General features: G+C 42.6%; 1 protein-coding gene across 2 annotated transcripts; it reads right to left on the minus strand.

Moving 5' to 3' along the window:
• Nucleotides 1-33,135: 33,135 nt before the first annotated feature.
• TMX3 (thioredoxin related transmembrane protein 3) lies at nt 33,136-59,139 on the minus strand. 2 transcript variants are annotated; one of them, XM_087818899.1, is made up of 16 exons: nt 59,016-59,139; nt 58,017-58,071; nt 57,002-57,041; nt 55,701-55,824; nt 49,803-49,848; nt 48,456-48,536; nt 46,399-46,498; nt 45,666-45,743; nt 43,793-43,859; nt 42,746-42,844; nt 41,961-42,018; nt 41,742-41,795; nt 40,900-40,956; nt 37,135-37,264; nt 35,800-35,868; nt 33,136-34,245 (listed from the first exon to the last, which is right to left on the minus strand). In XM_087818899.1, exons 1-16 carry the CDS (start codon nt 59,059-59,061, stop codon nt 34,024-34,026), a joined length of 1,326 nt encoding a protein of 441 aa, XP_087675025.1. In that variant the 5' UTR covers nt 59,062-59,139; the 3' UTR covers nt 33,136-34,023. The 2 variants fall into 2 exon arrangements, with proteins under 2 accessions (XP_087675025.1, XP_087675026.1); XM_087818900.1 differs by lacking the exons at nt 33,136-34,245; nt 35,800-35,868; nt 37,135-37,264; ... (2 more) ...; nt 41,961-42,018; nt 42,746-42,844 and having other exon boundaries at nt 43,755-43,859.
• Between the last annotated feature and the right edge of the window lie 12,356 nt (nt 59,140-71,495).

A 71,495-nucleotide genomic window follows, 5' to 3' on the forward strand; every position in this document is an offset into this window, starting at 1 on the left:
TGTAAATTATTGAATAAAATTGGTCTTCAAAAATGTGAAATTCTTTCATTTATGATTTTAAATACCGAAGCTCATTGCAATAACCGCATTGCCATGAGCAGGCTTAGTAAAGCATAAGACCCTCAGGAATCCTTTGTAAAACTTTGGCGATTAATGATCTATTGTCTTTGTGAACCCGCCTATTACACCAAGGGATTAGGCCAGAGAACCTGAAGGAGCCTAGCAAGGAGACACACGTCTCATCTTACTGGAAATGCTCCTTTGGCAAACACATCCAACCCAAGAAGAGACAGCAATGCTCGCTGCTCTGGTCCTCAGTGAATTCTATTATGCAAGAAGTCCTACATCTGAATACAATATACAAGAATACATTAAAATATATTACAAGTATAACAGAAGCCCCGTTGCAACTTTAGAATTAGATTGAGGAGAGGCTCCAGGGCTTACCCAGACCACATCACATTACAGGCAAAACGTGTGCTGCAGGAAGGACATTGTTTTGACTGATAATTATACCTGGGATCCCTGAAGGTACAGAAATGATGCCATTGCTCTTCACCCCGTTCTCCTGAATCTCGTTAATGTGGGGACTCAGGCAAGAGATTTCCCACCATCACAGAGCAGGGCTGAAGCTGGAACTAAATGTCCTTGACTCCAGACCTTTTATTCCTGGAGTCGCCATGGATGCTCACACTTAGAAACGTTTATACAGCAAACAGCACTACTCAGGTCCCTCAGATTCTAGTTGATTTTTGCCAATACCTTGAACTGTTTGCTTTACCCTTCTTATTTAAAACCAACTATTCCTCTGCAGCATTCAGCGTATTGAATACTGATACACCTGTTATCATCTAAACACCATATTTATTGCAAAAACAACCCCAATGTCTATTTTAAAATTTTAAATATGGGCTCTTAGAGCTATGCGAACAGTGTTGCTTCCCACAAAACCTCAATGAATTTATTCTATTTAAAATTTATAAGTAAAATATTATAAATTTCTTTGTGAAAAACAGCACCTCCAACTTCTGCAGCATGCTGAGTGAATGTTTACCGAAGACAAGAACTATTGTACTTCTGAATGATGGCATGTGTGTAAAACACACACACAGTGCCTCCAGGAGGGCAAAAGCCTCCCAGGTCCTCAGTTCATGTTCAAATGTTGCAGACCCGTTCCCGAGGTAATGAGACTAGAGAATGTAGCTTAGAAATGCTTTAGAAACACAATCTGTATTTGACAAGCATTTGTACACTTAGTAAATAATGGAAGAGAAAAGCTAATAGACGGCCAGGAGAACGCAATGATCAGAATGCAAAGATTGTTCTTCCTGAAAGTGCTGCTCTTTTAAGATGCTGGTGGCTCGCTCCTCTCCATCAGCTAGCCTATGACAAGGGAAAAACCCACAGCTCCCCACTGTGGTTGCCTTCTTGCGTAGCCTTTGTAGAATTCATCAGTTATGCAGTAAAATGGATTCACTAGGTATAGCAAATTCTCCATCCTGGGACCACTACAAATCCTATTAAATGCAGACTGCTGTAAAGCTCTCAAGACTTTTCACTAAACTCCGGGCTACCATTTCATCAGCATCATTTCTGCTGATTTCCCCAATGCATGCTCCCAAACAACTCAAGAAAGTCTTGTCACGTACTCCAAATCTTGTTTTCCTTCAGTGCTGTCAGCTTTAACTTCTCATTTGACTTACTTGAGCCGATCAGTTCAATTCCATTCAATTCACCAAACGTTACTGAGCAGCTGCTACGCAGGGGGCATGCTGCAAGGTTTCAGTGATACACCCAGGACAAAGGCACGTACCTGTACCCGAAGATTCAGACATATAAAAACAGAAACCTGCTCCCACCCATTTCCCGGGCACGTGACCCACTCCCTCCTTGTCCCGCCACAACCTTCCTGGCTTCTGCTGCTAACTGCACAAGCTCTGGTCTCCATCACCTCCTGGCAGGTCCTCTGCCAGCCCCTCAGTATGTCACCACATTGCTCTCCCGGAATATAAGTAGCTTAGCACCTTCTTCCTAAGATCTGAGTGCAAGAAATGCTTGGGGCTGTTTTTATCCACAAAGGGAGGTGGGGAAACCAGAAGTGAACTAACCACTTCTCCCTGATGTCACCAGAAAGTGAAGACAAAGGCCATGTGTCTGACTTCCCATTACTCTCCACCCCTCTGGGTTTTCTTAGAACAGGAGTCACCCCTCCATCTCTGCTGCACTGTGCTTACCCCAGGACCAGCGCCCAGAAAACGCCCAAGTGCAATATAATGACAGCTCCACATAAAATGCAGCCTGCCCAGCTGCGGAGTCACGGATGGAGCTCTTCTTGCGGCAGCATCTGGTATCCTGGCCACCTCCACGGGCAGATGGTTGTGCGTGTACCACATGGGCCACGTTTACTTTGGACACGCTTTGTGTTCCACCGAAACAAGGGCCTTCCACTCAGATCATTGCTGCAATGTGTTAGGGCCAAAGTTCTCACATGATAAGTCAGTGGCTTTATAATAAACAGAGTTTGACTGCTATGCAATTCTATTTCGAAGAAATATTGTTTAACAATTTTCCATTTACTCTATAAATATGAAGTTGAAATAAATGGATAGCTGACACCAGTATGGCCTTGCATCACCCTAAAATGCTTGGGGATCCTTTTATCACTTCCCAAGTACAGTCTCTATAACATATGTAGTCACAGGTTTTCCATTATTGCTTTATGTCTTACTTGCACTTAAATCAATAAGTCTTTCTATTAAGCATTGATATTTGGACTTATTTAAGCTGTTAATATACAACTATTTTTATATTTTTTGCATAAATCCCTAAGAAGCAAGCGAATCAGAACCTAAAAAATGATAAACCTTCTAATTCATTCTGCAAGATTCGCCAAATTCTGGTACAAAACCAGGCAATAATGGCACATGCAAAATACCCTAGATAAATCTCCTTTATGACTACAGATGCAAAAACCCTAAATATAATACTGAAATATCACACCCAACAACATACTAAGAGAAAAATACATCTAGATTGAACAGGTTAAACAAAAATGCAAATATGTTTAAATTTGTTATTACTGCTCTTAACTGTGTATTAGCCAATTTTAGGCAAAAAGCATATGCTATTCCCCCTAAATGGCAATAGAGCATTTGGTAAAATTCAACAAACACTCACAACTCAAAAAAATATATTTCTTTAATTTGATAAAGGTTATATAGCAAAACCCAATTATGAGCAATATAACTACTGAGGGAAATTAGAAGAATTTCATTAAAGTTAAGGAAAAAATTAAAAACACACATTATCACCATCATGATCTTGCATTTCCCTAGAACTCCAATGAACACAATAAAAATATATAAAAAACTAAAATTTAAATTGTTGAAAAAAATAATCCAAACTAGCATTACTAGCAAATAATTTAACTGTCCACTTGAAAATCCAAGAGAATCAATTAAAGTAATCATAACAAATAAAAGCTTTTAGTAATGTGATTAGGTAGAAAATCAACAGGCAAAATTAAATAATTATCCCACAAAGCAGTAATATTTGATTGAAAAACGATAAAAAAAAACACTTCACTTTACAATAGTAAGCAAATTATATTGTACATAAGAATGAATAAAACCCGAGATGTCCAAGATCTTGATGTGGAAAATTATAAAACTTCATTGGAAAATGTAAAAGTACTGAATATAAGACATGTTATGTTTGGAATGAAAAGATTCCACCTAATGAATATTCAGCCTTCTCCAAATTTACTCATTCAGTGTAAACCTCCCTAGAATTTTTAACACGAAAATCGACAAGATGATCCCAAATTTCACTTGAAAAAATAGGAACTCTCAGTTGTATTTTGCAAGAACTATAAGGAATGATGTGCCCTGTCATTTGCTAGAATATACTCAAAGGTTAATTTTTAAAAAGATAAAGTGTGATATTAGTATTAGAATAGACAAAAATATCAATGTCACAGAACTGAAAGTATAGAAACAGACCCAAGATATATGGATTTTTATTGTAAATAAAGGTGCTATTTCAAATAGGTGGACTTCAAAACTGGGATTCGGACACTAGGAGGTTTCATATATATATATATATATATATATATATATATATATATATATATATATATATATATATATATATATTAGATTGTTAATTCACACCATATGCAAAAGTAAATTCTAGGCTGATTAGTGAACTAAATACGTTTATGCCCTAAAATAAATACACGAAAACATAAAAAACACTAGTCTAATCTTCTACTAAATGGAAAATTAATGGCAAAGGCCATAAACAAAGGACTGACAAATTTGAATACATAATAACATGAAGCTCCAATGCTACAAAAGACCCTGCAAAGAAAATGAAGAGAGAAAAAATGGGGAGAAATATTTGCAACAACGCACATAACAAAATACTGGTATCTGTAGTAGATGAATAATCTTTAAAATCAACAAGAGAAAAAACAAACATTACAGTAGAAGATTCATAACCGGAACAACCCAGAGAAAGAAGGAACAGTAACCGTGGAAAATAAGAGCATATTGAAACCACAGCGAGACCCCACGCCTTGTCCCATCCATCAGATTGTAAGACGCGAAGACGCCGACTGTAACTGGCGGTGGCAACAGCGAGGGGACGTAGTCGTCCGCCGTTGCTAAGGGTTCTCAATGGACAGGTGGACAAAATCTGTCCACGAAAACACACGCCTAACTCTTCACCCACGACCTCCACTTCTGGAAACCTTTTCTATAAAAATGTTCGCTTTACATGGTGCATGATACAAAAAATGTTCAAAGTCACATCCATAAGTAGCAGAATCTTTACATTATATGCTGTGAGCGATACTATGAAATTTGGAAAGAAAAAGTCTATAGAAAAAGGTCTGTAAGATATAATGTTACCTGGAAAGTGTACATTCTCCCCAGAGAAGATCTGGTTAACTCTAGAACACCCTACACTACGAGCCACCGGCTCTGCCCCGGCCTGTGGGAAGCCACCTGCCCTGCCAGGCTCTCTCCCACCTGCCATAAGATGCAGGAAAGGCTGTTAGAGCGGAGCCGAGTCTGCACAAATTCTAGATCCGCCTGCGGTGTGCTCTGCATAGGAGATGAGGCAGGGGAGGCGAGAGGAAACAAAACTGAGTAAGATTCACTGCTAAGCTCCTGCGAAATAAAAACTTGAGGCGTATCAGCCTGGGCTTCAGGAAGAAGGTGGCATTTCAGCCAGACCCCAGGAGACGGCTAGAAATCAGAAAGGCTGGGACAGAGAGGAAATTTCAGAGCAGCCCGAGGCGCGGGGCACCCGGGAGGTATAGAGCTGTTTCAGGGTGCTGCCCGGGCCTGGCAGGGCGCGGGAGGCAAAGCTAGCAAGGGGCGGCGGCTGGTCCCGGGCAGGGAGGGCTCTCAACCTCTGATGCTCACAGTTGAACAGCACAGACCCACCCATGAAGGTGGCGGTGTTTCGGTTAATCTAGTGTGGATTTAGCGACGGGGACCACAGCGGGTAGCAGGGAGAAGTCGTGTTATCTAACAAAGCCAGCCCAGCAGACCTCTCCTCCCACCACGTACACACTTTATTTTCTCTAAGTTCTTGGACTGATTGCATTTCTAAGCACTTATAATTTAAAATATAAATCATGTTATTTTTTAAAATATGTCTTTATCAATTTCAGAGAGAGGGAGAGAGACAGCAGCAATGACGAGAGAGTCATTGATCACCTGCCTCCTGCACCCCAGTGCTGGGGATCAAGCCTGCAACCCTGCATGGGCCCTGACCGGGAATCGAACCGTGAGCCCCCTGGTTCATAGGTGGGCTCTCAACCACTGAGCCACAAGGCCAGGCTATTTTTTAAATTTTTAAGTAGGATCTTGTATTATCCCAAGAGTGGTTTTTAATTACCGGCATGGTACACAGAATAGAATAATTTTAGACCACGTCTGTAGAAAAACATAAAGATCTTTCTATGCAAGTAACCCAGTTCTTTTACAGGTGAGGAGACTGAGGCATAGTTCCTGATAAAATGATTACTAATGAAGACTAACAACCCTATAGTTTGACTTAGACGCAGTAAACAGGTCTTTAGTATTAAGTGAGAGCAGGGGAGCTGTCTGTTGTGAAGGGATTCCCTCTGAGCTGACATGCGGGGTGGGCGGGTTACTTGGAGGTGCTATGATACAACTTTTTGACAGGAGCCTGTTGAACTGCATTGAAACTGAACATCTTGCCCCAATTGGGCTTATTTAGTACAAAATATATTACTTTTTTTGAGACTGGCTCTTTGAAATTCTCCCTTTAAGTTCAGCCAAGCAGACAGTTAGTGATTCTGCACAGGAAGAAAGAAGATACGTGGATTATTAACGGTGAAAGGGATTACCTGATGGTGGGCTCCGTTTCCATTGGGGAGCAAGGAAAAGAGAGTTGAAAGTGTTTCTTTCATTGAAAATCAAAGGATTTCATTCCAGGAAAATGGCTTTGGGTGCGAGTGGCGAGAAGTGACGGATCAGAGGTAATGTGTGGTAGTAGGTTTGAATGAGAATAAACGTTTCTCAGCGCGAACCCCTGGGGAAGTTTCCCTTCTCTCAAAGGTCTTTGAAATCTTGAACTTGAAAAAGTAAGACAGGTTGCAGCTTCCCCTGGTTGAAAGGGATTCATCTTTATTCCCAAACCCTACGAAGAAAAGTCCAGTAATTAAGCCCACAGAGGTAATACAATACAAAATCAGAGAGTGTCAGGAATTATTTTGGCAACTGACTGTTCCATCAGACTGGTCTTACTCCAAGGCTGAAGGATGACAGTACCTCGCGTGGACACAGGAAGGAAGGTCTGTTCCTACCACTTCTCTACTTATCGTTGAAATCGCACTGCAATACATGAAAAAGGAACCTGTAGCGCTGGCTGCCTGCCACACACCAATACATATTTTAATAATCCTGATACTTTGGGGCACTAGTTCCCTCCCAAATATAGAAGAATCTTGGAGTTTTAGTATTTAAAATAATATGGAAATACCAATTGCCACTAAAATGATGGCAAAGATGGATTGTTATAAGAAATTTTCCATGTGTTTTATCACAAATACCTATTTATGATGAATTATCCCACTTTATTTCAAATAGAATTTGAGGTCGTTTGTTTATAATAATTACCATAAACACACATATAGAATAACACTCTACAGATATGAACACTAACAAGTGATACGGTTACATACAATTAAACTATTTATACTATTTAAACTATTTATATTAAAATCAGTAGCTCAACACCTAACACGTGGATCAATAGCTTAGGTTTACAAAGCTTTGGAGTTTGTCTCTATCAGAGAAGAGCTTAGACTCTAAAGTTAAATTCTAAAGGTTCTAAAGGAATTTATGTCGAAATGACAAATGACAACTGTCTCTTGGGAAGTTTCACAGCATCAAAATGACTGATTTATGAAAACTTGCTCACATTTCAGAAAATGTTTTCGTTATCTATTTTTTCTAATAGTGTAATGTTTCACCAAGTTTTTCTTGATATGAACTGCTATGCGTTAGCCAAGACTTTTAACAGACATTAAGCTAAATAAACCATTTTCTTTACTCTCTAGGAGGGGTCTCCATAGTGGGAGAAAAAAGGGGCGGGGGGTTCAGACACGTCAACAAATCTCTCCGTCGTAAACAACACCCCAGGCGCCCGTGCAGTCGTTTACACCCAGAAGCTCTATGATTTATTCTTCCATCTCTGACACCCAAGGGACTCAGCAGAATAATAAGGAACTTAGAGTTTAATAAGCATACATTTTTCAAAACACAAAATGAAGTACTTTGGGAATAACATTATATTTCAAAATTCTTGTAAAGGACGAATCTACCTGGTTGTTCAAATCTTCATCTTTTCCCTTTTACTAGACTTCTTTTAAAATTTGGTTTGTTCTTTTTCTTCCTTCTAAAGGTGCAGAAAGGAACTTTTCCCTCGTCAGATTTACATACAACTTTTATTCTCTCTGATGACGTTTTATAGTGTTTCATTATTATTAAACCACTACCATTAGTTTACACCTGTTATATTTTAAAATGTCTCAGGAAATTATTCAACGGTGTCTTATGGGAAACATAACAAAAAGTGCCTCATGTTTAACTTTCACACAATAAAGAATAATTTCTGCATATATGTGCTATGGGATAGTATATGAAGAACCAAACTCATGCACTACACTTTCTGGAGAGTACAGACAAAAATAGCTCAGTGGGTACCACACAATAACCACCGGCTTCGGAGTCATTCGCTCTTAGGGAATATCAGGATAGAAGGGTCATTTGTGGTTTAAATATTAGATTAATACAAGAACTTGATTCTCCTCAAAAAGACAAACATAATACTGATTGAATTAGGGATTTACCTGCGAGTTCATCATTAAGTTGAGTTTCTATTCATGTCAGTTATCTAAAATCTGCTGTTTAATTCACACGCTCTTGACCCATGATTGGGTCCAGTTGTGATGTCTCTTAACAGATAGAAGCTATGGACAATGTATAAGCTATGTATTACTTAGCCAACATGTCCATATTACTGTGAAGGCTCTTACTAAATAATTATTAACATTGAAACGTTAATGGAGCACCTGTTACCACAGAGCTAAATCCTGTTAACCCCGTTATGTTAGAAATTTACATGGCAGATCACTCAGTGGCCTCTGGGAGGTGAAAAATGAGAAGGATTTGGGCTCTGAAACATGTATAATTTTCCAGGTGACTCAGGGAGACGGTTAACATGAGAAAGTTGAATAATCAATGGCTAACAGTGATAAGAGATTATCATTTTTAGTGTACTGGCATAAACCAAAGTAGCAAAGATTTAGTAATAAATTGACTATAGGCCAAGTTTCCATATGGAAACTAATCTAAGTCCTTATAAGTGGTTAAAAAAATATATTTTTAAGGAAATTCACCCTTCTTCATGAAATTTATAAATGAGATAAAATACATGATAAACAATAATTGGGCCATTCTCTGATGTCAATTTTGAATAAAGCAACGCTTCCCCTAACTCAGGTCTTCAGGACTGACTCACTGTATCTCTTATGACCTTCATATGGATCACATCAGGACTGTTTAGAAGAAGAAAAATCTAGTCAATTGTTTAGAGACGATATGCTTACTAGGCAAAATGAGAACCCCTCAGTCAGAAAGAGCTCTGCTAACACACAGATGTGGTCCCCTGGGACACCAGCTGACACTGTCACAACCTAACCCACAGCCCTGTTTTGCTTGCATCATAGTGGGATAGAGGCCTGTGATAACACAGCCAGGAATTTCCAAACATCCCCAAATATACAGGAAAAATAACCCTGAACCCATCAAACCAAAATTTTAAAAAGAAAAACATCTCTAGGAACGCACCATCCATGCACATGATTCTTGACTTAAAGCATTTTGAAAATACATGGGAACGTCTAGTAGTGAGTTTCCAACTGTCTCAGTACGCAGCTAAACAACATACATTGATGAGAGAGAAACCAGCTGAAGCCCTGCCTCCTGTCAGCTGCCGCCTGTCACATTGGGCATGTGACTTAACTGCTCTGTGCCTCTGATCTTCCATCTGTAAACTGGGGGTAATGCTATTACATACCTCATATAATTATCCTGAGAATTAAAGGTAAAGTGATAATGAATCTAAGCTCCTATAAGTTACTATCATCATTAATGTTATTTAAAATGGAAGAATGTTCAGTTGCCCTTCTAAAACATTATATCTGGGTGTTATTTTAATTCAACATGTTATTTTAATATTTTAACGGAGATTATCAGTGTTTGCGGACAATAAAGAATCATGCTTTGGGAGAAAAACCTTATGTAAGAGATAATGCTTCTTAAAAAACCATTTAGTAATCCTATGTACGGAGAAATGTGATTCTAAAAACTTACCTTATGCCTGATAAAACTATGTGTTTTATTACCTAAGCACCGATAAGTAGATGCCACTGAATGGCTTCATTATATGGTGACAACCATAGCATAGCTAATTCCATTTCGGAAATCCAAATAAATTATTTTAAAATCCACAACATCTACATATATGATAATATTATGAAGACTAACAATATGAAAAAAGTATAACCATCTAATGTCAATGATAGGCAAAGCAATATAAAAACATGCATTTACAAAGACAAGAAAGAAATGTGTAACATCTAACTACAATGATGTAATTATGAGTCAATCGTTGTCTTACCATTTAATTAATGCTACTGACATACTGTTCCTAACAATAAAAATATTGTTAAATAAAAAGATAGAACTATTCCATTATTGTATCTGGAAGAAATTTAAAAAGATGAAATATCACAGTAATAGGAAGTGGGTTTCTTGTATTCTCTGAAATAAAGGAAAATCAGTTTAATTATCTTAATTCAATGTCATATAATCCGCTTCTATTGCAATATGTTCATATTTTCAGATTACTGGCAGAAACATCTTTTTGTTAGTGTATGAGAAATTAAAGTTAAGGAGCTAGAAAGCAGTGATATTTATTCTCTTGACCTCTATTGATTTAGCTCTTTTCAAGCGGCCAGAATTTTTCCTTAGATATTAAAAAAATAAAAGACTGATACTCAACAAACACTCATGTCCTCTTTGTAAATCCTGATAAAAGCAATAAGACAGAGCACATAAGCCACTTCGATCAAAGGAGATTCGTATGATAGTTGTTGGGGTGTTTTTTTTCATCTTGGTCTTTTTGTGGGGATACCGTTTTCTGGGCACAAAATTTGGTCCTTAGTTTAAAGCTCCCAGCTGAGTGGATCACTGCACACCAAGTCTCTCTCTTTTTTGCTGCCATATTACACTTACACAGAGAAAATGTTCAGAGGAGCTCTAGGGTTGGCTTGAACTGGCTCATGAGAGCCAATTGTAGAATTTTCAGGAGTTTTGCCAGCTAGCTGTTAAACCATTCGTAGCTGAACTTGGCCACTGTGAAGTGTGCCCAGCCCAGGAGAGAAAATCATGTATGATCAATGGGTTGACTTCAGGAGTAGTTATGTGACTTGCTTTGGATAATGATATGTGAACAAAAGTGATGCGTGTCACCTCTGAGCAGAAGCTTTAGAAACCGGCTGTGAAGTCCCTTTGCCTCTGCCACAAGACTGACAATGATCTAGACAGAGGAAGTTCCTTTCAGTCTAGAAAAAAGCAGCCCCTGATGGAAAGACAGGCTTGTGACAGGAGGGATGTGGGGAAAGAGGGTTTCTCGTGCATTTGCAGAGGTTATATAGACTGGTTACCACCACTTAGACAGGATTTGAGCCTTGGTTAGGCTCCCTGCTAGGGACTTCACCTTGGCCAAATTGCTCACCCACCCTCACTCTACCTTCATTTCCTAATCTGTAAATTGTAGGTAATGACACTATTTTTAGAGATAAATTTGTTTTGAAGATTAAGTGAATTAACACCATAGCGTAGGCAGAACTGAGCTGGGTGCTTGGCAGAAAGTCAATCCTATCTCCATGATTCAGTTCACTCAGGGAAATCAGTACTAGTTATGCTGAAAGGCTGATTCGAGGCTACAGAGTGGACCGCTACAGATAAGCTGCTCTTCTTTCTTCCGGAACTTTCTCCTGCTGTTATTTAGCGTCAGAATATTTGTTTTGAGTATGAGATCCCAGAGGCACAAAGAATCGCTTGGCAGGGCCAGAGGAAGACCCATTAGCATTTTCATCAAGCTTGGCAGATGGCCCCACAGATACACAGGAAGGGGATGTGTTGAGGGCCAGGAGACTGGAGTCTTCTTATTAAACAGAATGTCTATTCAAAAGGAAAAGAAAGGAGAGAGAGGATTGTCTACAGGAAGGAAGAAAAGAAATCTGGAAGTCATGGTAATTTTATATAATCTGAAGATCTTCTCGTGGAAAAGAGTCATTCTTTTGATACCCAGGGAAGTCTGGCATTGTAATTACTCTTATATTTACATATAAAAAACATCTAGTTAATTATATTCTAGCTGTTCCACCTGTGTGGAAAAGATAATTAAAACACAAAGGGTCAGGAGGAACAGACAACATTCATAAGCAATGCAGAGGAGCTCCGCCTCTAGGGAAGACTGGGAAAGGCCATGGCTAAACCTGAAATGTCTTGTCAGTCACAATATCCTTGAGTGTTAGGACCTAAAGGATCCTTCCTGTTCAAGTTACTCCCACCAGCATTTCTTGTACATCTAAGGTGTGCCAGGCTCTGCTGGTTCCTGAGAGTGAGTGCCGGCTGCTGGGGGGACCCCAACCCTCCCGGGGTACACCAAGGCACTAACCATAGTCCCATGGCGAAGAGAAATGTCTCATTATAAAAGTCAGTAAGCGATAAGGAAATATGCAAAGGAGGGCGTGATTAAGTCTGCCTCCTTGAGTCAGAAAAAAGTGCTCCAGAGAGGAATAAAATCCCATTATTATAAATTCAAAAAAAGAGAAGCCAATTATCAAAGGTTACTCAGTTGGCTAATGTCAGCAGTGGGATTTGAACTACAGACATTTTTTGTTACCTGAGAGTCCAAAGATTTTTTTCAATCTTTTTTTTTTTTTATGGTTTTGTTCATTCCAAGGCCATATCTTTTAAAATGTAACTTAAAGATATTCCCATTTTTAAATATCATCAGATCTGAATTTTCATTAGGGTAGAGAATTACTCTGCCAATGCAAGGATTGGCATACTGTTTCAAATTCAAGCCTGGGGAAATTCAAACTAGAATAACAGGATTAAACATCCAACAAGGAACGAGAATAGTACAGAATTATTTGGTAACTCACGTGTATTGAAGTATCCCCATCAGTCAGAAAAATTCTATCTTTGTAAAACATTATCTCCTTCTCAAAAGAAAGAGAAAAAATAATATAAATGTATGAATTCCCTTTTGACACTAGGGACACACTTAAATAACCTTTGATTTTATAGAATTCTTTGGTAACACTCACTACCCTGGAACTTCTTGGGATTTAACCATCTTCTTGGCTGCCCTATTGCTAACACCTCACAAAAAGCCTGGCGTGTTCTTTAGGGTTCTCCAGAGAAACAGAACCACTAGGATGTACATCTTATACACATAAAAGTAATTGGCACACACACTTATGGAAGCTTAGGGAGCCCAGGATTTACAGTCCACAAGCTGGAGACCCAGGAGAGCTGGTGGTCTGATGGTGTAGTTCCAGTGGGAATGCCAGGGGGCTGGAGACCCAAGAAACACCAGTGTTTCAGTTTGTGTCTGAAGACAGAAAACAAACAAACAAAACCCTACAATGTCCCAGCTCGAGGAGTCACGCACAAGGAATTTCCTCTTCTGCGGGGAAGGCCACCACATTGGGGAGGGCACCTGCTTTACTAGGTCCACCAATCCAAATGCCAATCTCATCCAGGAACACCCTCCGGACACCCCCTCCATAAAATTTGATCAAATGTCTGGGCACCACTTCGTGACCCAGTCAAGTTAACACAGGAAATTAATCATCACACCTGGTGAACAACGAAAGCCAATTAACATTGCTTGAAGGTATGGAGAAGCCACGAAAAGAGACACAGAAAAAACGAGCAAAGACAGAGTTGTATTGAGGTGCTAGGTGGGAAAACGTGTGATTTCTTCCTAATGCAAAGAGGATCTTTCATCAAAGGAAATTAATGAAAAATAATCATTGAACCTTGATAGCCTGTGCTTCCTGGTTCTACCAGATGACCGCCAAGAGCTCGGAGGTGGACCTTTCCTCTCTGAGCACACAGGGTCTAGGCCTCGCCGCTGGGCTGATGGCCCCGGCTTCCATTCCAAGCAGCGGGTGGCTCCCAGGTATCAAGCTTCCACGGCGGATGCGGACACGCCAGAACACGATTCCCCAGTCTCTTCACAGGCAGCTAGCTGCCTCCGTCAATCAGAAGCCCAGGGACATTGCCATTAAAACTGCTTTCCGTTTACTTCCACCTGCGAGCCTTGCCTCCCCTGGGATTCTGCACCTAACCTTGGATGGCTGGTCCTCCCACATGCAGTGAGAAACCTGGCTTATTTAGGGTGACTTCTCACACCTGGGCTGTGCTGTAACTGGCCGCTCCCCTCTTTCCTGTTCTAGGTTACAGTTCCTTCTTTTCGCAGCATGACCTGACCTCACCCCAAACTCTGCAACACTGGCTGTCTTCCTAATAGGAAGTGCACAGGGTGGACGGCTGTTTAAATGATGGACCCTGATCAGGTATTTTTCTGTTTACTTGACCTTGAATTGAATATTCCATTTCTTATTCCACTGGGGATATGACAATGAAGGGAAGTTTTATATTCTTTTTTAATGCTCTTTCACTTGGAAAATACAAGTATGCTTCCTCATTTCTCTCTGTCTCTCGTGTGCGGCACACACATACACGCCCTTCAACCTTGAACAGAAGTGTACGAACTCAAGCCTATCCCAGAAGAACAGAGAGAAGAAACTTTGAAAAGCATATGAGAGAGAAATTTTAAAGTAGGCTCAACTAAATTTAAATGATCAGAAGTGACTAGGATATGTTAGAATCTGTGCTTTGACGATAGCCAAGTGATGGGGAAAAGAGGAATCTCTGGAACTTAGATCAAAGGAATTATTTGAAACAATAAAATAGAAGCACCACCAATGTGCTTAGTTCACGACAACTTTAACTCTAAAAAGTTCATTTCCATCAAACAAGAAGGAAAACCTAACGGAAATATGCGCACTAAGAACAGGCAGCTCGTGGAGGGGAAAACAACTGCTAACGAGCTCGGGAAGAGATATTAAAAACTCACCGGCATCTAGAAATCAGGCACTTGAACTCTGGGGTACTACGTTCTTACCCTCACGTTAGCAACGTAAAGAAGGCAGGATACCGTCAATGAACAGCGGCGACGTCGATAAGGTGTCCTCAGGCACTTCTGGGGGAGTCTCCTAGGAACCGCAAGGTAACTGACTAATCAGATGATCAAGCGAGTAAGTCTGTTCGTGGTTAACAATTTATCACGCCTGCTCCTGAGGATGTATTCTAGAGGAAGCCTCAGGGAACGCTTTCACGCGGCTTGAGGCACCCTGCTTGGCCATCCCTGGGGGAGGCTGAGGCAAAGCAAGTGGACTCGCAGTTTGGAATTCCCTGAGAATTAGAAGCAATGGGCCCGGGGAACCCCGCAATGAACGCGGCTAGGTCTTAACATGATTTTACTGTGACCCTGACTGAAAAAAAGTGAGAAACAAAATGAGGGCTATATCACAGTATTTTTTAATTACAAATATATGCACAGTAACATGTGCATGAAGAAAACTTTAATGTACACCTGAGGGACTCAAAGCATATGAACAAATGGGATATATACACACACACACACACACACACACACATATATGCCCATATGTATTTCCCATTGTCATTGGATGGGACGACTCGAACTGCAAAGAAACACTGAACTTAGTAGGTGTATTATTAGTGACGTTGTAGTTGTAATTTTGGAATAATATTTACATGTTGCGTATTTGAAACTATGAATACTATATTATTGTTAGGTGTGAGGGTTTTTGTTGGGGAAGCAGGGAAGATGGTGAGAAAGAACTCAGGACTCAGTACTGAATTTCAATTACAGGTATTAGTATAAACGCTCACTTTCTAAAACGTGTGTATTTTAGCTCTGTCCACAGAAGCACCCTGGGAGCCATAAGATCCCACAGCCACGAGCAAGCCCAGATCCCGGTGCTTCTCTCTGCTCCTCACCGAAAGAAACCAGGGCTCCTGGGAGTAATTCCACATCGGGGGCAGAGAAAGCACAAGGAGAATAAATGAAAATAGAAAAACTTGTTGAACCAGAAAACCAGAGGCGCTTGAGACAATCGGGCCACGTAGAAGGCTCAGAGGAGCCACCTGCAGGGGCCTCACCTTCCAAATACAGGTTGGTTTGAACACCAAGAATAAAAATGACAGCAACGGACTTTGACATATTGAATTAAAATAAAAAAATCAATGGATCAAAAAGGACGGGGTGGAGAGAGGGAAGCCTCTTCTTTACAGGGGAGTGTTAGGAATGACAGCTGAAAAATAACAGTTTCGCAACTCCCTAGGTCATAAGAGAGAGGCGAGAGAATGACAGAGGAGAGAGGCGACGTGCTAAGGATGGTAAATCTAAATTCTCCGTTTTATTCATCTTTCCACATCTCTGCATCTTTGTAAATTTTACAAATAAACAAAACAAATTTTAAAAACACACAGGCAGAAGGCTGTCACAGCTCTCAAGGACGCACGCAAGCAGGACACAGATGAAACGCTGTATAACAACTGTTCATGAGGGGACCGGGCAAACAGAAATAACGAGACAGAAAGCAGATCGTATTTCATTACAATTTGAAATGACAGTAACACATGAAGATTCCAGTTTGCCAGTGAAGAAAAAACAAAAATAACTAAAAAAATAATGAAATCCTATTTCAAGATCAATCAGGCCCCTAAAAAATCTTGTTTCACTTTAACCCTTTCTTCTTTAACTTTTTACCTGACCTCAGCCCTGATTATAAGTGTGGTACACACAATATCACAGAATAGTATTTCCTTTTGTGTGGACCAACAGTGTAATACGTGTTCAGATACGTGAGCGCCTAGTAAATTACCCTTGTGTTTTTATTACTTATAACACAGAATCTCAGTAAGGGTCTGTGAGCTGGAATGATTTAAGCCAGAAAGATCCATATCAATCGGGATGGTTATATGAAAAAAATCCATTTTCTCAGAGGCAGAGAGATTGAAATCTCCAACCTTTTACATTTCACCTTTCTTTCCAGAATAAACATAATAGCTCGATGTAGTAATCACATGCATATTTGCATATAAAAAGCATCTACTTGTACGCTGACTGCCAAACCAGACCCAAATAAAAGACCAAAAACATCAAAATAAAATTATTCTAAACCATCAAAGCCAGAAGCAGATCAGCAGGAAGTCAACATCAGTAACGAGGGATGTGCCAGAGAGCCCTCATGCTTGCACTTCTGAACTCCAGTCCCAACAGAATCACACTTTTCCTTTTTTTATGCAAAACAGAAGAATAAAAACCCTTTAAATTAAAAGTGTCTCCATATGCAAATTGGTTATAAGGAGAGATTTCTGTGAAGTCTATACACTGTGACATCACCACAATTGAGTGCCTCTGAGTTATAGGATTTTAAAATTTAGAAAAGACTTTAAGAGACGCCGCCAAGGGAGTAGGGAGGTGACAATCCAGGGAAGTCCCTGAGCCACCAATAGATAATCTATCACCCACACTTCCCAGGTCTCCTTGCTTGGCGTTCTAGCTCCCCGATGAGGCAGCCAGTCTTTGCAGGGAAGGAGCGCCTGACTGAGACGGTGGTCTGAGACCCTCGGCTATGAAATACCAGCTTCCACAGGCTTCACCACCACCCAAGACTGTGTTCACCAGGGTAACTCATACTTTGCTTCAGAAATCCATTGACAGTGAAGCTCATGGAGCTCAAGCCTCAGAAACCCTCATACCCATGTCCTGCATCAATTTAAAAATGTGCATCATTTTCCTTAGAGACGACACCAAAATTGTATCAGCTTTGGAGCCATAAAGCTTGGGTCTGTTCACTCGATTAATCGAGAGGCCATTAGACTTATTTATGTGGCTCTGGTCATCCCCACGGCCAACGTGAGCCACCCATAATCTAGGCCTATAAATGCCTCCAGGTTAGAAAATCGGAACAATTAGGAGCACAGATCACCAGCAGCCAACTGGGCGTGAAAGCCGCCAATCAATTAACTTGCTTAATTTGCTTCCACCTTTTCTCCGCGACGGTCTGTTCCCCCAGCACCTGTGGGCCAACCCTCCTAACCGCCTTCGCCTTGGGGGGCTGCCTGGGTGGAATTCATTTTTGTGCAAATGAACTCTCAGTTTTTAACAGGCCTCAGTTTACCTCTAAACAGTTACGGTGTCAGAAGAGGGAACCGAAGGAGACCGCCACCAACAGCCCCAGGAGGGGAGGTACCTGGCTGTCCGCTCCGGGCCGGGCAGGTGGAGGGCAGGCCCCCGGGACCCGGGTCTCGGCCCCAGCTTCTGCGCAGGGTCTGGGAACCGCCCGGGAGAGGCCCCACTTCAAAGCTGACGGGGCTGGGCTCCGAGGGCGCCCAGCTTAGAAGCCGCTCCGGTTCCGGGCCACACTGGGTCCAACTTCGAAACCGGTCCGGGTCAGGCTCTCAGGGGTCAGGGGTCAGGCTGGGTTCAGTTTGGAAACTGCTCCGGTTCCGGGCCACACTGGGTCCAACTTCGAAACCGGTCCGGGTCAGGCTCTCAGGGGTCAGGGGTCAGGCTGGGTTCAGTTTGGAAACTGCTCCGGTTCCGGGCCACACTGGGTCCAACTTCGAAACCGGTCCGGGTCAGGCTCTCAGGGGTCAGGGGTCAGGCTGGGTTCAGTTTGGAAACTGCTCCGGTTCCGGGTCACACTGGGTCCATTTTCGAAACCGGTCCAGGTGAGGCTCTGGGGGGTCAGGGGTCAGGCTGGGTTCAGTTTACAAACTGCTCGGGTTCTGGGTCACACTGGGTCCAACCTAGAAACCAGTCCGGGTCAGGCTCTGGGGGGTCAGGGGTCAGACTGGGTCTTACTTGAAGCCTAATATATTATATTGAATTTCATTTGCTTTTAAATAATGGGCAGGATGAATTGGGTCCATCAAATTATGAAATTAATTTTACATTTTTTAAAAAAGTAAATCTGGTATTTAATCTCTGTAACTGCCAAGGGTTTTCTTCTTTTGTAAAATAAAATTTAAAAAAGCTTAATTAAGCTTGTGCTGCACACAGTGGCTATTTTAAGGTAATAAGCATTTCACAGATTAGACATTTAACAGGTAAAAATCAACACTTTAACAAAATGGACAAGGGGTCTGCCTGCCCATTAAAGTGTGTGGCACCAAATGGAATGGCAAAAATTGAGATGCAATTAGCTAAGAGCATAAATCTGCTGAGAAGCCTGTGAATACCCACTCTCCTCCCCCCTCCCTCCACTCCATGCCCTGTGGCCTCGAGTTTTCACTGCTCCGCACCGTCCCGCACTCTCCCCCTTACCACCCAGCCCCGCGCCTATGGAGGGCCTATGGAGCCCCGGGCCTTCTGACTCGCAGCCCCCCCCAACTGATTACTCCATCCCCACCACTCCGGCCCTGAGCCCCAGGAAACACGCTCGGCCACAACTGCGGCCGTAATGTCACCCACAAAACCAGAAAACTCGCCCCGGTCGCAGGAGCTCCGACAGCTCAGCTGCACCGCTTCGTGAGCGTGAAATTCGTCCACTTCAATGGAGCTCATTTCACTGTAAACCTGGGGAGGACAGAGGAAAGCCAAAGGTGCTGTTCTGGGGACCGGCAGCGGCTACCGTCTGTCACCGGCAAGCGGGCGCCTTCCCCGGGAGGGACACTCCCGCTTGCCGGCCTGGCTGTTAAGAAACTCTACAGAGCAGGAAAAAGTTCCTTGGGAAATTAATAGAATTCTCTCAATATTTTGTTGCTACAGGGACCTGCATTTCATTAGATAAAATAACTTTTGCTCTTTTAACTAAAGACACTTGATTACAAAAGACCCCTAGAGCTTTTAACTTTATTTCAATGTCACGTTAAAATATTAAAAATGGAGCATTGATTAAACACAGAGAGGTGAAGATTTAAATATTAACTTGCAGATAAGCAAGAGTTGTACTTAAATGGGAATGAGAGCCAACATCCTGGGATTGCTTGGGGGAGTTTAATTCACACTCTACAATTTGTTTCAAGACAGTATCTTCCCCAAATAATGAGCTAGTGCTGTCAATTCTGAAAAATATACTGGAAGAAGCAAAATATTTTCAATGAAAATGAGCTTTTCCACTTCCCCGTTTAGTATATTATAATCCTAAATCTGGGGTGAAGCAAATGCCACGGTGACCATGTATTCATTATCAGAGAACGTTCCCCTGAATTAGACGAGAGGCACTGTATTTTTGAATATAAACCACAGAATTAAAAAAAAACACATTGTAGAAACTTTCTTCCAGTTTGTTATTATATATTCTGCTAATTAAGGAGAATCATGAATTACATTATTTGTGTCTTTGTACATTCAAATAAAAAAAAGGAGAGGATTATTAGTTGGTTATGTCAGTTAAAAAAGTAAATAAAAAGCCCCACTTAAGCATTGTCAGTTGAATTTAATGGTGTTTTCATCACTAATTAGCCAACTCTGAGGATAATTGCACATCCACTCCCTGCAAGATGTGTTAGAACCCTGTTTATAATCACGGAAAATTCATGAATTAAAAAACCAAAATGTGAACTTATCTGCTCTTTCATTAGATAAAAGAAAACAGATTGACAAACTGCTCAGAAGGTTCTATAATGCGCTATTGAAGATACTGTACCTAAGAGTTATTCTAACAAATTTAGAGGAAAAAAATCACACTTTTCTATTCAAATGAAATTCAATCTTTCTATAAAACTTAGCTTTGTAAAGTGAAAACTTCCAAATTACGTATGAACTATTAACATTATCCAGCAACCTCCTTTATAACAGCATCAAAAAATAAAATACTTAAGAATAAACTTAACCAAGTGCATAAAAGACCCGCACGCTGAAACCTAGTAAACATCGATGAAAGCAAGCAAAGAATATGAAAATCAGTGGAAAAATATCTGGTGTTCATGGACTGGAAGAATTAATATTGTTAAAGTGTTCATACCCCCCAAAGCAATGTACAGGTTTCATGCAATTTTATCAAAATGCAATGGCATTTCATATAAATAGGAAAAACTGTTCTAAGATTCATGTGGAACCACAAGAGACCCTAACAGTCAAAGAAGTCTTGTTCAAGAGAACAAAGCTGGGGGCATTGTAGTTCACGATTTAAAAATATATTACAAAGCCACAGTAATCAAACAGTATGCTAGTAGCAGAAAAACAGACAAAGACCAGTGAAACACAACAGAGAACCCAGAAATAAATCCACACATTTATAGTCAACTCATACCATGTCGGGACATGCTTGGGCAAATTATCCAACGCCTGTGAGTCTATTTTCATGTTTGAAAAACAGGAATAATGATACCAACCTCGATGAGCTTCTGAGCTTAAAGATCGTGTCTTAGCGTTTAACACCCTAGCCTGGTGTTTATAGTATTTATTTATAAAATGGCACATGTTATGTTTACTATTAGTAGTTAGGATGTCGCTTCGGCTGCTGTAACAGATGCCCTAAGGGCATGACCTGAAGTGGCACAAATCTCAAGATCTCTGGCGCAGAATTTAGTAGCAGGGCCACACCAGGCTGCAAAGGAGCCTGGGAAAAGCAGTCTCTCTCCTGAGCCCCCATCAACCCAACCCGCACTGGAGATCACAGTAACACAGAAAAAGGGGGGACCGGATCTTTGGGGACAATGGAAGTCTCTGCTTTAAGATGCTCCTACTTAACGTGGAAAAGACAGGCAGACAACAGGCTGGCATAGAGACTGAGGACCACCAACCAGGTGAGTGACTCTTAAAATGAAGTTTTCATGAAGATTCAATTCCCTCCTTCATTTGTTAAACAAATCTTAATGGATCGCCAACGTCCCGTCGGGGCCTTGGGAGGTTGGAGGAGCGTGTAAGGAAGCAGAATGGGATGTTCCTTCAGGAGGAGCTTACAGCCTGGGAGGGAGGCACAGAAACAACAAGAAAAGACTTTGTAGAAGTCGGAGAACAAGGGTTGACCCTTTGCGCAGTCTGTCATTAGAGAGTGGCCTGCTTGAAGAGCGCAGGCCGCCGTGCTCTGCACGGTGGGCTTTAAAGGACTTGATGATGACAGTTGTCCCAGGCAGCCTGTGAAAGCCGGGTCCTGCGCACACGAGCTTGAGTTGCATCGGGGTAGCCTCCTGGGACCTCTCCCCTTCCAGGAGTAACACGTACGAGAGAGTCCACCTATTTCATTAAGATAGGAGCACGAGTTTCTGTAACACAATTATTCTTTCCTATTATTAAGGACATTTAAGAGCAAGGATTTTTTAAAAAAATCTATGACCAAATTTCCAAATATTTTTAACTCAAGCAAATGAAATTGAATAGTAATTGTACAGTATATATCTCCTGTTAATTCGGCTTCTCAGACACTTTGTCAAATAGGGATACGGGCAAGGATGATTATTTATTCAAAAATGTATTCATTAGTACAGGGAGAAGAGTAAGGTCTATATATTATTCATACTCCAATGTCTTGTTTAACTTGGAATTAACCCAAAATATTTATGATCTGAGATTAACGTTAAGTGGCTTTTTAAAATGAAACTTATAATTACACAGAGAAAAATCTGGAAGTTTAACCAATGTCCTACAGGATAATAGTATATATATCGAATATATATAATAATCTGCTGGGTATGGTTTGATACAGAATATATTCAAATCTAAATTAATTTGACTTTGAATAGAGGTGCTCTCCTTAAGGCAACCACCAGCCACCAATAGAGTTTTCTGTATTTCGAGCAACATCTGTTTCTATTGCAAAAACTTTAAAGGATGAATACTGGAGGTCAAAAATCTGATTTATTAGGAAAAAGAAATAACTGGTTGGAAAGTCTGAATGGTCACAACCCTGAGAAGCACCTGGACCTGCTAGCTTCCCAATGTGCAGTGGCTCTTCCCTGGGCGGTCACAGAGGCATCGATGAGAGACGCTCGCCTGTTAGGAAGAAGGAAAATGTCTGAACTCGTATTAAATGAACATTTACCGGCAGTTTAAATATAGACCTAGCCCGCCCAGTGTGGCGCAGGGCTGAGCACTGCCCCAGGCACCAAGCGGTCGCTGGTTTCATTCCCGGTCAGGGCACAGGCCCGGGCTGCGGGCTCGATCCCCAGTGGGCGGCGTGCAGGAGGCGGCCAGTCAATGAAGACTCGTCATTGATGTTTCTCTCTCTCTCCCTCCTTTCCTCTCTCTGAAATCAATAAAAATTATTAAAATATATACATAACTCTGAAAGATTTCCTTATAAACATCTGAGGCTTTCTAACAAGCTTTGTTTTCCAGAGAGCTCCCTAAATGCGTGTTTTCATTGCCAGCTCTTTCTTTACCTGCTGAAAAATCAGTATGCGTTTCTACATCACAGAAATAAATGCCCTGGTTTTAAAATGTGTATATTACGTTTATGGAAGAAAAAAAAACCACTAGAAAAATACGGATGTATTATGCACAAAAGGAACACTTAATATTCCAAATCCTAATTAACATTCGAGAGGTTAAAAAAATAATCTTCTTACCCTTTCCCTTTATATCATTGCCCTTTACATAAACGGAATACTATTTTTCACACGTAAATCTTCGTATCCTTTTATGAAACACCCCATTTCCATGAGCGCCTGTTATTTTAGACAGAAAGCTTAACCATGTACAGCGATTTACGTAAAGTTCTGCGACCCTCTTTTTCTAAAACTTTGGACACTTAGCCCGACAGAGAAGCACATCATGTGCGCGGCCCGCGGCCACAGCCGCCACTCGGTGGTGGGGGGCCGCAGGCAGGAAAGCTCCCAGCTGGGTCGGAAGCTCTGCAAACCCTGGAGATGGGGCGCAGAATTGCTTTCCGATGATAAACCCACAGAGACCCCCGCCCACCATATGACCTTCTACAAAACTCCCCCACTGCCGTGTTGAAAGGGCGCGTTCTCCAGGGAACAAGTGTCCTGTTCCCATAAACTCAACGAGAAAGGCAGGAGCTGGCGAGGCCGATAGGACAAAAATCATACAGCGGAGGGAGGACTTTATTTTTACTAGGACAGGAGAGACATGCAAGTAACAAGTAAAGGTAACAGCCGTTTTGTGACCACGAAGCGGCCCAGACTATTCCAGCCAAGCGGCATTCGACAGGCCCTAAGAAACGCCTTCAAACAGACGGAAACACATCGGCGGTCAGGATCTCGCTGCCCTGCGTCCCCCACGGCCAGTGCAGCCCCCTCTCCCTCTGGTTTTCCGCTCAGAAGAGCTGGGAGCCAGGGAGCCCCGCGACGCCCCCACAGGAGCGCCCAGCACCCCTGCAGCACAGCCCCGGGGCTCCTCTGTGAGCCTGGGAACAGCCCGGCCCGCACAGCCCCGGGGCGAGGCCTTGCCCCACAAAACACCAGCGGGCTCCTCTCGCAGCCAGTCCTCGGAAAAGCTGCACATAGACCGCCACCAGGAACCCGCCTCCTGGGGTGGGGCGCGCTCTGGAGGCACGAGGAGACCCCCGCCCCGCCCGGCCCGCTTTCTTTGCACAGTGGCATCATCTCCAGCCTCCCTGGCGTAGCGGAGGCACGACGGGCAGCACAGCGGGCACAGCCAGCAGCGCTGCAGGGCCAGCCCATTCCTCTCCGCACTTGGGCCCACCTCCGTCTTCTGCAGGGTAATGCCACCCTCTCCGCCCAGGCCCGCGGAGCTGGGCTGCGGATCACCATCGCTGGTTCCTCCGGCCACTCGGAGGGGTGCTTCAGGCCCGCTGGCCTGCCTCCCGGCCCTTAGAGTCCTCTCGTCTCCTCCCTGCGCGGCCTCCACCCGCAGGTCCCCTCCCTCACTCAGTCTCCTCCCGCCTGGTACAGGCTTTCACATCACCTTCATGAAGAGCGGGGATCAGATGGGGGCTCTTCTTCGATTCCAGGTGTTAACTGAGCGGGTGATTGTCGAGGCGTCATTAGGGACCGTCCCGCCTGCCTGGGGCTACAGGTCCAGCGGGACACACTCAAATCCTTGTCTTTTGGCCCCGATTAAACAGAAGCCTGGCAGACAATGTGTTGTGCTAAGTAGAAGGTGGGCTTAGCAGGAAGATGCACCTCATCAGTCTCACCTCTGCGTGACACAGGATGGGCCAGTCACCTCCTCTGACGCTCGGTTTCTTCCCTTGTGAAATGAAGACACTGCTACTGCTTGGGCTCCTTGGTAGGATTCAATGATGTAACAACATATGCAAAGTTTTCTTACTCTAAGCGGTTGCTCATTAAACATGTACTGAACAGATGAATCTTTAGGTCTGTGTGGAATGACTCATGTGACATCTACATATGAAAATAAGTATATTGCTGCTCCCCGAAACAAAAGAAAATAAATAGATATGAGCAGGTGAAAAAATGTTTGGCCAAAAAAAAAAAAAAATCTTTACAAATCTAATACTGTTATTTATTGAGTGCTGACTATGTACCTGTCATTGGGGTGAGGGATTTAATTTTATCACCTGGTGCACCTCTCAGAACCAATCTGTGAATAAATGACCTTATTTTACAGATACCAGATTGAGGCTCAGAAAGGCAACAGGGCCAATAAGAATCAGACCTGTGTATGCTTTATGTCCAGAACACCGACTATGACGTAGCAAGGGGTTTTTAAACATAGATACAAGAATTTTCACAAACACACCAGAATAAACCTGACCAAATTTGTGACTCTGAATTACTAATTTTTTGCATTCAATATGCTTGGCTGACTTGGTACTCACTGAGAACTCAGTAAGTGTTTAATAAATAAAGCAGCAAAGTTTTGTAGATAAATGTCCAATTTGAAGTAGTCTGTCACAGTCTTAGGAAAGTGACTGTATTTCAAGTACTATAACAGTTTTTCAAACTCCTTTTCTTTACAATTTGTGTGTGTGTGTGTGTATACATATATATATTTGCATTTATAAAATTGGGGCAGTCTCATCTTCTAAAAGTAGATGTGACAGGCCAGCGGTGCTCAGTGGTTAGAGCGATGCCCCATGCACCAAGGGTGTCACGGGTTCAATTCCCGGACAAGGGCATGTACCTGGGTTGCAGGTTAGATCCCCAGCCTGGTCAGGGCGTGTGTGGGGGGCAACCGATGGATCTCTCTCACATCGTTTCTCTCTTCTCCCCGCCCCATCCTTACTCCCTTCCTCTCTTCCACTCTCTCTAAAAAAATCAATGAATAAATACCCTCAGGTCAGGATTAACAAAAAAATAAAAGTGGATGTTTTCTGAAGATGATCAGAAGTCATTCTAGACCAAAGCTGGAAACTACAGCATCAGCAGGCCGAGCACAACTGTGGCGTGACTGTGAAGTCGTACAGCAGATTCTGCCCACCAGTAGAATTCAGATAGAAGATTCAGAGCAAGTCCTCCTTTGCTCTGGTGCACGTGCCTCCCTGCCCTCCGCGGGGACACACATGATCGATGCAAAAACCACGGCAGAGAGGGCCATTTACTTACCCCCATTTCCATTTCCGCTCCGTTTGGAGGAAATGCATTATCAGCACATGTAGAACCGCGAGCAGAATCCATCTCGAGATACCACCTTCATCTGTCACCGTGAGTTATGGCACTTTGCATTTGCAGAGTGATTTATCGCTTGAACATGCTCCGCCTAAGGTTAGCTACCGTCTCGGCACCTGGGAGGTACAGCTGTTATTTTCACTTCCCTTCTTCCTCCTAAGCCTCTCAAGGACGGTTCCCTCACATACTGTTTCTGCCATACCATGCCCACCTTAGGAAGTAATTTCTTTTGTGGGTTTTTGCATTTTTTGGTATCATATTTATATTGTTTTCAACTTGATTTTAAGTTTTGCTTTGTTTTGTTTTAGCGAGAGAGGAAGGAAAAGGGGAACATCCATCCATGAGAGAGAATCAGTGATGGGCTGCCTCCTGCACGACCCCGAGTGAGGGGATTGTCAGGATGGGGCCACGAGGGTGCGCGCTCACCAACATGACTGTGTCTATAAGCGTCGCAAGGTCTGGACGAAGCTACAGACAGAAAAATGTGGGGACACAGAGAAAACACAGCCATCTACAAGACAAGGAGAGAGGCCGGGACAGATCTCACCCTCATGGCCCTCGGCAGGAACCAATCCTGACATATTAATCTCAGACTTCCAGCCTCCAGAACTAGGAGAAAACAAATTTCTGCTGTTGAAGCCACCGGCCTGTGTTGCGTTCTTATGGAGGCCTTTGCAGACCAATGCAAGGGCCGAGTCACAGCTCAGTGCAGCCGGGATAGTATCCCCATGAAAAACAAACGTGCATGTAGGGCGAGAAAGCACGGGAGGTCATGCAATGATAAAAGGCAGGTACAGATATGGAAACACAGGACATCGTTTCATGACAAAACCACGCGATGGATTTTTCCTGGAAACTTCAGGAGACTTTTGCTATCTGCATATTGAAAAACAAAGAGTGACTACAAGCATCAAAAGATGTTGGTTCTAAACTGAGCACTTAACATGTGGTAACAAAATTTAAATGGTACAAATATACATTTACACCTGTAATTGCCCTTAAACGTAGTATTCATTTCAGAGGTTTTGAAGGTGGAGTCATCTGAAATATTTAATGGAATGGACTAGAATCGTGCGCCTTTCCCTAGCAGCGCATGTATTAGGAAAAAGCAACTGTTTGCGGCTGTGCGGGACGTAAACACATCGATTTGCATCCTGCCCTTTGAGACAGCCCTTGTATATGCATATTTTTATGTCATGCAGCTCAGGGGCTGGTGATTACCTCTTTAAAGGAGCTGCTAGCCATTTTGGGAAACTGTTGAATATCTGAAAATGATTTCCAGTGTGAAAACATCTTATACACTCGCAAATAAAATGCATTCAGCTGAGAGGGGACGGCTTATGCTGCTGGCTCTGTTTCGCACGTTTTTAATACTTGAAGAGCTAGATGGTGCAATCTTCAGTTTCTTTGATAAGATACAGGTGCAATTACATTGATACACCTCAGTAAGTGTCCTCCCTTTACTTAATGTGAGTTTTTAAGTTTGCCTCCTGACAGGGCATTTTCTGCTGATGGCAAATAATGAGAAGATGAACGGGTCTTTTCCCGTAAGTTTTTTCTGCTTCCAGTCACACCCAGAGCTAATAAGCATAAAAAGTTTGCTCAGAATTGATCCAAAAACAAAAACGAAAAAGGAAACAGTAAAGTTGCAGGCAATAATCTCCAACAAATTTTGGGCCTGAAACCATTTTTAGAGTAATGCCCCAATTAGTTCATTTTGCAGAGGAGGGAAAACCAGAATGAAGGCTAACCACCCGACATGCAGCCATGGGTGTGGGCTCCTGCTTCTGTGGCCTGCACCCTGGTAACGTGCGGGGCCTCATCACATCCCTAGGAGATACGGCCTTGGGTCCAGGCCACACTCGTCTATAAGTTACATTATTTAAAAATACAAAGTTCCAGGGGGTAGAGATAAACTTTATTTTGCTGCTATGTAATTCTTTAAGTGCATGAGTGAATTTTCACCTTTCTTTACAATTCAGTGTGGACAGTATTTATTTTATTATTAATTTTGTTTTTTGGCTCAGTTTGGGGATTAGGGATACGCCAGCATCACAAAGCAGACTGAGAAAATTTCTATCTTTTCATATCACCTGGAAGACTTAATAATATGGAAATTAACTTTAGCTCCAAGTTTGAAATGACTTTCCATGTAGTTTAACGAAGCCAATTTCCAGAATTATAGATCAAACTAGAATACTTCCTAAATACCTTCTAAGGCTTTTGGCTCTATAAGCTTGACATACTGTATTCTATTTTTCATACTTTGTGTTCTCTCAGAAATTATCCATTTGGTCTATAATATGAAGTTCCAAATATATTAGCATAATATTCAAGATAAGATTTTCTAATCTTTTTTTTTTAAATAACCATGTATTTGATTCAATGTCTTTCCATTTCCAAGATCACTAGAGGAATCAAAAAGAACGGGAAATTCTAACAGTTGAACAAAAGGCTGAAATAAAAGGAAAGATATTAAACAAGTAAATGTAACGAATAGAGAACATCAGGTAAATATCAGTAGGACCAATGACGATCACCACTATTCTAATAAATATAAAAGTACTAATTTACTATATCAACTAACATGACGGTCAAACAGGGTTACAATATTCAGTTGCATTCCCTTTACAAGGGATGCGTCAAATCAGATGGATGTAATACACTGAAATATAAAAATATCCTGACTTCTAACTACGCATTTGTGTATAACAGATAAATTTCTACATGAAACAAACTTAGAATCATTTACTGGTTAGATCTGTTACAAGGCAGAGCGGCAGGAGGCGGGTTGGAAAAGGCCAATACAGTATTACTGTCTATAATCACTATGCTGGGTATTAAGCCCCCAGGACTGACTTATCTACTAGTTAAAGGCTTTGTACCCTTCAGCACCATCTCCCCAATCCTCCCACCTCCCAGTCCCTGGTAACCATCATTTTCAGCTCTTTTCACAAGTTCAGATTTTTCACATTCCACATATAAGTGAGATCAGGAGTTGTCTTTCTTAACTGCTTTTCATGTTTCCTTTGGGCTCTCAGCAAGCCCTGAGCTAGTGAGAGAGCTGGGCAGGATGAATGGTGGAAGGACAGCCACCTCGGTCTGCTGATGCATAATGAGCTCATAATCCTCCCTACAGCTCCTCACCCGAGGGTCAGCCCACTCTGGGTGAGTGTCGTCGCACTGACTGTGCCTGCTCTTCCAGGAGGATCTGTGCAGAGTTGCCATTTGATTTGAGAAATACTGCTCGGTGTGGCTTAGAGACAATAAACTTCACTGGGGAGCCCAGGGGGCCGACGTGTCCCTGGAAGCCTGCGCTTTCAGAGTTTTGCTGTTTTATTGGACAGTCGCGGAGTTGGTACTTTTCCCTCCAGATAAAATCTTTCTCTCAATAACCAGCCAATAACGTGTGGTTGGAGATGAGTGACAGGATGTAATGAGAATGTGTGTGTGCTCAACCACAGGTTTTTTTTCCCTGAGGAAGGAATATAAAACTAAATAATTCATGTAACATTACTGACTCCCACACTATTGATTATAATCGCCGTAGTCGATTTGCTGCCCCTCCAGTCATTCCCAAAAGGTTATTACTTACAGCTTGTGGTACTATTTGCTGCCAGGATTCCATTTTTAAAAATAAGTATGAACAACGGGAGGAAATTCTTAGCTCACCAGAGAGTTCCTTCCGTCTTGAAAATAACCGAAGCGGCAGCATGTCTGGTTTTTAATTAATCAGGTGCCGAGAGCTGATCCCAAAGTTTCAAGTAAAAACAAAATGAGTGGCAAATAATAAGGCTGAAATGATTTCATAGATTAAGAAAAAAGTTATTAGAATAAATGTCTTTGATTTCAGACCAATGTCAGAATCATCAAATAGTGATCATTTTCACTGATGAAAGACTAAAACTAAGGGATGTATTTATTAATCGGACTATAACAGTTTATTTTATTATAAGGTCAGGCTTCTGGATGTAGAGAGAAAACTGTGAAATATGGCTAGCTATAAAAATGATCATTTATTACCAATTAGGAGATTTTTAGTAAAGTATTAAGGATTTACCTTGGAGAGTTTTCTTTTCCTCTTCAAAGGCTGAGGAAATGCTGCCCAGCCTATTTCCACGGCCCAGCTGGTAACAAGCTCTGCAGCACGTGAGTGTAGGAACCTGCGGAGGTGTCACTGGGAAAACAGCACTGTGACGTCACACAACAGAGAAGATCCTCTGCTGACACCAACAGGGGAGCCCTTCCTACCTCTTACAAAATGCTCAGTTTTGAGGAGCTGTTGATTCTAAGTCATGCAAGCAACCAGAACATTAACATTTATAATCCCAGATTTCCTTGGAGCTGGGTCAATGGTTTGTAAAATGTAAGCTTCTCAACAATTTATTCTAAGATTTGTGACCAGTATTTTCTTACCTTCAAAATCATCCCTCAGGTACAATTTCAGCAATCTGAACTATAGACGGATGAGAGAGACTGTGCCAGGACCCCACCAAACAACACCCCTCTATGCCCTCTTCCCCAGCCCCCTCCATGCTATTTTAAAAAAAGAAAATCTTGAGGCTTTGGAGACCCCCTTTACAATGGGCATGAAAGGGAGGGCAGCTCTGTGGCCAAGATCACAATGTAGCAGCTGATCACAGACTCACATCCAAGTATTCTAACTTTAAAGACTGTAATTAATATTTTAAAATAATCAGGTTTCAGAAATACAAAATGTATCAAACCTATGGCCCTCAGGTTCTTCATACATAATATAAGGGGATTAGATTGGAATGTTATGTTTCTGAAGTCTGTTCAAACTCTAAGATTGTTTCTATAATTACAAATTACTTATAACTCAATAAAAGGAAAAACGCTTTGTGGAAGACCAGTCTTAGCTGTAGCCTTTCCCTGCACAGAGAACTGGTCCTGTGGGAAAAAAACAACCCAAAAGATAAAGAGTGAAATAAGCGATTACATGTTTTCAATTAATTTATTTTAGAAAAACAAAGGTTTACAATAGGCGCTCTAAGGCAGGATATCGTGATTCACTAGTAATACAGACTTTCAAAAACCTTTAGAGATTAGCCCAAAGTAGAAAACCGTTGGCCCGCACTTGGACTCAAGACACATCCAGAAAAAATAGATATTTATAAAAATAAAATGGCAAACCTACCCCACCTATTAACTGACATCCCACAATGGGGTATTGAAACAATTTCTGCATAAGAACAGCTGAATGACTTTGCCCTGTCCTACCTCCATATCAGACTGAAGCAATGATGAAAATATTTAAGTTACTTTTGCAAGATCAAAACCAAGGGGAAAAAAAAAAAACACCAAAAATACCCTGAAACAAATCACAAGAAACAACAACAGAAATCCACTGAACAAAAACAAGACAGCTAATTGTTTACTCACAGAGTCTTCCCTCAACCTCTAGGCATCTGGCTCTTAATGTTACTCCTAAATCAGACACCACGAAGCATGTGTGATGAAAATGGAAGTTCCAGATCTAACCCACCTCAAAGTCATCTCAGACACAGCGATACCCGAGAAATATTAAAGTACGACAGACAAAAAGGACTACCAGCAGCATCCCTCCTGAGCTCTGGCGTCACACTGAAGGGGAAAGCACACCAGTGAGCAAAAGCCTCAATCTGTTTTGTGAAGTGCTGACTAAAGTAGAGACATGTAAAAAGCAAAATATTAATACATAAAGAAATCAAGTTATTCACTTACAAACCATCTACACCTTTTGTTTTCCCAATGGACACACTGACACACACAGAACATGGGGCAACAGTAGAGCTGCGAAAGGTAACAGGGACTGAAGCATTAGTTTATGGACAGAAAACCGCAGACCAAGATCGCTGGACTTTTGCTTGTTGACACATACTGAGCTTTACTCTCTTCTCATCTTTCCCCATTGAGGTCTTTCATTTGATGCCTGAGAAAGACAAAACCTGCCGATGACGGACACCTGAGAGTGACAAACAGGAAGCAAGGGGCAATGGCGTGTCCTATCATTCCCTGCAGGTCCTGTCATTTCCTGCTGTCTTGGGCAGTGGCTGAGCTTCAACTTCCTATAGACTGAGACTCAAGTGAGGCACCCGTACTTACGTTGGCTTCTCACTGCTGTAAACAAGCCTGACCTCTGGGAACACTTATATTTATCTTCCAAAAGAACCCCCCATGACTCTTTGGAGAGCAATCTCCCGGTCAAATTAACAGCATTTGTCTCCAAATTCCCTCTAAGAACACATCATTCGACTATTTCCTGAAATTCCCTAGCATGTATGTGTGACTCATTATTAAAAACAGGAATGGGATGCCAAACATCAAGAATCAGTAATTACTACACACTAATCAAGTACATGGATACAATAAACAATCACTACTGTCTCCTCAGTACTTGAGAGACAGTTTCAGTCTATCATCAGCAGGCATCAGAAGTCACCAAAGGCTGCCCTTGGGGACCAAAGCCCTAAACAAACTCAGTGTCAGGACCACGAATTACAGTTTTAAAGTGAATGAACATTTTAAAACATTTAATAAAATTCTTCATATCAGACAACCAAACTACTCAAGGAATCATCACCCAAATAAAAGCCACTGAATAAAAAGCCAGAACTTGATTAAAACAAAGGCCTCAAAGATAAACTAATGTACAACAAACATACTAGACTGCTACTTAAATACACCAAGTCTTATGCTTTACTAGGGATAGAGTTCCTGCACCATTTCATTACAGAGAGGACAGGCTGAGGGCTAACAGAACTGAGAGGGAGAAACGGTAACAGTCAACCTCTTAAATCACTGACCATGGTTCTGCGACAGGCTGATTATGTCACTCTCACCCATTAGGAACATACACATGCCCATAAGAGATGTGCCAATACATGTGATATGTATGTGTGTGTGCATGTCTACACACACATACACATATTAGTTACCTTCAAGTTACGATGCCATAAACATAAAATATGATATATATTACTTTTTAAGAAGTAGCAGGGGTTTTTTATCAAAAGACATTTTTAGAAGAACTCTCAATACAGAAAACAGAAATAAAGCAGGCAGTTCTGGCTAAGGCAGGGCGGAGTGACAGGACCCTCCCCTTCCTGCAGCGCCTGCCGAGAGCCTGCTAACAGTGTGGAGAGCGTGTCTGAAATCACCGCTAGGTCAGTTTACGCTACAAAGACCAACTAAGACCATTTTTGCCACTACACAGGCCAATATGAAAATTTTGTAACACAACTAAGTATAAAGTTAAAAAGTAACATTTCCTCTCCTTTAAAAATAACAAAATAAAATTGCTATGCTATATAAAACCAAATTTTTAAAATTTTATAATTTTAATTTGCTCCGTGGAAAAAGTTATTAGTTCTCCTTAAAGTGCCTAAATTTTAAAGACTTAATTTTGTCCATATAAATTTTATCCAAAATATAAGAGGAGACCGATGGCAGGAGGTGGAGGTCCTGCTTCTGTATCAAACGTTCTCCTCTAGCTGACTGCCCCCCTTAAACACTCTGCCTGGGAATCTTAGTTCTGCCACCGACCATCAGAGAAACATGCACAGAGAACCGATCTGTTTTAACATCTAGAACGTAAACTTCGATGGAGTATTTTTTGTTGTAGACAAACACTTCCTCTCTGCCCCAAGCATCTCCCCATTCGTGACGCGCTACTTCCATCCATGCAGCTGACCTTAGCAAAATACAAACGTGTTGTCTTCTGTAAAGATCATGATTAAGTGACTAAATTCAATAAATAGGCTCTTTAATAATTTGAAATCCCAGCAAAGTCTCAATCTGTCTTCTTTTCTAACACGTCCTTGGGCTCCGGCCGCTCCCCGCTGGCCTCTGCCACTGCCCGGTCCTCGGCGTGGCTTTTGGGTACTTCATACCGCTCCTCTACGTAGCCGCCGTCCGTGTCGGCCGTGTAGATGCCATAGCACATGATGCTGATGACGCCCAGGGGCAGGCCGAAGAGGAAGCAGCCCAGGATGGGAGAGCTCTTGAATATGGACTGTGGAGAGAGAACCACAGCTCAGTCCCCCGAACACATGCACATGAACAGCACGAGTGAGGGAAAGCCACTACAGGAGGTCCTTGCTGCCATCTAACTGCTCAGTGTCAGCGTTTCTACAGGAGCCATGTTACAGATACTCTAAGGGCGGGGATTCTATATTGTGTGAGCATGTGGGCGGGCATGGAACCAGCTCCTGGCAGAAGAAGAGGCACCACGTGCTCTGAGGCCATGTCTAGCGCCACTTCTTTCTCTCCCATGAGCCACAAAGGGCTCTGGGACGGCTCCTGCGTGTGTGGGCGCTGGAGCTCCTGCACCGGGACCTCAGCTCCCCAAGAGGGCTGCCTGTCCACCACAGGAAGGTGCACACATGTTCCCTTCACATGACACTGTAAATGTTTACTTCTCTAGTCAGCAGTGAAGCCACATTAATGTAATAATTTCCCTCAACTTATCTACTGACTCCTCAGCTCCCCGAAGAGTAAAAGCAATTTCCCTGGTTAGGTTTTTCAACTGCAGTACTTTCTATGGGCTGTGACTAACTCTTAAGAACCATGTAGCCCGGCCGGGAGTGGCTCAGCGGTTGAGCATCGACCTAGGATCCAGGAGATCGTGGTTCGATTCCAGGTCAGGGCACATGCCCGGGTTGTGGGCTCGATCCCCAGTGGGGGGCGTGCAGGAGGCAGCCGATCAATGACTCTCTCATCATTGATGTTTCTCTCTCTCTCTCCCTCTCCTTTCCTCTCTTTCAAATTAATAAAGACATATTAAAGATATATTAAAAAGAAAAAGAACTGTGGGTTGAGGAAACAGAAGAAAGCTTCATAAAGTTAAGGTGTTCTGAGCAGAAATTTAAGCAAGAGTGAGAATGCAGCCGGGCACGGAACAGCGTGAGCACCAGCAAGACACAGGGAGGCCCATGCAGCAGTTGGAGACCCGGAGGATAGGACCAAAGGTGCACAGAGGCTCTGACTCGTGCTATCAGTTGTCTAGTGGTGTGAGAAGGGGCTGAGGGCCACCCCACAATGCCAGTGGGAAGGTAAAGAGGGTCACTGGTAAACTGAAGGATGCATGACTAACACTATTAGACCTCCTTTCTCACCAAGAGAAGAAAGCTGGCTATAATCTGATGACTGCTATTGGCCAGAATGAATGAAAATACCCTGGAGGTCACTCCAGACAGACAATCAGAACTAAGTTTAAGGCTCAAACAGATTCGGGGCAGGCCTCTGGTCTCAAGCTGACTGACCGAAGCCAGGATAGTAAGATTTCCCAGAGTGAGCCTCCCTGCTGTGTCTGAAAGACACCCGAAGTCAAGCTGTCACACCCCAACTCTGAATTCCAGTTACTCACCAATCACCACGCAATGATCAGAGGAAAAATTTCCGCCTGATGGACAAAAATTCTTAAATACAGACTTGCTCCTACCTTGCACATCAGATATATTTACCCACTCCTTTCAAATCCCAGATTTTACCTTAGTTAGGCAAAAAGAACCTATACACCTATATACTGTCAATTACCAATGAAATTAAACAAACTGTCAAAACTTACCACAATAGTAGATTTGGCATCAAATACCATTCTTTTCAGTCTCTGAAAAATGCTATCACCTCCTTGGGCCTTAAAGTTAACAGAGAAAGACAATTACACTGTTAATTTAAGAACTATTATTTCAATGTTCTATTCTGTAATCTTACAACTGCCAGTGAGGGCTGAGGGCTGCTTACATGAAGCACCCAGGGGCCAGGTGGTGAGCAACACCCCCCACACACACCTAACCCCACCCACTTCCCTGTGGACAGTGACTCCGCCCCAGGAACACACCCTCCCTAGTCACATCCCCCAAGGCCAGGCCTGCTTGCAGTTCAGCTGACACTGTTCAACTCTAGACGCTGCAGGGGTCTTTGCTGCTGTGCATGGTTTCTCTGAGCATGAGGCTCAAAAAGAAAGAGCACCAAAAGGCAGAGATAGAAAAAGTCCTGATGAAAATTAATCCAATTCTCAGCACCCAGCCATCCTGAAGCCTGTCCTGGTCCCTGACTTTCTCAGCCCGGTGAGCCAGTGAGGCCTCCCTATTGTCCAACAGCCCGGGTTGGGTCTCACTAGTCCACAGATAGAAGGGCTCTATGCACACAGGTGAGTTCCTTTCAACAGGTGTCATTTTCACAAGTATAAAATTCCCATGTGATTTCCAAAGCAGAAATACTGTTACTCTGAGTCAACTTTCATATAAACTTTGTGTAAAGCTGAAGGAAAAGTCTCACAGAATAATTAAACTTCATGTACATACAGGAGAACCGTATTTCCTTTCTACTTTAATCTGCTGATGTGATTTCAGACCCTCTGCTATGGGCTACAACAGTCTGAAACACATTGATGAGATTTATAGAAAAAAAGAGCAAGTTAAAACTATTTGTTCACCATTTCTGAGAAATATCTGATAGAATGTGGAAACTCCATTGGGGCTCTGAGTCTCAATATATTTCCTTAAGAAACTGGTCTTATTCACAGGTTTTCTTGGAAAAACCAATCCAAAAAACCAGAGTCTCACTCTGGACTCCAGGAAGGTACTAGGAACCAGGGAAGTTCAGTACCCAGACAGCTCTGTGCCCTGCAGACGAAAGCATCCCTACCCCGACTCTAAGGCCGGCAGGGCCCCCTAATCACAGTGACAACCAGAACTGCCTCCAAATCACCCTCACAGGGCATTTCCACCCATCAGCAGCCTCTGCCACGAAGAACCTGCCCACATGTGAGACAGGTACGGAGGGGTGGGAAGGCATGTCCCCACCCCTGGCGGTGCAGGCTCTCCCTCTCAGAGGCAGAGCACAAGAACTGCCCTCCTCCGCCGCCTCCCACCGTCTTGTGGGACTGAAGTGAACTTACTTCCACTGTGCCATCCAAAATGCTGTTAATGAACTGGACCATGTCTTCTGTGTCCCTAATCTGTCTGTCTAGTAAAAAGTACTGCTGGTTTGAGGTGTTCAGTACAACGATAGTCGGGACCTTCAATTCACTGGAGAGAGAAAAACAAGGAAACCAAAATGTGCATTAAACACACAGAAGACAAATATCCTGACATTTACAGAGATCTAAGTAACTGTAATTACAAAAAGAGGAAGCTGTATTAATAGCTTTGCCTCCTTTTGCCTATGTGAAGAAAATTTATAATTTTGCATCAATTTAAAAAATAGCTAAATTAAGATGATATGAAAAACATTCTAACATACAATGTAAAACAGCTGAGTTTTCATTATTAAACTTAAGGAGAAATTATTAAGTCTAAAGTATCAACTTCTGGGTAGTACTGTTCCTGCTGCAGACATACTTTAAATCATACATGACCTGCCTCAGTGAGATGGCACTCAGGTAAAAGACAGGGCAGAGCGTGGCCTCTGCAGTCACAGGCTTGTGTTCAAACCTGGGGCTTTACCACAGCTTAGTGCTTTAAGCTTGGTTTTATATTGGTAAATGAATAAAGGGTGTGTGTGGGGTGCCGATGTTGCTGAAAGTTAAATAAGGGAGTTCAAGTTAACTATTCACAGTACCTTGAACATAACACACGCTCAGTAAGTACCCTACGCCCCCCAGTACTGTATCCCCACCCTCAGAGGTGCTTCAGTGACCGCCAGACACCAAGCCAGCTTGCAGGCAGAGAACTAGACTATTACCAAAGTGCCATTCTACTGAAATAATTTATTTTCTTTCAAAGACAGGTTCTGCACAATCATGAAAGGAAGGTGTGTAATTCCGTGTCACCTCCACATCAGCCGTTATCCATACATCTACACGTAAGTTATGCAAAAGGAGGAAATTCTGCAGCAGACACGATTTTCAGCACTAATCACACACACGTGACTGAGTCCAGCAGATTGCCTTGTTGCTCATAATTCTCTATCCCTCCCACGTCACTTTTTTTTTTAAATTGATTTCAGAGGGAGGAAGGGAGAGGGGGAGAGAAAGAGAAACATCAATGATGAGAGAGTCGTCATTGACCGGCTGCCTCCTGCATGCCCCCTGCTGGGGAGCAAACCTGCATCCCAGGCATGTGCCCTGACTGAGAATGGAACTGTGATCTCCTGGATCCTAGGTCGATGCTCAATCGCTCAGCCAGGCCCAGCCGGGCCACACCACACCTTTTCCCAGTGAGGCAACTTGTGCTCACCTGCCCCCGATGTTGGGGGCACAGATGTGACGCCATCAATGGGAACAGATGGGAGGAAGCAGAGGCTGGACATGTGCCCTAGTGGCTGGACGTGTGCCCTAGTGGCTGGGCTTGCTTCTTGTGTTTTGTGACTGCCAGAAGGACATCCCCAAGAAAATGTCCTTTCAAGGTCGAGGACATCAGAGCCAATGGAAGAGACCTGCACCTAACTGGCAGTTTGCAGCCACATCCGGCTGTGCCAGCCAGGCATCCAAGCCCAGAGCAGGGAAGGAGGACCCGGGGTTCCCTGCAGCCTCCGGGTGTGAAGGGGGCTCACCACTGAGTCTGGTTACTAGGCAATGGCCAGCTGTGCTGTGCAGCTTCATGCCATCTAGGTGAGAATGGAAGACAACGTCTCATCCTACATCCCTGATTATAGTCACAAAAACTCAATACAAAATAACTTAATAGCCAAAGACTTGATAGTACCATATTTGAGAAAAAATAAATATATAGTCAATGTGGCAATGTAATTATTCTATACATTATGGTGTATTTGCTGCAAGTTGAAAGTTGCACTAGTTTACGCGTCAGGGTTCACGTCACCGTAGTGAAGAGCTTTGGAGCCCGCGATGTGCATTGAGAACTGGGTCTCTACCTTCCCTGTTGCAGCCTCTGGCACATTATTTACTCCTCTGAGCTTCTTCTAACAGCTCTGAATGTCCTCACCTACATAATATGGAAATAATTACGGTCCTCACACCTCACTGACTGACCACTCAACCCAGCTTGGTCACAGGGAAGTGCTCAGTAAGGACTTCCAATTATATTATATAACCATCACTACATGCCTTCTCTCTTCTCAAAAACACAAAACAAAAACCAACACCAACCAAAGAAAGCACAGGCAAATAAGAGAAAAAACCAACCGTCCCAAACTATAAAGGGCTGCTGGTAGAGACCATTGTTCTGACAGTAACTATAGCTCGGAAATTCCATTACCTCAGGACGAGCATTAGAAGTAACTCGTATGAAGGAATGTCCATCCATCTCTACATATTCTGAATATTATCCTGGGTCAAGCTGTTGTTTATTGGACCCAGACTGCTTTGGCCTCTTGCAGGCTGCTGAACTGAATCTATATACTGGCTTCCCTCGAAGGCCACTATAAGAAATGGCTGCATCAACGTCCCTGCTATATATATATAGTAAATACCCCACTCAAAATACATTTGTATTTGGACCATCACCCATTATGAGACAGTATAGCACAGCAATTTCTCTCAGGTTTCTATAAGGTCAATAATACTCCTATAAGCAACTGCTATTTTGTAGACAATAGAAAACAGGTAAATACTTTCAGTTGAGCATTAAAAATGCAGGTCTGTTTTTCAAATACTTTTAATAACTATATAGATCCTTTATTTTATTTTCCTTTAATTTTAGACTTTTAACTGAAAATTATGAATGTCCCTTTGAGTTTGTAAGTCTGGTTTTTATCTCCCCACTGTGGTAGTGGGTAACCGGAAGACTGCACCTGCTACACACGTGCTAGAAACCAAAGCTCGAGAAATCCAAACAGCATCACGCTGCTGACCTTACATGGACAAGGCTGTCTACAGGGAACCTGCCCATCTTCATCAGGGCTGCTTTCAAGTCTTGCCACGCTCCTCAGCCCCATCTGCAACCGCCTCTTGCGTTTGCTATTATGCACTGTCTCAAAAAACCTCCCCGCCTTCTCCACGCAGCTACCTTCTCATTCTTTAGGGCTTCTCCTCATCACCGACGCCTCCGGCCAGCGTTTCAGAGGCCTGCCAGCTTCGTGTGCACTGGGCTGGCGGTGGGAGTCTGTGCTTCCAGAAACCCTCTACTAGACTTTTCCCTGTGAGAATCATGCTGTCCCCCCAGTGTACTAGCAGCACCTGAAGACAGGGACTCTAATTCACTCATTTTTTGCACCAACAGTGCCAAGCACAGTATATGAATACAGTAAATACTAAGTGTCCACTGAACTGAGTAGGTTCTTATTTGAAATTAATTCAGAATAGGTATGACAAATGTTTCCTAATATCAACTTTATGAAGTGACAAGTCAGATCCTTACATCACAAATATGAAATTATTTTAAAATCACATATTTTCCATATAATGCTATTTCAGTCTGTTGATTCTAGAATAGCAATTAATTCTTGAATGTTAAAATTTTTCTACTTAATTTTGTTCATTAAAACTGAACTTAAGGTAAGGTGTGTATTAAACAGAAACTACAAAATTTTTAAGTTTTTGAAAAATGCTTTCTTTCCAAAATAATATAAATTATTAACACTGAGTTGGAAGACATGTTTTAGTACAGAAAAATATGAAAGTTTTAAATGCAGATTTAAGAACTAAAGTATTTCCTGGGAGACTGTGTACATCAGCTGTTAGTCCTTTTGTCTGTCTCTCAGAAACAGAAATTTAAAAATTGACAGAATTGATAGGAAAATCATTAAAGCATTTAGTACTTACTCCATCAGCAAGGAATTTATATAGTCATTCCCATCCATGTGCCCAAACTGAAAATCCCTAACCAGTAACGACAACCAAAAAAAAAAAAGAGAGAGAGAAGAAAGCAATATTTATTTAATACAAAAAAAACTGACTTGGTAAGCATACAAATACTATAAACATTTAACATGTAAATCACATACAATAAATGTAGAAAAGAGTGTAAATTCTACAGGCTTTTGAGATACAAATACACATAAGTAAAGTTAAACAAATTCTAAGACATTTCTATTTTGTATATATTTCAATGCAGGGCAATATAAGCTTTTCTAATTACAACATGTTGAAGAAAAGTTACACATGCTAAACAAGGACTGCTCAGGAGACGCTCATTTATATGTCACTGATACAGCATGAGAAGATGTAATAAAAAGGGAGTAGCAATTAAATAATGTAACAAATTTATACTGGCTGTCTCATGTCAGCAACAAACAGAATGATTTAGCACACAGCAAAAATATCACTTATGTTTACGTCCCCTTATTCTGAGTTCCTGTTACAAGCATCATTTGTCTATCTGACTTGTGATTGCTCATTTAACTTTATCTCAAATGTATGCGCACACGTGCATATCTCTTACCGCAAAACCTATCCCAAATCCTATCAAGAAGCAGGTGTAACACAAATTTGTTGACCAGACATATCAACAAACCTCAAGTCTAGACAATTCATAAAGAAACACACAATGCTACAATTCACTTCAGCTCCTGATTCATCTTGGAAGATATGAAATACTATCTTTGGTTTACTGTACAGAACACAGTTAAACAAACTAGAGGAACCATCCAGAGTGCAAGACTTACCTGTGGAACTGATCTCTGTGATCTCTAGCAACTTCCTGAACAATTGACTTCAACCTGCAAAAGAACACACACATGAGTATTTCACTTGAAAACTATAATTACTCAACTATAGTATCTGCCGCCTTATCTATTACTGCAGGAAAAGACATTAAGTTCATCTGAGCCCTGTACAGTCTGAATCAGGTAACATTTGAAGTTGAAACTATTTCAGGCACTAACCTGGTATGTTCGACTGATGTATTTTTCTCATCGATAACTGCAAGAGCCACAAGCTTTCCTGAAATTAAGAACATTCCTAAAGTCAATAGCCCTCATTATGCAAACTTTCAATCATTACTGTAGCTGTGAATGGGGAATTAGTGAACAGTTTCTAGAACTGAATTCCAATGATCTCACGGGTGTTACGCTCAGTAGAGTGAATCAGTGAGTTAGTCAACTCCAAGTGGTATGTTCCCTCCCAGTTCACATCCTCACAATTAAGTAATAGTAAATATTCAACAATTCATACACACAAACTATTTGAGACCATACAGTTAGCTTCCTACAGGTTTCATTTTTGTGTCTATATTTATATTTTGCTGTGCCTGTCATTTTCAATCATATAACTTGAAAAAACTGTGCCATTTGATACCTTTATTTTCCACACAAGTTCAACAGGCTTTAAAGGGCGGGGTAAGTTCTCTTCAAGTCCTGTTACAAACTCAGCCTCCTGAGTACAGCTTCCTGATTTGTCATTTTTCTCATTTCCTTATTACCTGGGCTCCGTTTCCTGTCGCTCTCAGCTCTATAAGTAAGTTCTCTCTAGCTAAGCTTTGATCCATATACGAAGGTATATTCTTCGGTACTATTAACCTATATTCTCATAAAATAGAGCTGGCATTCAGGTCTAAAGAATAAATGAAATTATAAAATAGAGCTTAAAATTCATCTCTTTGGAATCAGATTTAAGTGATCCATCAAGGAGGAATTCTGTGAAGTGACGAGAGCTGCATATATGTCTGTACCGGTGTCTCCAAGCTCATACAAGAGAAAGCCGTCCATAGTCAGATAATTCTGAAACCTCTCCCTGTTGATCCAAGATGACAGGTCACCATCTTCATACTCTTAAAAGCAAAAGAAAGTTGACGGTTATAGCATAAACATGCCTGTATGATGTTTACATTGTTCTACTCCAGCAACATGTACAACATGCCAGCATTATAATCTTCATTTCATAAATTCCGTTTACAGGGGTGTACTCTAAGCACACACACAGATGGACAAACACCCAGGTCTGAGGCACAAAGCGGTGCCTCACTGGGAGTTTGCTGCACTGCCCCGTGTACCTCAGGAGTGACTGTTAATTTTGTTAAGTGCTGTAACAGCACGTGGTTACCTAAACAAAAAAAGCCCACCTTTTTAAGGGATGCAGAAAGAAGCACAAAATAATGAAATACTCGGAATTGCTTTCAAGTACTCCAATGGAGAAAAAACTTGAAGCAAATGTAGGTAAGAGTTTGGTCCCTGTCTCACCTGGGTGATGGGTGTGCATGCAGGGATTTACTACTTTAGTTTTCTCTTTACTACTACATATGTTTAACATAATAAAAATAGTTTAAAACCAGACTGAGTATCTGCTTCAAGGAAGCAATGCTGAATCATGGCTGAATCGTCGAGCAGGAAGAGATGGAGGCAGGGAAGATACAATACATGTCATCCCTACTGGGGATGTTTTATTTCTTCACCTTTTTATGTGCCTGAAATGTATCTTTTTTAAAAATTAATTTTGAATATTTATGTATAGAAACTGCATAGGGTTCACTTCTGAAAAAGGCAAATAATCTGACACACACACAAAAACAGGAACACACAAAACCACAACCCAGAATGAAAGAGCACTAAGTGGAAGGACTAAAGTTGAAGCATAAGAAAAACACGTCAGTCAGCCATTCAACTAAAGGAGCTGTAAGCAGCAGTTACATTTACTAAATCTTCCACCAACACCTGAGATCTGCAGGGGACAGCATTTTAATGTTAGAATGTTTTATGGGAGCTAAAGCTCTGGAACTCACCATCGTAAACAAAGTAAGTTTCGTCTTTGAAGACAAGCACAGCGGGCATTTCCTTCAGTGTCACATACTGCAAAGATCAGACAGGTAAAGAATCTTATTTAAAAATTTTTCAACTGGCAGCTATGATTTCAAAACTATTAAAGGACACCAGAAAAAAGAAAAAAAAATCTAACGATGACAAAATTGTTACAAAAAATTATGAAGAGCAGAGCGAATCCCAAGTTCACCCAAGGCCTGGGTTTGAGCTCTCTATTCACCCACCACCTGGCACAGTGCCCTGTTGCTATGGTGAAAACTATGGGATATTCATACAGTTGACAACGGATCTAAAGATGGGAGGAAGTGAAGGACGAGGGACACTGTGAAGGGGCTGAACAGCAGGGCCTAAGGCATCAGTTGGCACAGGCAGGCTCACGTCCCTCCCCACCACTCCAGGGGCAAGAGACGAGCCCATCGCTTTAACTGGGAGCCTTACAATCTGAACACTTCTACTTTAAACAAGTTTTCTTCCATGGCTTCCTCACTCATCTTGTTTTCCTACTTACTGGCTATTTCTTGCATTTTCCTTTGTTGATTTATATCCTGGGCCCTCTTCCTTCCTTAAAGCTTTGTATCCAATGCTTAAGGCGTTTATTTTTACAGCCTTACCTTTAGACCCCTGTTCCCAACAGCGTATCTGACGCTTATACCTGGATGGCTAACAAGCTAAATCAAACTAAAACGAATCCTTCAAAACTCCTGGTCACGCCCCCTATTCCCAACTTGTTCCTTCTGCAACAGCCCCAAGCTCATGAAACCACCACCACCCACCCAGTGTTCAAACTAGAAACCTGCATGTCATCTTGAGTCTCCCTTTTTCCTCCAGATCAGCCAGCTCTAACCACTCCATTTCCAAAGCACAATCCTTTCACTTTTCCCCGCTTTTCTTACTGACCCCAAGCCCAAACTTCCTGTTACTTCAAGAGTTCAGCTGATCTCTGCACCTAGCCCCATCCCCACCCAGCTCATCCTGCACTTAGCAGAGAGTAATGCTCTTAAATGAAGGTGAGACCAAGTCCCTCACCAGGTTCAACCACATGACTGGCACAACCTGCAAGGCCTCTGCGGGCCTCTGCCTTCCTGCCACACCCTTTCTCACTGCACTAAGACCACAGGGGCCCACTGCTCTGTTCCTCAAATATGCCTGGCGTGTTCTCATCATGGGCACCTGCTCCCTACTTCTGGTTTCCTCTGGCCACAGATCTCTGCATGGCTCCTTTATCATCTAAGTCCCAGTTCAAATATCTTCTTCCCAGACTGACATTTCTTGATCAGAGTCTAAAGGTCCCCACAGCCACATGGCTCCTTGATTTTTACAGCAGTTACAATGTCCTGCTTATAGACCTGTTTCCTAAGGCTCACTACCTCACCTCCATCAGAAGGCCCAGGGAAGATTCACTGGCAACACCAAGTCCAGGTCCTCCAGAGGAGCACGTGAGCCCCACCCTATCAGGGTCTGAGGACTGGCTGGTCATCCATCCAGGACGGACCCAGTGCATGGCACAGTTAGAGGGTGAGAAGTAGCTATTTGCTCTATAGACATGCATAAATAAACCCGCTACTTACAAACCAATGAAGGAATGAATATCACCTCTCACTATTGCTATTATTTTCTAGAGGAAAAAAAGCCCTAATGTAACAATAATAATAATAATCCCTAAATGCTACCAATCTAGTGTATTTGCTTATTAACAATAAGCAATATGGTACCAGTAGAAAAGAGTGAACATGCTTGCTGTTTCCACACATATCACAGTAAATAAATCTTACAAATAAAATCAAGTAGTAAGTTAAAAATTAAAATTACTTATTAAAGTCTAATTTTAAATATTACCTCAGGAACCACTTCTTCGGAGGCAGAGAAGAAGTAGGTATACACAATTAATTCTGAAGCTGCATCTATGTATTTCTCCTGTGAAAATGCAAACAAAATAGGTGACTTTAAAATATTAAGACCAAAATTAATTCCTCACTAACAATTAGAACAAGCTGTATCGTTCACTAGGTAGTATTACCACAATCTGCTACCCTAAGTCCTTTTATGTAAAAAGATAGAATATGAACAAATGAAATAGGCTGTTTGTATGGCAAGAGACCTTTGTAACTAAGTGCTTTCAAACCCCTCCAAATAAAGTTAATTAAATATAACATAAGCTCAATTCATATTAATTTAATTTGATGATCACAGAAGGGATGTGTGTGCATACACACACAGACACATACAAATATAAAATAATCTAAGACAATGATCTTTTTGCCTTTAACAAAATTACACTGAAAATGCATTTTGCAGTCTCAAAATTCAAAATGCTAAAAAAATGTAACCAGGTCAGTAATAGAAGAAATGCCAAGACAGATACATCTGCCAACTTTTTATTCACTTTGTTTCATGAAGGCAAACACTATATAGGATATATAAGAAAGGGTTTTTATTATAAAATTACTTAGATTGAACTAAAGATTTCCAACAAGAGTGAGTTTGAGTCTTTGGTGAAGTTTGGACTTCACTGAACATTAAATTACAATACATCTGTGTTACTGGATTATAAAATACAATCACTTGATACCTTCAAAGGGGACTCTCCACCTATATAAACAAAAAACACACGATGTCTTTTCTGCACATGTTCGAACATTTGCTGACTTGGAAGTGGCCGAATTAGAGCTCTGTTTGAAACAATACAAATGAAAATTAAACTTGCATTTGAACTAAAGACAGAAAAATCAATTCTATTTATATAATAGCCTATTCTGTCTAAACTTATAAAGTTTAAATGCTGTATTAACTGCATTTTAAGTGCACCAGCCAATCCACATTAATCTAATAAACTATAGCCCGTGACCACTACTATACCCATATAATAAAAACATAGCACCCACAATTTAATCAGTTTAAAAATTAAGTTTCAAATACATCCCTTTAGAGAATAGCATCTTAGCCAATATTTTGATAGGCAAAAACATTTATTTAGAATCCTCAGGAAAAACAATCAATCCACATGAGAGTATTTTTTTCCCCCAAAAGATCATCTACACAAACATACTGTGAAAAACAATCCCAGGAGCTTATGATGCTATATTAATATTCATACTTACACTGTCCACTTAAATGCTACACAGTTTTAAAATAGCCCACAGAGGTTAAAATCTGAAACTTTTCATAAGTATGTTATTTGGTAGTCATAATAGTGCATAAGAAACTCATAAAGAGAAAACAAAACAGTACGAAGATTTTATTACGTAAGCATATTTCAAACCCAACAAGACTAATAAATTACATCAAAGGTTACTACAAAACATATCACTTACAAAGTAGTATTAAAAAACTGAAAGAAGAGGCAGTCTTCTTTTACATGTGGCCTATATGATCAGATTTTGACTCTACCAAATTTGCAAAAAGAACAAAACACATTTTGCAAAGCACACATATTTTCAAAGCACAATTCTTTAGCTGTGTTGCATCAGTCTTATCTTGCTCCTATTTTTACTTGAGTAATTAACTGGTAACTGATGCAACTCCTGAAATTTCATTTGCAACAGAGTCTCCCCTGGTTACATCAGGGGAGCCCTGCTTAAGCTTAAACTAAAACATTGAAATTGGCTAAAGCATAAAGAGGAATCTAAATCACGGGGGGAATCAAGTACAACCTACTGGTAGTCCCCTTGTATAATATAAAGTTACCTCAAAATTTATTTACTCACAAAGCAAATAGAGGCAATAAAATATGCAATCAATGTAAAACACAGTGAAAATTATATTAATAAGCCTTGCAAACTTGCCACCCAACAAATCCATCCCTATATTTCAATTTACTTTAAACCCATTTAAAGCTATCAATATATCCTGTCAGACTCCTAAGAAAGTGCCTATACTTTCAAAGTCCATTTAGGTTAAACTATCTTGAATGTTCTCTTCAAAAAGTTGCACATAATCGCTTTAATAATTATAAACACCAACTTTCTTTACCCCAGCAAGATGCAGATTAAAACACAAAATCACTGCTTTCAAACCAACAGGAAGTGCTTATGGGAGGAAGCACATGGGTTCTAATTATGTCACATTCCAGGCAAAATGTGCAGAAACACCTCATAGTGGGCACAAAGCAGCGTGTGAGAGATCAGGGCAAGAATTCCAGCTGCATCTAAAAGCACTTTCTAATACTAAAGCCCAGGGATTAACAGCCCAAGTCTCTTCAGAACAGTAACACTGTGAGGTTTCTCTTAAAACTTTAAAATTAGGTAACAATAAGAATAAAGCGATGTAAACCAGGTAGTACAAAAGCAAAATTGTAATATAATGAAAATTAGGATTCACAAAGCTGTTAGAAATAATCAAATTTTGAACATGAATTAAAAATTGGGAGAAAAATGCTTCTATGCTGTAAATAAACTTAAAGGTGAGGTTAACAAGTATATACTACAAATCACAGACCCCTCCCCACCTTTTTAAAAAAATAATCTCTTTGCATATTCTACATAACCTTATCTTCTATCATAAATAAGTAGACAAGTCTTATTCAGGTTAAGTCTCAATAATGATCTATAAAAATACAATTAACTTTGAAATTTTGATATCATATATTTTAATTTTTTAATTTTTAATTTTTTCCTAGTAAAAACTCACCCAGACACTCTGTGAGCAAACTCAATAATATCATCCTTGGTCCGTGGTCCTCTATAATTATAGGCCAAATCCCCCTTTAATCTTAAACAGAAAAAAAAGCTTGCATTATTTCAACTGTTTTAATGTTTAATGTAGATCACTCAGTATTATTATATAAAATTACAATATATAAAATAGAAAATGGAGAGATTTAGAACCACATAACCACATAAGATACAGTAGACAACTGGCTTCAGGGGACCAGCAACGCCAAATATAAAGAAAAAGGCTGTATTTTGTTAAAGTTGCATGAAAATAATTTACTGCGTGTCGGTAGTTGCACCGTGTTTATGCCTTCAAACTAATGAATAATCTACTCATTCAGTTCATGGTCGGGAACTGGTCTAAGCATAATTCTCACTGTCTTCTCCTTTAAAAGGCAAGTAAAAGGCCAGGGAATTAATAGTACTTCGGTAACGGTAAGACAAATTTTAAGCACTACAACATCCTAGTAACTTGATAGAAGCTCCAAGACTGCAGAGTAAAACAATGCATAAAAACATTCTTGCAGAAAATTAGATAACTTTCTAAAAGCCTGCCAATGAATTGTGTGTCCAACTAATGGATTTTAAAAAAATTTGTGAAAGCCCAACAGAACATCCACAACTAAACAAAGAACAGGAAGGTTTGGCAAACATTTAAAAAGTGAGGGAAGATGGGAGGTCAACACAAAACCCAAGAAATAAAAAAATTAAATTACTCACATATGACTTTTTAAAATACTGAAATTAAAACTTACATTATAAACATTAGTTTCAAAATAATTTAACTTCCTGTATTATCAAAATAAGGACATGGATGAAATGCCTGAGAAAACTCAGTGAAACGATGATTATAAAATGAGCCCTTCAGGATTATCACACCATTTCTTCCAAGGTACGCATTCGCTGTTAGACTCGATCAACACCCAGAGTTAGAATTAACACCCATAAATTTGATTCTCTGTGTCTTTCATCTCTAATGAAATGTCTATTATAATTACAGAAAAGTAAAATTTATGAGACAGGATCCACATGACAAAGCAGAACACACTCCGGAGCTGCTGGAGGGTGAAAGAACTGTAACTGCCTTGTCCTGCCCAGGGCCCGTTGGTCAGGTCAAGTTGAGGGCATGTGCCTTCAGGAATCACCACGTTCACAGAAACACAAAACGAGCATAAAGATGCGGGCCCTCCGCTCTGATCACGTGCCGCACCTGGGAAGAACTGCTGAACCCAAATCTTCAGTCCTCCCGAGAACTTAATCTAAGAAAAGGTAAGTACAGTGACCTAATAAAAATATACATATAAATGTACAACACTCAACTTACAGCTTAATTGTCGGATAACCTCGAACTCCAAACTCTGAAGCAATGCCTTGATGAGAAAAAAATAAATAATTCTAAATTTTTTTTAAAAATGAAAAACTACGTAATAAATGTGCCTTTTTACTTAATATATAGTTACACAAACTTACATAGATACGCTGTTTTTAAATCTAAAGAAAATATAAACTCACGCAAAAAGAAAAACATGATATTCTCATGCAAAATAATTACTTAATACTCTAACCTACAGCCTGCACAAAACACTATGACAAAATATGAAAACAAGTGTCAAAAGAACAGTTAAAATTTTGTCTTTGAAGTACAGCACTTATTTCACACACAAACACACACAGTTTCGCCTCTCGTTTGACTTCATCTACAGGACAAATACTCCCCAAAAGACCCATCACTTCTCTTAACGTTTGAGCCTTAAAGGACCTGCACTGTATTTTAGTTTTAAAAACATAAGTCATAGCTGCAAAATTATTTAACTTCTATAGTCAATATATGATCTAAAAGCAATTCACAAGGTTTTAGAAGTTTCTGCTTTTGTAATAACCTAGAATAATTCCAATTGACACAAAGATTCTGCTGAAATCCTCATGTTAAGTGGCACAGTTGCTACAGTGGCATCTTTTTTAAGCGAAAGAAGAAACAGTGACAGAAGCAAGCAAACAGAGAATCAGGCATTTACGAATTACAGAAATCACAACAGCAAATTAATGCTGTATTATTTTACAGGTTCAAGGCAACTAGGACAGTAAAGGAAAAAATTGCATTCTCAGTTAACAGGCTATCTACAATACAGGTACACAGCTGCACCAGCACACGCAAAGTGCACCGTACTGACAGACGTGCTCGCCCGTTCGGTCACGCTCTTTACTCCCAAGGTATTTTCCTCTCCCAGCCGGGAGAAGGCAACCGCAACCACTCCACGTGGGTTCTGGTTGACCAACCACTCTCGTAATTACTAGCCTTTGGTTTCACATCACTCCCACCAATACACAAGAAAAAGGGCAAAGCAAATTTGTGGCAAAATAATATCCCAAATCTCTGTCTTCCTGTCAACTCCAGATCCTGCCTCTGAACTGCCATGTGAACACAGACCGATTACGTAACTTATTTGTGTGCCTCTCCAATTCAGGGCTTACTTCTGCCAAGTATATTCTAACAAAAGAAATGATTTAGGGGAGACCCTGACTGGGTAGCTCAGTTGGTTAGAGTGTTGTCCCCATACACCAAGGTTGTGGGTTCAGTCTCTGGTCAGGGCACACAGAAAAAGCAAACAAGGAATGCATAAGTGGAACAATCGGTGTTGATCTTTCTCTCTGTCTAAAAATCAATAAATTAAATTAAATGATTTAGGGGAGATGATGTGAGTAGAGCATGTTCTTAATGCTTCCCATTCTAAATTAAGGAGGCAGGTAAATACAAGTCCTCATTACCTTCAACCAGAACTCATTAAAAACTGCCAAAGGTAAAGACTAATATAATTCACTGGAGAGGGGGGCACATCCCACTAGCAACTCCTTATATAATTTAGAATAAAATTTATTTATATACAAATCAAATTAAAAAATGAAATATGCACCAACGAGAAACGGTATCGATGTTGTTTCTCATAATAGGCTTCAGGGAGAAATGTAACCCCGTCGCTTCCTTTCCTTGACCTCGGTTGTTCGCATCTGTAAGATGGAGATGTGCAGGCCCCCCACTCTGTGGGCCCGTGGCTCCTTGAACACTAACCTTCATTCCCCATAGAATTTCAATTGACAGTGACTCCGAAAACTTCAAACCTAGGCTCCCCTTGAGGAAAATGGCTGTATAACAATAAAAAGCACACACACAAAGCATGAGTTATAGGCATATAATGACCCAGGGTTGAGTTCCAACTTCCCCATCTATCATCTGCACAGCTCTGCATAATCTCCTCACTTCTCTAACTGCGCATCTGGTAGGGCTCTGGGTGGGACTTTACGATGAGCACACACGTAAAACAGAATCTAACAGAGAGCCTAGCACACAGAGATCCTCAAAGGCTGGGTCCGTTTCCTCTCTATTCTGGATCCCGATCTCACTGTTTGGTAATTATCTGCTGATAATTCTATGTTCAAACAGTATTAATAAGAATTAGCATGTGTAGAATATATATTACTGGCTTTAATACACCTTCAACTACACGTCAAAACAACTTTGTGAGGGCGAAGGTGGCGTTACTGTTATTTTTCAGATAAGGGTGCTAATGCTTAGGAAGGTCTGGCACCTGTCTGGGAGCAGGTACTAATTAGGTGGCAGGGCTGAGGCTGAAACTCAAGTCTGAATTCACATTTGTTATGTTTTTGTTATTAAAGGAGGATAGTTTGTGCAGAAAACTGGGATCAATTCCTTTATAAACTGAAGGATCTGTTTGTAAGGGGAATAACTTCCCCTGAAGTGTTGTCATTTTAAATGTTCATGTTTGAGGTGATTTAAATGTTCATTCTGTTTTCTCTTTGAAATGACAACAAGTTGAAGGGACAGGCAGGTAGGCTGGGAGGTGGATCTTGGTGACCTTGGATTCCAGGCCTAATTCTGCCTCTAACTTTGGTGACTGAAACCACTTCCAGTCGTTTTGCTGCCAATTAGCTCCCTTACTTCACCTAGATGATGGGAGGGAGAAGTAAGGAGCAGAGCTTAATTCTAAGTCCATTTCAGCTCGGAGGTACTATTTTCCTAGCACTGAGTCACTATGCGTCAGACGTGAACGGGAGTAAAATGCAGCAGTGCTCTCAACTGGGAGGGGGAGGATCTGCCCTCCAGGAGCCTCTGGGCAATGTCTGCAGACGTATTTGATGGCCACAACTTGGGGGAGAGGGACAGTGCTGCTGGTATCCAGTGGGTCGAGGCCAGGGATGCTGCTGGACGCCCTACAGCACATTCATTACAATTTCTTCTCTGGTCCCAAATGTCACGAGTGACAACGTGAACAACCCCTAAGTACAGTCACTAACCAAAAGGTTTTATGATCTACAAAGGTAAAGGTAAAACTAATTTGCAAATATAATCTGTGAACAAGGAATCATAATATAAATGTTATTGGCCAAATGCCACTGCAAGTTTATAGATCAAAGAGATGTAAAATATGATCTTTACCATAAAACTATGTCACACTGAGGTTTGAGGAATGAACAGAATTTCAGTGGTTTCATAATAAAAACCAATACCTTATCACAGCCAGCATCGTAACTATTTTAAATTCCAAACAAGGCACAATTTTAGCACTCATTTTTGAATGGATATGTACAGAGAAGCTAAAATATGTATCTGAATTTGCATTAGACATTGTACAACTGTGCAATGTTATCTGGTAATAGTATTATTAGTTGAAACCAAGAAATCTTTGGTACAATTCCAAACACACAGGGCAGAAATAAACCATGATAGCTTAAATTCCTCCAGTTCAACACTTCTACAGAGATCTGCTGGACTGTGTGAGTGTGATGGCGCTTGCTTCCACTCACTGCAAGTATGTGACGGGAATAGGCTACTCTCACAAATACCCTATGAGATTAGTTTACACTTGACCACTGAATAACCCTATCCCACCCCAAACCAGTCCTACAAGTAACTATTCACCAAAATAACACTTGACTTTGTGATTCTCCAACTTAAGCGTGCAGAGGACTCACCTGAAGTCCACGTAAAAATACAAATTCTCATAGCCTAATCTCTGAGATTTTCATTTGAGCACCCTAAGTAACCCTAATGCAGGTAGAGTGCAGACTGCACACTGAGATACACTGGTCTGTGACTGCCTGAAAAGCCATCTACAGGGATGGAAGAGATATCCATGAAACAGCCAACCCTTTAGCATCCTACAGTTAGACATAAAATCATGTTGGCAGCCAGCTTGAAAACAAAATTTCAGTTTCTTCACCTGTCTAACTCCAACTGCCTGCCCTGGAGCTGCCCTGAAGTATTTAAGGAGACTTGAAGAATTATATGCCAAAAACCTATTTGTAATCTCTAGATGACAATTCTTGAGTACTTACAAACTTTTTTTTAGATACTAAGAAGATATTTTTTCCCATAGCACATAAAATATCTCGAGTCTAAAATAAAATGAAAAAACGCATCCATCACTGATATCAAACACTAAATAGTACCACACAAGTCACTTACGTTTATTGGTTATTGTCTGCTTCTCCCACTAGAATGTAAATTCCACGAGAGCAGAGACTTTTGTCTGTCTTGCTCACTCATGTATCACAATGCCTAGAACAAGCTGGGCACATCCTGGGATATGCTAAGCACTCATTAAATACCTGCTGAATGAATGCTTACTCTATGATGTTGAAACAAAAGAATGACTTTTCACTAAGCCAACCCCCAAGTGCGGGCTCCCAACACCCTCCACCAAGACGCACACGAGAGCTGACCTGGATGACTTTCTGGTCTCTACTCTTCTTTCCTTCCTACATGTAGCAAGTCACTGGCCTTCTCTAAATCTTATACTGCTGCTCGACAACCAATAAAGCCCAAAGCACTGTATTCCACCCCAGGGGCTGTGAAGTCTGGCATTACCACTTGTCTGTATTAGCCATTGTGGTGAGGTCTTTTGAACATGAAATATCAGCACAGTCTTCACAACCCAGAGGGTTATTTATCACTCTTCCGTTTATAGACAAGAAAACTGGAATTAAGAGATCAAGCTCTTCCCAAAGCCACAAAAGTGGCAGAGTTGGAATTAAAACATAGGCTTGTCTTGTTCCAAAACTGTATCCAGAGAATGACCCTGACTTTCTAAAGTGAGAGATGCAGTATAGACTCCTGCATCATTCACTAAAGGGAGAGCGACCCTACGCTTCCTGCACCCTGCAAGGGACCTTACATGGGCTACACCACTGACACCTTGAAATAATCTATAAAAAGGCCTCACAATAAAAATTCACCAGTGTGGGAATCAAAGTCAGAGGTGCTTAGACACTTTCCTGGTGCTGTACTGCAAAAGTATATGTGTGTGCGCACGTGCGTGTACGTGCGTGTGTGTATGTGTGCGCATGTGCATGTGTATATATAAAGCACATACACAGCAGGGCCAGGATCGGATTTAGGTCTGCTTTCTGAAGCCATGCTCTTTCCAAATCTCTGTATCTCCTACATCTCCAAACTTAATTTTGTCTTTTCCCAAATCCTTTAAGACAGGCACTGGCAAACTTTTTCTGTAAAGGGCCATAAAGTAAATGTTGTAGGCTTTGTGGGGTTACAGTCTCTGTTAAAATCATTCACTCTGCCACTGAAACAGGAAGACAGCCTTAGACAAAAGTAAACACACCAGCGTGCTCGGTTGCAAGAGAGTTCCATTTACGAAACCAGGTAGGGCCAGATTTCGTCCATGGGCCGTGGTCTGTCAACCTCTTCTTTACGACAGTCTGTTCTCAGGTACGTACTTAATACGCTCGTCTCCAACTCTATGATTTTGTTCGAATATTCTGTCTAGTGTGAATACTTTCCTGACCCTTACTTGTATTTACCCTAACTCAGCTCACCCTTCACGTTACCATTTCCTCCTCTACCATGCCATTTGACTGCTCAAAGCACAGACTCTCATTCTTAATCCACACAGCAACATCAATGGTTTAAGTCACTATCTCAAGTGGGCTCAAAATAGAACTGGCTTATGTATCTCTAGTAGGCCTAAGATTAACATATACTGCATATTACACATCCAATGGTTAATTCATTTAACTCATAAAGCATAGTCTTAAGTAAAGATATCTTTAATTTTACATGAACAAATATATATACACACACACACGCACACATATATATACTTATTCCTTCTACCTTAAAGACTTCTTTGCATAATTTAAACATTTTCTTTAAGAGAACAGTTGAAAAGTAAACTGAGAAAATGCTTACTAGAATAAGAAGTAGCATCCATCTTCCCAACTTTAACGGGCGAACCAATGCTTTTCATCTCAAGACCAACTTCGTTCCAAATCGGTTCCAGTTTTTTACAATGACCACACCATGGTGCATAAAACTTGGTGAAAACAAAAACAACCAAACAAAAACAGAACACTAAAATGCTATGTTACTGTAGATATCGACCTTAACTTTAAAGAATCTCTTTGATGAAATGATCTAATAATGTTTTAGACAAAAAAATCTAAGTATAATTTTCAAATTGGTTAACATAATAGGGAACACATGCACAAACCGAAATAGGTTAACTCCCAGCATACCCCTCAACACAGACACTACTTTAATATAACTTTAAATACTGATGTATATTTAAAGTAGATACATGATCTACAATAAACGCATTTTTGTTTTAAGTGGTGTGTCCATGTTATGCCAAAAGTGAAACCACCAAATACAATACACACATCGTATGCACACCCCTAAGTGTTAATGATAAAAGTCAATCTGTTTCTGCTACAAAATTCCAACACAGCAGGTGCCTTTGCTACTGCAAGTATCACTGTGGGTAAAATGGGGGAAACCATTAAGGTGACTGGTTTGGCAGAGGGACAATCCAGGCTGGTTAAACTAAAACCACAGTCCTGCCTTCTTCGGAGTCACCAGCTGCCTGGGGTGGTAACTGGTGTTTGGTTAAACAGTGTAACAAATTGCTTGCTGTCTTTTCATGAAATGGGATTTATCTACTTGTGAACACTATATGGAGGCAATGTTCACACACACACACAGGAGGGAGAGAGAGAGAAGTACACAGTAGACCTTGTGGACCACAGCCTAGTTTCACTAAGTGTCCACTCAGCCACTGTGAGTCCCTGTCTCCTGCTGCCACTCTACTCTTTCACTAAGGCCTGTGAAAATGAACCCCAAACACCATAAGGTTTGAATATATTCCACACTTGAAAGGAAAATTCGACTTTCTCACTATTAAAATGAGATATGATTCCAACTGCCAAGTGCTTTATAGACACAATCTCTTCGATAATACGACAAAACCAAGAATGAATCCTGTAATAAAATCATACCCTAATCTCCCTCAGACACAACCCACAAGTCGAGGTCACCAGAACTTCATCACAATCAGGTTCCTTAAGGCTCTGAGGTTCATTTTAATATAAAAAACATCAACAGTACTACGTAAGAAAACAAACTGAGTAATATATTTAAGTATTAAGTGTATATATTTGGGTGAAGAACAGAAATTAACAGGGGTGGTTAATAAAAAAAAATTACATACTCACATCTACAAGCCAAATGTCATCTTTTCGATTGTCTTTAAATCTAAAAATCAAGAAAACAAGTCTTTGTATGTTTCCACTTGAACACTGAACAGCACAGGTAGGGATAATCGATTGACAAATATAGGAGCATGAAACAAATTCTTTCAATAAATTTATATGTGCTAGTTTTACTCAATGACCTCTAAATCTTATCCATTAAACCTCATAATAAAAGTAGAGAACAGGTGAAATAATCAAGTGGTACGTGGTAGAAGTAATCAAGAGGCACATGATAGAAACACACACGTGCTCAGCGCCTACACCTTGGCTCCACTCGTACCTGGCATTAGTTACGCAGCAGGCCTTGGCTGCTATCCTTGGAAAAGGGACAGGAGTGGAAAGGCACTGAGTCCACAAGGAGCAATGTGCCTCAGCCACTCCCCTCAGCAAGGAGGTCTCTGCAGAGGTGCCTAGGAAATCCCTTAAGTGAGGCCCCCAGAAAGACAAGCAGGCTAGGAATGCAGATATGCATCCAAGCACAGCTGGTCCCGGAGGCCTGAGTCTATGGCTACAACTCCCTCCAGAGACTGTGGGGCACTGGCTGTACCCAAGTCTGCTGTTGGGAGGGTGGCTTCCCCCTGGAGGCCTCCAGGAAGAGCCATGCAATTGCCTGAAAGATCAGCCACTGGGTTCTGTCTGGAGCAGGACTCCTCGCCTACTACAAGCAAGGCCTTGTGATGAATGCTGTGGTACTGTAGAAAAAAAAAAAATACACAGTATGGTCTCTAATTCCAGCACCTACTCACTGATTAAAGCAGAAAAACGTAAAATACAGGGGAAATGATAAAATAGAACATAGATGAGTTTGGCACATTGTTTTTGATCTTACAACTTAGTAAAACTCTTTTGAGCACAACCCCATTTTGTACATATTCAGTGCTGACAACGACTCCTAGAACAAAATCAGTGCTAGGTTAAGCACTGGTCATTTATTCAGAGTTGGAAGAAGATACTATTTAAAAATATCTATACTCACGATTCATCCAAATCTTCTACATATCCTTTACAGAAGGCCATATTAAGCAAAAAAACTGAAAGAAAAAGAGAAAATGTATAGTCAATGCAGATTTATCACTTGCCTTGTACTATATGCTCAGTTACCTATACAATGCCCAGGTAGGCTGACTTCTTACAACCTACCAAAAAAATCCATCATTGAGCCACCGTCCCAGGGCACAGGCCATGCAAAAGCACAAACAGTTCACGGGTTTAACAAACATAGGGTGTCCCCAAAAACGTCCACACACTTTGACTAATTATAACGGCCGTGTCTATTAAAATAGATTTCATTTTCAAAAGGTGCGCATTCGCCTCCGTGGGACACCCGGACTTGCTCCGCATGCGACCGTCCCGGGCGGGCGGGGAAGTCAAGGGTTCTCTTTAAAACACACTTTGACGTCCTCGACAGAAGCCCCAAATGCCATTACGAATACTGTTCGTTTTTACCCCCAAATTCATAGACAGAGAGCACATTGAGCTCCACCGCTTATACGATTGGGGAACAGTGTCCTGCACGCGAGGGGACCGAGTAAGCGCGGCCCAGAGAGACCCAGGGGCGCGGGGGCCGAGCCGAGGCCCCCCACCCTGCCCCCCGCCCTCGGGGCTGCTCCCACCCCGCTCGGCCCCGGGCCACCCGTCTCTCCGCCCCCTTCTTCGGACGGGACGGGACCCGGAGCCCCGCGGCAAAGCGCAGCGGCTGCCCCTCGGGAGGGTCGCCGCCCCCACGCCCACGAGCGGAGCAGCGCCCCGGACACCGCCTCCGCCCCGAGGCTCGGAGCCGGGCGGGAGGCGGGCGTCCCTCCCGCGGGTGCCGCCGGTCTCGGGAGGCCGCGTCGGGGAAGGAGCCACGGCCGGGGTACCTCGGGGGCCCCACGGCCACGGTTGGGGTGCCGTGGGGGACCCCGCGGCCGGCCCCGGCCCGCCCCCGCCCGGGGAGGGCCCCGCAGCCCCTGCACCGCCCCCTCCAGGCCAGTACCTGCGGCGCAGAGGCGCAGGGCGGCCCCGCGGGTCCGAGCGGCCATGGTCGCCGCGGGAGGGCTGCAGGCCGAGGGGAAGACACAGCGCCCGCGGCCTGCGCGCCAGGAAGGGGAGCCGGGGGCGGAAGAGAAACTGGGCGCTGGGGGCGGGGGCGGGGGCGGGGCAGGCGGGCCGCCGGTGCGCTCCCAGGACCCCGCCGGCCTCCGCCTCTGGGCATGCGCGGACCCAGGAGCGCACGCGCAGAACCGGGCGCAGGCGCGGTCGGGCCCACAGTGCGCCTGCGCTCTCGGCCGCCTCGGGGAGCGTGGGAACCGTGCGTGAGGTCGCCGCCCTCGGCCGGCGGCGCGGCGGGCGTGGCTCGGGGGCGGCTCCCGGAAGTTCAATTCCCGCTAAACTTGAAAATGGGCCGCTGGAGGCTGCGCGCCGCCGGTCCTCCCCTCGCTGCTCGGGGGCGGGCGGGCTGCTGCGGGACCCAGCGGCTGCTGTCGCCTCGGGACCCGACTGCCGGCGGGAGCACCGACTCACGGAGGAAAGCTCCGGGAGCGCACCCTTTTAAAAAGATTTTTTTTTGGTTCTGAAACCTGGAGAAACGACGTCGGTCGCAGGATGTGTTTTTTGGGGACGCGCGCCCGATTCTGTCAGGAGCGCGCGCTGTGAAGCCCTCCCGGCGCCGCCGCGCCGCCGCCGCGGGGCTGGGAGCGGGACGCACGCGGCCGGGCCTGGTCACGTCGGCTCCCGGGCGTGCGTCGGGGAACCGAGCGGCTGTGACGGCGGCGCCGCACGCCCCGCCTTCCGACGGGCGCCAGTCCCCTGATCGCCGGCGTTCCGGGGGCTCCAAGGCTCGGCCTCCCCTGGCTGAGAGTGAGCCCGGGTTTCCTCCCTTCTATGCACTTAACGCAGTACCCAGTGCAGACTATCAGGTTCCTATATATGTGTGTATATGTGTGTGTATATGTGTGTGTCTATATATACACATACATATATGTGTGTGTATATATATTTCTAAACCCCCCCCACCCCCCTGAGAAAATGTGTGAAAGCTGTAACATTTGTCTTGGCTGCCAAGTATTCCATGCTCTGGCGCACCATTCTATTACTTCCTTGTCCAGACTGTTTCCAGTTTCTTTTCTTTGCTGTTTTGTTTGTTTGTTTTTAAGTGTCGTTGAGAGTACTCAAGTACACTTTTAAGTGAGTGTCTAGTTTATTCTAAGAGTTTAACACACGTTAATATTTAATCCTATTCAATATAGATAAACACCCAGGGGCTCAGCGGAGGTCATTTGCTTAATAACCAAAAAGGATGGTGTTGCTACTTGAAGCAGTCTCCAACTCCAGAGCTGGTATTCGTGCATTCTTTCTTTCTTTCTTAACATCGTTTTTATTTGTGATGTAGGTGAAACATGAAGCAGAAGAGATCAGATTGTTCTCAAGCCAAGGACAAGGCAAATACACAAAAACATGAGCCTTCAGAATTCCGCAGATCTGCTGGAGCAGGTCTTTCAGATACATTCAGGACCTCGGTAGTTGTCCTTCAGATCCTGGGCCATTCATTTCAGCTGAGCACCTACATTTCCTACTATCTTGTAAGTCCTCTCACACTCCTCACCTACATACCCTGGGTCAACAGACCTACTCTGATCCTTCACAGACTCCTCGAAAGATACCAAGAGATTGTCTAGTTCCTCCTATTCCAGCCTTTTCTGATCCAGTTTCACTTTTTCCACAACTCCACGTGAAACAGAAATCTTCCCACTACTCTCAATCGACGTACAGTCCCAAGCATTGAGCTGGAGCACGTAGTGAAGATAGTGCTGCTCCTGACCCTCTAACTCAAGGTTCCATTTATTTATCAGACCGTGCAACTGGCAGTATGTCATCACAGGAGTTACTATCGAATTAACAGTCCAAGTCAAAGGCGAGGAAGCAAAACCAACTGGAACAGTGTTGTTAATCCCAGTTGGTATCACTGGTGTTAGACTGAAGGTAAAAATCCACTAGTGGTTGTGGTGGTGGTTGTGATGGTGGTCGTCATTGACAGTGTAGCAGAGGCTGCTCCACTCACTCCAGGGGATTTTAATCCAAATTCCAAAGTTATGTCACCAAACCTTGCAGCCGAAGTTGTCCGGGCACCAAATGAGGACCCAGTAGCAGCAGTTCAGGTGGGAACACTTGATTTTGATGTAAACAGCATGGTGCTTAAACCAGTAGTCATGGCAACAGTAGAGCTGGAGTCAAATCTTGGTGGCTCACTGGTGTTCTTTCTGTAACACCACACTGCCTCTCAGGCCCAAGAGACCCACTGCAGCTAAGATGACAATTCACGTGGGCAAGTGGATGGTAGAGGGCAGGAGTCAGTAAGAGACTGTTCAGTGACAAAACAGGCATTTTGCAGATTATCATTTCTTGATGACCCCGGTGAAAGTGCTCCTGAGAATTTGAGATCAAGTAGCAGCATCTCTGGTTTTGAACACTGTAAAGGGTGGTGTTTGCACTCAGCCTGAATGCTGCTTTGACTGCTTTCTCCATGGGGATAGTTCAAGGAGAAGTCCTTGCTGACTGCAATGGACTAAGGGAACATTCTCACTAGAGTAGGGTAGTGGCTTGGCCCCTCCCTTGTGATTTACATGTCAGTATTTACTGAGACTGCAGAAATGCTGCTGCTGAGGGCAGTACTGGACTGGCTCTATGACAATGAAACAGGCTCCCTGTGGGATGCCCCTCACCCAGGTATGATAAGAGCAGCCCGACCACCGTGGACCCTGTTAGACAGACATGAGCAAAGCAAAGACCATGGGCCAAGGTAGGAAGTCCCAGATGCCTAGCAAGGAGTGAAACTGGGTAAACAAGAACCTCATCCCCAGGGTAACCTAGCCTCCCCTGGCATATCGCTGGTCATGAGGTTTAGACTCCCTGAGTGTTCCCTCCCTAAAGAAAACATCTAGGCCTCAGTTGTACTTCAGCTCCAGGCCCAGAAAAGCAGCAAAACCAGACAAGTGGCCCCTGGCTGCTTCAGGACCAGCTACATTGACTAATGATTCCCTGCCGTGGTGCTGACCAATCAGTGGAGACCAGGACCTTAGTGGAGACCAGGACCCTGAAAGAGCACACCTAGAGAGCTGATGAATATTCGATTGAGACCCACCCCTAAGATTCCCACCTGCAAGAGAGAGGTAAATACGCTCAGGACAAAGGACCCAGTCAGTGTGCGCTCCCCATTAGGGGAGCAGGCCAGTACCATCTCCTCCCTTCTTCCCTCTGAGGAGACCCCACAAGCCTTGCAACCAGGGGAGCAATGGGCAGTGGCAGCTTGTCCCAGGCTTACCCCCTGAACCTGTTTCCGAGGCCCCCTTTTCTTGACCTCTCAGTGAGCCAGAGCAGCCCAGCCAGGCTCTCCTGTTGCTTCCTCTATGCATCTGCCTTGTTTCACCACCCAAAGTATATTTTTGCTGCCATCATGGACCCAATACCCTTTGACTCAGTGCTGTGTAGCCCTTCCCTTTGGATATCCCATCCCCCATGCCTTTTCCTTAAATAAATTCAGTTTTTCTTTATTCACCATATAAGATGGCTATTTAGCCTTCCTGCGCACCACCGACTTGAACCTTTCAGACCCCATGTGTGATTTTGCTCTTAGGACCTCAAAGGATGTAAAAGAGGCATTTGGGGATCTTTTATCCCTGCTTCCGGCTATGAGACTTCAAGATAATACAATGGTTAGGGTTTTACAAAAGAGAAGAAATCTTGAAACAGGAAAAGGGCAAGAATTCAGGACCCAACAGTGAGGAAGTCTTTAGGTGGTTAATTTAAAATGGCATTAAAAAGGAGTAAATCAGCAGAGTGCCCACCAAAACCTTGGTGGAGTGTTATAGGAAGTCAAGGAAACACACTGCCCCTCCTCAAACTTCCCAAGACATAAAAACACCAAAGCAGATGTGCTTGACTTGTCCAAGGTTAGAGGAATTCCAGGTAGAGAAAGGCTCTTATGAGCCCACAGCACTGAGTTCCAAAATCCCTACTTTTAATACTAACACAAGATGCCAACTTTCTATTCTTGTAGCTTAAAATAACAGAAGCCTATTATCTCACATCTTTAGAATTCCACCGTCCACAGGTGGTCATGGCAGAAGAGAGACAGGTAACAGGTGAAAGACAGGGTCTCCTGAACAAAGCCCTGTGGGACAGCCAAGGCCTCTTACTAATGTGGGGGTGAAATGGCTGCAGATTCTAGGTACACTCAATGAGGAGCACTGCCCAGGCCTGCTCAGGAGCCCCCTAGGAGTGATAGTACTAATTTAGAGGATCCAGGAGATGCTGCTGTAGAAGGAATAAAAATTGAAGTCTCCTTAAAAGTTGAAGTACATGAGTTTAAAAAGTATACTGTGGGGATGTCTCCTTTACCTGAATATATAATTTGTATGGATATAATGATTGGCTAAAAATTGCTTCCTCTACTGAGTCAAATGAGAAAAATAACTTGTAGATCTGCCCTGAATTCAGTACTAATTGGATAGGAATGATGGGAGCTGCTGGTGTTACCAAAGCCTACTGAGATAGTTACTATGAAATACTATCCTTTGCCCCGGGCAGTAAAATTGACAGCGCTAATTAAGGACATGTTAGATGCAGGAGCATTAATGCTTACACACTGCAGTAGCCTGACGTGGCAGCTGAGGAAGGCTGGTGGGTCCTGGGGCTGGCTATGGACTGTAGGCAACTCCATTAAGCAGCAACCCTAATGCCTGCCCAGACTACTCAACTGCCACACAGGTTATTTCAACAAGCTAAAGGTGACTGGTTTTCTGTCGTTGACCCAGCCGAAGACTTTTTCTCAATATTAGCTGCTGGGGAGAGCCAACAACAGTGTGCATTCACGTGGAATGGTTGCCAATATTCATTTGCCTCTAGGAGATTTGGACTCCCCTGTGTATTGTCACAGTTTACCGAGGCAGGTCTAGTGTAATACAACCGTACGGTGTTCTGGCGCAGTGTCGCGAAGATACTATGATTTATCTGGAACAGAGAATCAAGCTGTAAGCAACTTTACTGTGTTCATAAACCACGTGACTGATCGAGAATGGTTAATGAACCCTGAAAAAAACCCAGCACCTCGCAGAGACTATAAAATTGGGGAGGATTATATGGGCTGGGGTGTCTCATGATACACTGCAGATCACTAGGAATGAAATGTTCTTGCTCCCCACCCCACAGACTGAAAAAGAGACCTAATGCCTAAGGCCTGCTTGGCTTTTGGGCACTATTTGGCCCAATTCATTTAAATAACCTGGAAAAGGTCGTATTTGATTGAAAGCCTAAGCAACAAGCCGCCTTGGAACTGCAGAGACTGTAACCCAAGCTATTCCATTTGGTCTACATGTTGCAGTTATGGACTGAATTGTGTCCCCTCAAATTCATACGTTGAACACCTGAGTCCGAATGTGATGATACGTGGAGGGGGTCTTGGAGCAGCCTCATTCATTTACATCAAGACACCCTAAAAAGTTATCTTCTATGGGTGTTATCATGCTCAAAGTGTTGGAAATACCGGGACACATAATAAGGACAAATAACATATTGAACACTGCTGTTAAACAAAATAGAAGAATTTTCTTAAACATCAGGAGCTAGGTAAGAAGTATGTTATAACCACACCTATTAAATATCTCCTTGGAAGTCCTGGCTTGTGCAATAAAACAGGAAAAGGGGTTCGCATAAGGATGGGTAGAAAAGGGAACTCATTCAGTGCAGATAAGATTATGTGGAAAATTTTTTTTAAAAAGCCAATTACTAACAATAATAAAGGTTTGCCAAAGTGGGTAGGTATAAGGTCATTATGCAAAAATCAATTGTATTTAAGATAGCAATAAAAAGAAAACATACATTTTTTAAAACTTATTGCAATGAGGTAGTATGATTTGGATCCAAATCACACCATTGACAATAATTCCAGTGAGAAAGGAGACAAATGAACAAGGAAAATATTAAAACATTTAGAAGAATATATAAGAATATCTGATATTTTGGTGTTTTAATACTAAATATAAAATGTAATATTTCATTTAAATAAATTCCTCCATTATGTACTTTAGATGAAATTCAAGGCTGTGGTTATAACAGGTCCGATCCGCCCACCCACTAGAAAGATAAATGTACAAAAATGTTAATGCTCTATTTTCTTTCTCATAAAAATATCTATATTTACTTCTGAGCTTCCCTTGGGTTGAAAGGCACTAACCCAATTACACAAGTCAAGTAATATTCCTGTTAATTAGGTCATTCACATCTAGAGGGTTAGACCAGGAGACTACAATGGAATATAAAGAAACTTAGATTCTTGTCTGTGACCCTGAAGAAACACTTTGAACCTCAGTTATTATGCCAGGTTTTTTCCTTAATTTTAACAGAGGTGTGACTCACGTGATAATTCTGTCTGCTTATTGAAGTCGGCTGGAGCTGTTGATATCTTGCCCCTGAACTTTAAGGGCTCTTCAACACGGATGCAATCTTGTGCTCATTCATTCATATTCTTAAAAGTATGCGAACCTTTCTGGTTTTAATGATAGACTGATTATGGATGTCATATATCTTCATCTGACTGGATGTCACACATATGAGACCACGGCCCCGAGTCAGAAAATGCCTTTTAAATGATGTATTTAATACTAGATTCTGTATCACTCGCCAGTATGGTAAGTGTGTCAACACTACCAAAAGGACTGAGTGATAAGATCCAGTAGAAATAGCTTCTGACCTCTTGACCTTCTTCGGCGAATTTAAGTGAATATCGTTTTGTGTATCATGGATGTGGTACTTCAGTAGATTTTGCCTACTTTAATGAACCACGATCATCATTCCATTTTCGATGCTCAGATTGTCACAATCAAACTTCACAATTTGGTACCTGCGTCCTTTAGGTCTGATTTCACTAAACATCAAATGAAGCCTCTGTATTCTACCTTCCTCTCCAGTCATCCTTCCAAACAGCCCTGGTTCCTTCTCAAGGAAAGTTGTTTTTAGAAACTTATCTGGGCTCTACATTTGCATTATCAGTCTGGTGCCATCTGCAGTGCCCTGCCTCTAGCCCATTTCAGTGGGCAAAAGGAAAAACAGTTAATTTTATTAATAATTATACCTCTTTTTAAATTCCTACTTGTTATATAATCTGCACATTAATGTTAATTCAGGAACATTTGCCAAATTCGTTTAGACGGAAGCTCTTCAAACTGACCATTGTTCCTAAGACTGAAATCCCTGAACACCGTTTCCACTTTAATAAGAAAAGTTAAGAAAAGTATATGAATCTGTGAAGTCCAAGCTCTTTTTCAAGTGAACAAATTTTTTTTCTTATAAAACTGTGATCACATCTCATGTCAAGGAGGATAGTTTACAGTCTTCCAGATTTAAGCTTTAGAATCTACTAAATGTTTTTATTTTTCACATAAAAATACTTTTCCAGCCCCCCAACTTCAGTATTCTAAGATTGCTCCGAGGAACTTTCTCCATTTGGATACATGCTCACAGATCCAAATGCTCAAGTTCAGAGAGTGGGAGAGCTAATTGCAGAAAGATGCAGCCTCGGGAGGACCCTGGAACCCCTCATGTTCATGGGAGTCCAGGCTGCTATGCAGGTGCCCTGTGCATTTTGAGCGCTCCTGGTGTTTCTAGGGCAGACCCCACGAAGGGCTTATGAAATAGTCATCCTGCCTCGAGGTCCGGTTCTCCCCCCTGGGGTTTGGCGTTTCTCGGGGCTTTTCCTAGGAATGCCTCCTGGCTTTCTTTCCTTTGTAACTCTCACCCGGCCGCGGGCACCAGAGTTCATCCAAGCAGGCTGAAGGTTCCCAGTTTTCACTGAAGCGTTTCAGCAAAGCCTGGCTCACAGGACCATGGATTGTTTCGGGGGAGGAAGAAATATTCCTCTTCCCAACTAGGTTCTGGCTGCTCAGTAACTAAATCAACAGATAAATTAACAAGAGAAAATAAGCCAATTTCATAAACACACATGGGAACCCCACATACACGAGCGAGTCAGGAACAAAGTTTAAATGGGGCAAGTGGCATCCTGAGCTCAGAACTCCGTCGGGAGCCCTGGGGCTTGAGGGGAGGAAGGTCGTTCACAGGACTGTAGGAAGAGCAGATGTTCAGGAATTAGACGTCTGCCCCGCCCTATAGATGGGTCATAAAACGCCATTTCTGGTGATAGCTCTTATTATGAGTAAGGCCCCCAATTTAATTCTTTATGGGGGGAGGTAGAAACTTCTCTTGAGCCTGCAGGGTCTCAGTGGCCTTCAGCTCAAACAACCCACAAAGTAGCAGGTCTCGGGGAGGCCTGTTCTGAGCCCCTTCAATGGAAGACTGTAACTCTGAGTCATTCCTGCCGTTCCAGTTAGAAGTTCACAGACCAGGGACCATGATGAAACGTTTAACGAGAATGGAACAAGGGCAGGACCCCTTCCCGATCCTTGGACTGAGAACCTACCTAGAGTGACCCGCAGAGGGACAGAAGGAAGCCGCCCGGCCTATGAGAACAGGGTGGGGAAAGGCGACGCAGAGGCCAGACAGACTCAGTTTATGATCCTTATGTGAACTCACAAGTCTTTCCGAAAGAGAAGAGCTGGGAAAGGGAGCCGGAGGCCTTCGGCCAGGTCAGCCCCAGGCAGCGAAGGGGAGGGAGTGGGATGGGTCTGGAAGGAGGACACCAGTGACAGGCCCCCCACACACTCTTTGTCCCGGAAGATGAGACCCCAGGCTCAGAATTTAAAATGTGCTGCTTATTAAGAAACACGTGAAAAACATAAATAAAGGAGAGGGGAGCAACGCACGTCATGCCTCGGTTCCTTAATGCATCGCAATTACCAACCCAGCTGCGCCCCTGAGAATGGGCGCCTGTGGGGTTCACAGCGGAGCACAAGACCCTGGACGCCAACCATGGGAGGGCACGGCCGGACCCCGGGCCCCAGGTTAGGAAACCTCGAGGTGTTTGAAAGAGGCGCTGAAAGCACAGATTTCACTGGGATCCCAATGCTTTTCTAATAAAATGTGAAGCCTCTGTCCTTTTGTTAACTGTCTTGCTCATACTACTGACTACCTGGGGGCAGAGTTTTTCATAACTAAAGAAATTCTTATACTTTTTTTTTTTTTAATTCTCACCTGAGGGTATGTTTTTATTGGTTTTTGAGAGAGAGAGAAACATCAGTATGAGAGAGAAACATCCATTGGTTGCCTCCCGCACGTCCCCTGACCGGTGACGGAACCCACAACCTTTGGCTCCAACCCACTGGGCCACCCGGCCAGGGCAAGTTCTTACACTCTTGAGGCAAAGCAAGTCTGCATTTGTGGAAGGCATGCCACACCCAAGGCACGTGGCATATGCCACCGTGTAGCTCATTCACGCCAACTTCAGCCGTTAGGGTGGGCGGCCTTTGCAGATGAGCACAGCGAGAGGCGGGCCGTAAGCTCCCGATACCTGGCCCCGAATGAGGGCTTTCCTGGGAGGCTGCCAGCCTGCTCTGCAAGTTCCCTGTTGACAGGGAAGCGGAAGCCTGATGGCGCGGGTTCGCTCCTCCCGCCCGGGTCTGGCGGTGATGTTCTAGGAGCCCAGAGGGTTTCTGTGGCCCGAACGCCCTTCAGGCTGATGTTTTCCGAGTCGCGGGCGTGGCGCCACCTGCTGGAACCCTGTGTTTCAGCACCAAAGAGCCGCCGCAGAGCTGGACCCAAGTCCTGGCCGCCTTCCCCAGGACAGGCCACAGACAGACATGCAAATGGGGACAACAAAGCCCACGCTTTATTTATTATAAAGATTTTTTATGCACAGAGCCCAGCTCTCTGGCACAAGATTCTGAAAGAGCCCTAAGCTTCTAGAAAGTCTTCGCAAAGAAACCCATTCTACAGAGAAGCTTAAAAAGTGAGGCCGAAAGCGTCCACAGCGGTTGCTCTAGCAGAGAAAGGAAACCTGAGCAGCGGGGAGCAGTGAGCGCCCCAGGCTCCAGGGCTCATCGAGAGGCCCAGGTGACAGGGTACACCCAGCCCCGAAAAGACAAACCCAGAGACGCGTCTGCAAGCGCATGTATCGCACGAGGCTGCTGCCTCAGAGGCCTAGAGATGAGCGAAAACAGCAGGCCCCATGCACCCATTACCTTAAAGCCTGAGCTGCACTTTAAGTCTGCAGGAGGTGTGTTTCAAATGCCACCCGATGGCAGTAGCAAGGATCACCCTCGTCACTGGCTAAGGGAGAAATATCACGCATCACACGCACGAATGCCAAGGGCTTTACATGTCGCAATGTTAAGGTGATGACTTAAAGCAGCACCTCTTAATTCAGTATGCTGAAAATGAGTCCCTCCACCCTCAGTTCATGTCCTCAGGCTTTGGTAAATGTCAGCATTTTCCAATATGTTTTTCAAGCTAGAGATCACAACCGATTGTCTGTCCTGAGAGAAACACGTGACTATCTTAGGGCCCATTCTTTAGAGATTTTCCACCTTGTTTCCCACAACCGGGCAGGACGAAGGCAGGGTGTGTGGAAGGTACAAGTGGCTCCCCTCTCTCCTTCCTCCCCAACCTGCTGGTATTTTTTAGAATCGAGTTTGTATGGGTGTTATTTCTTTTGAATCTCTTTGGGATTTAGTTTCTTAGACCCCGTGACACTTTCAGGGTGACATGCGACCGTTCTTCCCGTGTCTGTCACAGCAACCCCTCAGGATTTCCTTCATGAATGTTTATAAAGGACTTCTTTGCTTGGAAACATTTCTGAAGCCTTATATTGTTGACATGATAACTTATTTTTATTATAACTATATTTTTATTATAACAGCATATTTAAAAGGTCATTTGCTTGGGTATATAATTTTGTATCTGAAATTCTTTTCTTAAACACTTAAAAACACACTACTCTTTGTTTTCTTGTGTCCATTTCTGTTGTGATGTCTGCCGTCTGTCTGATCCCCGTTTCTTTGCAGGTGATCTGCTCTGACCGACTCCAAGCTTTATGCATTTATTATCTGTGTTGTAGATGAACAATATAGTATAATCTATATATCTGTTATATAGAGAGATTACAGTAAATTGTCAGTATAACACGGCTCTATGCTATAAGGAGAAATTGTAAGAGATGAACAATATCATAATTTCTCCATGTATTATGTATCATATAGTGAGATTATAATATCATAACCTATAAATTTAATAACTCTGATGTTCTAAAATTTCACTATCATTTCCAGGTATACATTTCTGTGTGTGTCCTGCTTGGGATGAATGCAGGTTTGGTAAGGAAACTTGAGTTCACACGGGCCCCTGGTTTCCTAAACTCCTCACGCTTCTCACCAGGTGTCCTTGTTAAGCTGCAGATCGCTGTGTACGTCCAGAGCTTTGCAATAAGAAGCTCTTTTTTTTTTTTTTTTTTGGTAAGACCTGAGATTCAGTATAAACCCACCGGTTAGAAACACCTAATAGTGTAAGATCTGTGTTGCTTACAATTGTTCTAACTGAACATTTTCATCTGCACAGTATTTCTTTTAACTGTCTTTCTACTTAATTACATATTTATTTAAGTACAGTTGGCATCACTATTATGTCAGTTTCAGGTGTACAATATAGTGACTCAACATTTAGGTCCTTTGTGATGTGATCACCACACTAAGTCTATTAATTATCTATCACCGTGCAAAATTATCACAATATTATTGACTGTATGTCGTTTGACAATTCCTTCTAAAGATGGTGCTGCACCCTTAGACCGTTGCATTGGAGCGACATCACGTGGCCGCGTGAGGCAATGCAGGCAGCCGGCCGGCATCACAGCTTGTTTAATGGCTTTCCGGAGATCGACTGACTGCACGGTGACCAGATACACTTTTTCTAGCAGCTCTTTTCTGCCAAACACCGTCTTATCTGGAGATCAGATTCAGACTGATCCCGCGGGAAGCTCTAGAGCAATACTCCCCAGGAAAAAAAAAGTACAAGGAAACATACTGCAGGCAAGACAAGCACTTTAAACTGTCTAGTAGCCACATTTAAAAACGTAAAAACAAAACAAAACAAAACAAACCCAGATACTTTGAACACATATACTTAAACCACTACGGACAAAGTTTGTCATTTCTGCACATGTCACTGTTACACACATGGATGAGATAGCCTATGGTTTGTTTGTTTTACTAAGTCTTTGAAACCCAGCATGCCAACAGCAAGTCTCATTTCCAGTGCTCAGTAGCCGCGTGTGGCTAGTGGCCACCACATTCACCAGCCAAGCTCTAGAGCATCGTTTGCACAAAAGTTGGCCCAGTTTGAGGCAAAAGTCAACACTTGCGCGCCCCCCCCCCATCCATTTCAGCTGGTTATTGGCTATAATCTACCCTCGGGGAGTGGGGAGGGCAGCCTGGAAGGTGCAGGGCTCCTGTTTGGCGGAGGGCGGTTCTCAGGAGGTGGCATCTGTGCATTTTACCAACTGGCGGATGGGCAGACCGGCCAGGAAGAGGAACTG

This window comes from Miniopterus natalensis, chromosome 7, assembly GCF_054644295.1.
Source record: "Miniopterus natalensis isolate mMinNat1 chromosome 7, mMinNat1.hap1, whole genome shotgun sequence".
NCBI classification, from domain to species: Eukaryota; Metazoa; Chordata; class Mammalia; order Chiroptera; family Miniopteridae; genus Miniopterus; species Miniopterus natalensis.

Bases quoted from the DNA above. Each gene is read 5' to 3' on its own strand.
- TMX3 (XM_087818899.1), bottom strand. From the start codon at position 59,061: ATGGCCGCTCGGACCCGCGGGGCCGCCCTGCGCCTCTGCGCCGCAG. The intron at 42,019-42,745 runs GTACAGACATAT...TCTTAATTTCAG, and splicing joins GTATGAGCTTGGAGACACCG to GAAAGCTTGTGGCTCTTGCA. The intron at 34,246-35,799 runs GTAAGTTTTGAC...CTCTCTCCACAG, and splicing joins ATGCCAAATCTACTATTGTG to TCCATATTCAAGAGCTCTCC.